Source organism: Camellia sinensis, chromosome 15 (assembly GCF_055761805.1).
Source record: "Camellia sinensis isolate YWXY chromosome 15, ASM5576180v1, whole genome shotgun sequence".
Classification (NCBI taxonomy): domain Eukaryota; kingdom Viridiplantae; phylum Streptophyta; class Magnoliopsida; order Ericales; family Theaceae; genus Camellia; species Camellia sinensis.
In genome coordinates this window covers 84304516-84376604 of record NC_138975.1, presented here as the reverse complement: position 1 = coordinate 84376604, position 72089 = coordinate 84304516, and the positions used below count along the sequence as shown (strand labels likewise).

The 72089-nt window shown below is 40.9% G+C and overlaps 3 protein-coding genes across 3 annotated transcripts; 1 reads left to right on the top strand and 2 right to left on the bottom strand.

The window, feature by feature from the left end:
- Positions 1-42771: 42771 nt before the first annotated feature.
- Positions 42772-44056, bottom strand: LOC114269507 (S-adenosyl-L-methionine-dependent methyltransferases superfamily protein). The gene has a single exon (XM_028210846.2). The coding sequence runs from the start codon at positions 43901-43903 to the stop codon at positions 42884-42886; it is 1020 nt and encodes a 339-aa protein (XP_028066647.2). The 5' UTR covers positions 43904-44056; the 3' UTR covers positions 42772-42883.
- A 5885-nt stretch (positions 44057-49941) lies between these two features.
- Positions 49942-51345, bottom strand: LOC114269739 (protein FAR1-RELATED SEQUENCE 5-like). The gene has a single exon (XM_082908362.1). It carries the CDS (start codon positions 51343-51345, stop codon positions 49942-49944), a length of 1404 nt encoding a protein of 467 aa, XP_082764488.1.
- Positions 51346-55451: 4106 nt separating this feature from the next.
- LOC145813098 (uncharacterized) lies at positions 55452-62393 on the top strand. The gene is made up of 6 exons (XM_082908361.1): positions 55452-55499; positions 59111-60982; positions 61139-61344; positions 61522-61822; positions 61919-62230; positions 62331-62393. The coding sequence occupies exons 1-6, from the start codon at positions 55452-55454 to the stop codon at positions 62391-62393; spliced, it is 2802 nt and encodes a 933-aa protein (XP_082764487.1).
- The last annotated feature ends 9696 nt before the right edge of the window (positions 62394-72089 follow it).

Genomic DNA, 72089 nt, shown 5'->3' with positions numbered 1-72089 from the left:
ACTTACTCTTTGAGATGCGCAACCCCGGATCGGAGGCAATGGAAAATTGCCCCTGGCTTAGAGGGGGTGGATGGCAATGGAAAGTTGGCCCTGGTTTGAATGGCGGCTTGCGACGACTCGTGGCAACGGAAAGTTGCCCCTTGTTTGGATGGTGCCGCAGCAGTCTGTAAACAGTCTTCATTGGTGGGAGTCGAACTCTTGGACACAGAGATGACGAAGACGGTTAGGACAAATATATGGAGACAGTCACCTTGGAAGGTGTTGGCGACTGGACTTTGGGATGAAATTGGAACCATTGCTTGGACTGAGACGCTATGAAAGCGTTGGGGGCTGGACTTCAGGATGAAGTTGCCTACGTATCCCAAACATGGGAATCAAGCCTCACGTAGTTCCGGTTAAGGTACACTCGGGTATTTTAACCTTCACTTTTCAGGCTCTAATTTTTGCCAAGGTGCCCGATGCGGGTTTTCGACCTTGCGAGCTTCTTTTTATTTTCTTTTTTTTTTTTGTTCATTCTCTTTCTTTTTCATTCTTTTTCTCTTTTTTTCACATTTTTTTGTTGTTTTTTTATTTTTTGTCTTCTCTTCTTTTCTTGTATTTTTTTGCTTTCTTTTTTTGTATTTTTCTCTTGCTCTAACTTTTGCCTGGGTCGCCCTTCCGGGTTTTCGGCCCAGCGAGCCTCTAAAAGGGTAAAAGTGTAACAAGTCCATGCCAAACGTTTTTTTTTTTTAAGTTGAAGCCTCTCTGTGTCTAGGAGAACGGCTGTTGCAATGATTTGCAGAAGAATCCGTCATGGCTGCACCACAAGCTTCTTCTGGTGAGATCTGGTCCTCTTAACTTGCCTTCGGTGCTTCTTGCTCGAGGGCTGCTTCAAAACTGGCCACACGGGCCTCCTCTGACAGTTGACTGTTGAATGTTCCGAATGAATTCGAGGTTCAAGACAACAGGTCGAATCTTGAGGCTGAGAGCGATCCTAGGCTGCACAATCTCAAGAGCGATCCCACACAGGTCTTCGCAGGGCCGCGTAAAACATTTGTTTTTGAAAATTTTTAAGAAAGCGACAAATTGCTTGCGCCGAAGATAGTGTGGAACCAATCTGGATCAAGCCAGGGTCCTTCCCAGTACTCATGCTGACAAGCATGATTTCATTCATTAAAGGCTTAGCATGCCTCTCCTTTTCTCAATTTGATCAAAGTTTTGCAAAACCAGAGGAATTTCTTCCTCTTCGTTTTTATCACCGCAGTATTCAAAAGAGGTTTTTCAAAAACTTAGGTTAATGCAATGAGTTTGGCGTGCAGGAGAGTAGGCGAGATGTACTGTCAGCCCATTCAAATCCTCTGGCACAACTAACTCATACTGAAAACAAGCATGAAAATGAGATAGCCACAGCTGTTTCATTCAGATTTGTTGGTGTAACTGGCCCCTCGGCAGAAACAGACTCAAAAAACAAAAATAGGTAATTACAAAACAAAACGGTGTTCGGGGTAACAACCCTAGAATCACCTGGTATTCTATACAAAGGGGACTGACTCACTACAACAAGACAGACCCTTAAGCAAAAAGACTGACTCAAGACAAAGAGACAGACTCAAAACAAAAGATCGGCTCGATACCTAAGCCAAAATTTACAAGGCTAGCGTTCACAGATGCTCAAAAATACGTGCCAGACGCCACATTCAAAATATACCAGATGCTGCCCGCAGGTGGTTCACTTTCTGATTACATACTTGCAGTATCTGTGTCCTTAAAATCCAATAGCTGGGTGGTAACGGACTTGGCTGAGGTGGGCGGGAGGATAACCTCGTTGTCAATCAAATCTTGCACCTCATGACGGAGGCGGAAACAATTGTCGATCGCATGGCCTGTCTGCTGGTGGTACGCGCAGTACTGAGCAGCATCATGCGTAACAGGGAGATTCTTCGGGAGAGGCCGAGGCTCCAAAGGTTTAAGGTGTCCCCTCTCGGCAAGGATCTGAAGTGCCTTAAACAGAGGCATGTAGAGAGCATGAAAGGTCCTGCGCCCTCGGGGCAGGTACTTTGGAGTCTGAGCGTTCTTACTGGCCGCACAAGCAAAAGGGTCGGCAGGCGCTGCCTTAGCTTTCTGATCTTTCCCGGGTGCAGGGGCGGGAATAGGAGAAACTGTTCTGGCATAACGGGGCCTATCCCGATTTTCTGACTGGCTTGAACTACCCTCAGGTGGAGTGGGGAAAGCATCCTCCACAGCTCTTGTCACAACTGCGGATATCTGTTGCTTGTTCATCCCCCCGGCTTTCAAAGCCTCGACTGCCCACAGCAGTTGTTCAATGGGATCGGCATCTGCCTTCATTTTGTCTTTCCCTCTGGCCTCAGCCTAATCGAGGGTTTGGGTTGATGCTGATATGTCATTACCATAGTTGGAGGCCATCTCTGGTTGGCTAAGTTCAATCACAATTCGCCCCAACAGCGGGGGCTCCTTGGGTACAAAACTCCTGGCATACGGTGCGGCTAGAGGTGAAGCTGACATTCCGTAGTTGAGATCCGCCACAGACCTCTGGAGATCGCCTATCATCCCCATTAGTTCAAATGCAATAGGCTCGCGAGCTTGGTATAGCTGGGGGGTCCAGACCGGGTGCGCAACAGGCGACCTGGGTGGATGTGACATATAAATGTTGGTCTCACTTTGCAGAGTGATCCCTTGATCTAATGCAGCTGTCATAACCACGATCTCTTCTGAATTCTGCGTCGTCATGAGTCCTGCCTCAGCAAGGGGGAGCACTAGCTATTCTGTACCAGCTGTCTGAACTGAAACGAACAACAAGCAGCATTTCAGCCCAAATGGATCAAACACGGGTGTAGCGGAACAACTGTACTCTACTGCTGATCACTGTTTCCCAGAAATCACTGTCCCAAAATTGAACCCTGATACCCGCAGATAACTGATTCTCAGTAACACTGATACTGGTGCCCTCGGGCCTGTTACTCAAACTTGCAAACTGATATATACGTTCCTGTAGAGATACACTCTAAAAGCACATAGCAAGTAAAGAGAGCCAAAACACCCCTATGTTGGGGTAAGGTTTCCCTATCCTATTTTGTCAGGAGCTAGGGTTCCACTATGCACGCAACAGTTTCAAACAACCTAACATCGGGTAAGCAACCTGTCCTAATTTGGAATGGTCACTATGGATCCGAATATGCACTAGGTCAAATGGTCAAAAGGGTGCCCCGGTAAAACCGGGGTTTGTGTTCCCATGCTGTCAGAGCCCATAACCGGTCAGCCTTATGGTCATGCCTTGACAAGACAAGCCTCTGGCAAACCGTTCAGGAATGGCAAATGGCAAACACTATGTTCCTAGGCGCACCAATATACATGCAATGCAAAGAGACACATAAATGGAATCAAAATAGGATATCACGAGTTCGAGTCAAGCTCTCCAAATCCCCAGCAGAGTCGCCAGAAACTGTAGACGCGCGCCCGCGAGGGGGGGGGCCTTGCTGCTACAGTTCGGACTCGATTTTGTGTCACGGCTCTTAATCTTGAACCAAAGAGTCCAAATCTGGCAAATCGTTTTGAGAACAGATTTTTGAAAAAGAAGTGCCAAACATGGACTGCTTTGCCAGATACAGAGTCGCCACCTAAATATTTTTTATGGGGGAATTTAGGAAATCCTGACTCGGTGACGAAGGCCACATGTCCATCATCACCAGAGTTGCCTCGGCTCGGGAGCTAGGGTACGATTGGAGAAGGTCAGCTATGAGCACCCCCTCTCGCCCGATCCGAAGATCGGCCTCTACTAACCGTGATATCCGTTTTTGAAAACATTATGTGTTCTTATTCCATTTGTTAGCCTAGAATTACTATGTTATGCGCACAGCAAACAAGTATAGACTAGATTGCCTAATTTGGAAATAAGCATTGCATATCCGTTTATTTTGAAAAAAATGTTTTGGAATTTGCTACTCGCAAGTAGGCTAAAACACGAATTTCAACGAGTGTTTCCAACTCAGACAATCCGACCTTCACCCACAGGCATTCAAACAGTTAATCACATAAGCATCTAGCCACATGGTAAGCATGCTGTCATGATAGCATTCACACACATGAGATATGCTAAAGCATAAATGCTTACCGGGTACTCCGAGCCAAAACAATAAACTAGTTAGCCAACATGCATGGTCCTAGTTCATGTCAAATTGACTAATGCAACACATGCAGGATGCAATTAGAATAGGCTCGGCTAATCCTAAACATGGTATGTGAAAATGCACAAGTAGCATGTATTCAAGTTAGATTTGAAATACTAGTGCAGTTAGCATGATGCGCCGAGCCCGGTGCATGCAATATTGATGAATGATGCACGCATGCATAGCATAAGGCTTGCTAAATTAAACATGTCCTATTACTAACCATGAAAGCAGGTAAATAAAAGGGAAGAAAGAAGTGGGGATTGGAAGACATGCACACACACGCACCCACACTTATTACATAATTGCCCTCGCCCGGAGGGTCCAAATAAATATTACAGTCCGAATAATAAACGCATAAATTATTACAGAATTTCTAATTAATTAACAGAATGAATACGAAAAGAAAGGTGGCTACAGCCCCTGCCTTGGGATGCGCGAATGATGCATGCTCGAACCCGGCTCGCCCGGAAAGTCTGTGCCATACCACTGCCATGTCTTTCTGAAAATTGCCAAAGTCCCGGGACAGGTTCCTTGCATGCTGCAGAACACCACCGGCTGGAGGAAATGCCCACCGGCCAAATTTAATTTCCACCGGCTGCTGGTAGAGTTAACGGCCACTCACAAATGGCCGGTCGACATTGAATGCTGCTGGTCGATAGAAACTTCCTGCAGAAGACAGTTTTGACAACAACAGAGGACAGACAGTATATGGCATGGGATTTCAAGAACATGTGAGCATGGTCATGTTTCCCATCATGCTTTGAACTCAGGGAAGCATGGCCCTCGATCCTCGAGCCATCAATTGTGTATGATAGCCTAAGTGATCAAGCTTGCCATTTGATGTAAAAATGCATGCAACACGCAAATGAGGACCAAGACCCTATCACGTCTAAGTCAAGGGCCCCGGTGACCGAGAGTTAAGGCGCATTACATCACTTATAGTATGAATGCTCCTTAACTCTCACACTTGGTTTGACACCCCAAACCAAGTAATGCAATGCATGTTATGCAAACATGACTTCAAAAATGCAACATGAGATTTAAGATGCAAGGCATGCCAAATGCTATGCAACTACCATGGCAAGTATGCAATGCTGGGCATGCAAGATGCAAATGCAATGCAAACATGGATGGTTTAAGCAATAGGATCATCATGTTACAACACCCTATGAAGCAATTATGCAACAAACATGAGACAAGCATGCAAGGGTGGCCTTAAACCATAAAGGGGTAGACCTTAATCCACCCCAAAACAGTGGCCAAAAGTGCCCAAAATGGTGGACAAACACTCATGCCAACATGCAAGCCAAGGGTCCTAAGGCTAAAGCACAAAAAGGGAACACTTTACTTCCACTAACATGACCATTCATGGCATGAATTAGACAAGCAAAAAAAAAAACAAAAACTTAGCATGCAAAATGGACTCCAAACCCACTGATATGGTAGCTTAAAAGGCTCCAATGAGATGTATGCACCAAAGCTCATTTCTAGGCATAAAAGGACACACCTTCAAAACATGAAAGAGGTCACATATGCAAACATACAAACATGATTTATGGACTGAAACATGATCCTAAATGATGCCAAAGCATGAGAAAAGTCTAAGCTATGCATGCTAGAGGCCAATATACTCAAAGTTTACAAGCCAAAACACAAAGAGATGACACCAAACATGGCAAGCATGACTGAAACAGATGGCCAACAGGCCTTAAACATGATAAAGTAATGCCAATACCTTCATGAAATTAGGCTAACACATGCAAGAATCATGGCCTAAACACAAGGTGCATTTCTAGGCCAAATAGAGGAATGTAAAGCAAGTATGTTAAGCATGCAAAAGGGCACAAATCCGACCAAAAACAGAGGTTACATGTGACCTAAAAACACCCAAAAACCTCTGAAAAAGGGCCAAAATCAATCAAGCATGCATGTTACCCTTTAAGCCAAAAAGTAAGGAAATGAGGCAATGAAGGGAGGGGGGTGTCCCTCCCCTATATAGGACTTCAAACCACCTTCCTCACCACTGAAAATCCATTGGTTTTAAGTGGTGAGAAGACTAAAACACTCAAGCAAACAAGGCCTTACAAAGGAAGCACCAAAAGGGCCAAATAAGGCCTAAGAGGGTGAGTTTGAACTCAAACCACAAAACAACCTTGAAGAAAGTTCTTAAGCATGAAAATATAAGCCTTTTTTATGTTATGCACAAAGCCTAAATCAGTAAGCAAGATAGGTAAAAAACTAGTGCGAGTTTGGGGAATCTAAAGCAAAGTGATTACCCTTGAAGAACCTTTGAAGAACAGATGATCCAGCCACCTTCTATTGACCAAAACTAGCCCAAAACCTCAACAAACAACCCTCAAAGTGCCTCAAAGTCGAAGCAAGGTGTGTTAGTGTGTGTGTTAGTGCAAAACTAAGGTAGAAATACACTTTAAGGCCACCAAACACACACAAAGGAGGAGAGAGGGGGAAATACAGAGAGAGAGTGTATGTATATGTATAAGCTCTAGTTTTCTCTTCAAACTTGCTAACCAAGAACAAGGAGAAGAGCTCTCCTCTTATAGAAGTCCCTCTTGCAAAGCTTACACAACAAGCTTGCTTAGAGGGAAATCCCTCCATACACGTGTATGGAGGGGAACAGAGTTGGTGCCAGCTATCACAGCTGGCACAAAATATCTACATAAAGTAGATGAACAATAGTCGGCTGCTTAAAAATGCCATTTTGACAAAATTGAGTGCCGACCAGCAACAAATAGTGCCGACCGGCAATATAGATTGCCGATGGCAACAAAACACCAGCAGGTGGCCTCTGGCCATGGCCGGTGATGTGTGGGGGTGCCTCACAAGGCATTCCCTGCCCCTCCAAGGCAGAATACTAGTATTTGGTGCAAAGCCAGACACTAAACAATCGATTTCGGAGATCTTGAGGCAAGGCGCGTAGCCGAGACCGCCGGGAATTCCAAACGAGCACAAACAAGGGTAATCACCAAGTGTTCCAATGGTGACGTCCAAGTCTTGAGGACGGTCAAAAATGGGGTGTCTACAGTGTACCTTAACCGGAACTACGTAAGGCTTGATTCCCATGTTTGGGATACGTAGGCAACTTCATCCTGAAGTCCAGCCCCCAACGCTTCCATAGCGCCTCAGTCCATGTAATGGTTTTGATTATTCCTGCCTTTCCCGAATCCGATAGTTCAGTTGTGACAACCGGATACATAGGCAACTTCGTCCTGAAGTCCAGCCCTCAACACCTTCAAAGTGATTGTGTCCATATATTGGTTTTGACCATCTTCATCTTCTCTATATCCGAGAGAGTTCGTTTGCAATCATCACTGACAAAGACTGTTTACCAAATGCTACGGCGTCATCCAGACAAGGGGCAACTTTCCGTTGCCATGAGTCGCCGTTCAAACCAGGGGCAACATTCCGTTGCCGTGCAGCGTCCTTCAAACAAGGGACAATTTTTCATTGCCTCCGATCCGAGGTTGTGCATCTCGAGAGTAAGTTCCGTGCTTGTTGGGCGGCTGCCGTTTATAAAAATAGTTTTTGAGAATTTTTACTGAGGTTGACCATTTTCTCGAAAATTGTTTTATTTTTTCAAAATTGGACCATTTTCTGGGACCCAAGAAAGGAAATTTTTCAGTGCTCATGGCATGACTTGCATGATTTCAAATCAAAGATCGAACAAGTGTGTTAATCCAACTCTCATTTTGGTCAAAATTGTTTTAGGAAAAAACCAAAAAATGGTCAAAATGATGAACTAGGGGCACAGTTGAGTCAGGCGTTCTGTCTTTCCCCCGTCGTCAACATACTTGCCAGGAAGGCACTCTACCCGCCAGAAGAAATAGCTGTGAGCTAACGGCGTTGGGCATGAACCCGCAACTTCCTATTCATTCATCAATCACCTTGGGGAGGGACGAAAAATGAGAGAATAAAGAATAGAGAGGTGTAAGTTGAGAGAAAAGTAAGAAAAAGGGATTTTGTGAGAAAAAAAAAACTGAGCTTGAGTGCCAGAGGGATGTGAGGATCACAAATAAGAAAGGGTGGGAAACACTACCCGGAGGAACTGGCTCCTCGAGATTTGAGGTCTTTCGTTGAACATGTCCGCGTGTCGTGTCTTTCGTTTTGTTCACCTCAAATTTTGTTTTGGGTCTTTTCCGAGTGTTACTCGATGTGGTTTAGGTTGTGTACCTTTTGTTTGAGTCCTTCTCGCCGTGTTCAGTTCTAGGCTCGATACCCCGGTTGAAAATCCATTTTCTATTTTGAAAATCGTTTATGCTCAGAGTGCTGTGCCATTCTCTACATCTGTGTGAAGCAAAAGAAGAAGAAAAAATTCGGGGCATCTGAGCGTGCTTCAACTTCAACTGGTTCCATCTTTGTGTTCCGTCTTGTCAGATTGGGTCGTTTGTTCAGGATTTGCTGTGTGCAGAATGAACCGAGTGTGGTGTTAGGGGCTGTACGCAGACTAATCCCCAACAGAGTATGGGCTGTACGTTCAGTTTGAGCAGTGTGTTGCTTGGGCTGTTTTGCTATGAGGCCATTTGGTTATCCGATCATTACAGTACAAATGCTCAATTTTTCAGACAACAGGTCAATTCCATTCACATCGAGGTGTAACATGATGTGATGCGATGCAATACATGAGATATGTAAATGTAACACTTTTTAAGCAAAAAGTTTGTTCATTTCATTATCTTTTTCAAGTACATAGCTTTGAAAACAAAAATCTGCCTGTGGCAGTACAAGGTAATCTAACTACCGGCAAAGAGAAAGAAAAAAAAAAGAAGTGCAAAAAAGAAGAAAAGCAGCAATCTGGATCATCATCAGTAGTCTCGGGCCTGGGGATCTGTCCTCACCCACTTCCTGGACGAAGGTCCAGGGGCATCGTCATCAGCATCGCCATCTGAGCCTAACTCTGAGTCGTCTCCAGCCTCCTCAGATGACTCGGCCTCTGCCTCTGCCTCGAACTCATCGTCATCATCATCGTCATCGTCATCATTAGGGGTCGGCGCCCGAGAGCTACTCCCGACATGAACACGCCCCGCCCTGGTACGGGGACGTACAACGTCTCCATGCCCTCCTCGAGAAGGAATAGAGGGCCCAGCCGGGGCGACACCCACCGGAGGAATCTGGAAGGGAGGCTGAAAAGCACAAAGGGCAAATACATCAGAATACTGTGAGCAGTGTATCAGTGCAGAATGTAGCGTATGAGTACAGTGTGCGAATGCCATGAGCAGTTTATCAGTGCAGAATGCAGTGTATGGGTACAATGTGTGAATGCCGTGAGCAGTTTATCAAGTGCAGAATGCAGTGTATAAATGCAGTGTATGTAGTGTATCAGAGGCTGTGAGATCGGTGTGTCAGGTGTTGTGTTGTGCACCAGATTATGTGAAGCAGCTTATGAGTATGGTTTGAGGCCGTGATAAGAAGAACATACCAGAATACTATAGAGGGCCAGGAGGTCGAAGGTCCGCTGTAGCATTCCCATCATGGAGGCATTCAACTCCAGGGACTGCTGGGTGTACTCGGAGGACGCCTGCAAAGGTATCAAAGGCATCAGTATTCTGCGGAATATTAAAATAAACTGAAATAAAATGACAATGCAAGATGCAAGATGAAGTAGTACATACCGGAGGTAAGCCATAAAGCCCGACCAACTCATGGTCAGCCAGAGGAGGAGCAAAGGGAATCTGGTATGTCCCCCTACCCTACCCTCGGCATGTCAGTATAGTGGGCAGAGCTGGCCAGCTAACCCCCTGACCCCTCTGAGCTCCGCTCCTACCACGGACACGAGCCGTCCTCGACGTCCCTGCCCCAGCTCCTGCTCCAGCTACTGGCGCCGCAGGTCCCCCTCTCTCAGCTCAGCGACCACCGCTCAGAGGCCGCATAATGTAGGTCTGGACGTACTCTCTAAAGTCGCCCTCGCCCCTGAAGTCCCCCGTGTCCCAGCCGATCGTGTAATCGACCATCTCTTGGGCGGTGAACCTCTCAATGTCTCTCATATGGGCAGGAGGCGGACCCGGAACTATCTGCTCCGGTAAACCCAGGATTTGACGTAAGAAACGCTCGCCCAGGTACCAAGCCCGACAGACCGGGCCCTCAAACAGAATCTGACAACGGGCAGTCTCCCCTGCTCCCTCATAGTGATCCCTCACCACGACCGGCAACGGAGCCCAGGGCTGCTAGGTGATCTGCGGATAAATATGCAGTTTGTTATCTATCTATTATCAAACGTACAGTGCTAAGTGAAGCCTAAGCAAATTCTAAAGTTGAACATACCTCCGCGGCGGTGATGGTATTGAAGTAGCGGCGGAAGAAAATAAAAGACTCCCGTGGTCTCCGCACGCATCGCACATCAAAGCGATGAGAAAAGGGGACGCCGAGTGGAGTCTCCGCATCAAGTACTGGGGTAAGCCTGGGAAAGTAGGCATACACCCACAACTGCAGAACAAATATAACTATGACTATCAGATAAAGCAAAATACAGAATAAAACAGAAATGGCAGAGCCGTGTGTTGTGTAGTGCATTGTACAAAGTATACAGTGCGTGCAGTATACAGTCAAAGTAAAGCAGAGTATATGTGTGCCGCGTGTGCAGTATACAGTCAGTGAGAGGCAGACCGTGGTGTGTGTAGCGTACAGAATACAGAAAACGTGAAGCAGAAATGTAAAAGGGGAAGAAGATGTACCTCCCAAGCTCGCCAGTAGCCGCCGAGAAGCTGTTCATTGAGGCGGGAAGAAGAGCTCATGTAACCATATAAAGTGGCCAAGCCTGCGCCACCCCAGTCATAACGGCGGATCCACCTAACATCCACCAGTGCGCTCAACAGGCATAGAGGCACGGTGTTCGCCCGGTCGGCGAAAAGGGTCGTCCCGAGCAGAAACATGATGAAGCCCCGCGCGTACTGATCCACCTCTTTCGGGGTCATCTGCGCCTCCTCCGCCAAGGCTGGCTGAATCCGGAAGTGGCTCTCGAACCACGAGTACCTGACAAACCCTGCTCGAGCGTGGGGAGGCTGAGTGCCGAGCAGGTACAACTGGGCGGCGTCCCACTCATCCATATCGGTGTCGAAGGGGATCGGATCACCCCCTACCCCGATGCCGGTGAGCATCGAGAAATCATAAGGGGTCATCGTCATGTCCCCCGCAACGGAGAAGTGGAAGGAGTTGGTGGTATCCCACCACCTCTCCACTAAAGCGGCAAGCAAGGGCCTGCAGGTCGTAAGCCGGGAGAGCCCACTGTAGAAGATGTCGAAACCGGCCTCGTCGATGATATGACGAACCGTGTCTGACAGCTCTATGTACCAATCCCGAGCAACGACGTTCCCATACCCGCGGATGGTATGGGAATCCCCCTGTAATAAAAAAAAACAACAATTGCGAGGCAATATTCAAAACGCAGTTTTAAGAAGCATACATGTATACAGCATGTGTGCATGTTTTCAAATTCAAACAGACATCGGGTGCCGGTGTACTTACAGTGAACTACAACGTGTGATGTGTCAGCGTGCTTGAGTGGTTTAGGGCAAATACAACATGTGTGCATGTTTTCAGATTCAAGCAGATACCGGGTACCAGTATGTATGCAGTGAAATACAGTGCGCGCCGTGCGTTTGGGTGATTCAGGGTCAGTGCAGTGTGTGTGCACGTGTAAGTTTCAAACAGATATCGGTTCCAAGTTTGTTTGCAATCAACTACAGTGTACAGTGTATCTGTGCATCCGGGCTAAGCAGTTAAAGAACAGAATCAACTAATGGCGGTTATGTTCTACATTGCGGAAAATAATAAAACAGAAGAAAGAATGTTACCTCGGAAGCACCGAAGGACAGATGGGAGGTAGGCTCACGCAGGAGAAGCTCGCGTGCCCTGCCCCTCTCGAAGCTCCGAAACTGGCGTAGTCCATCGGGGAGCATCACATGAACCGCAGGCCTGTAGGTCTCCGGATCAAATGGCCGGATGTGAAGTGGTAAGGGCTCGGCCTCGGGATCCATCTCGTGCTCTGGAGGGGTCCCGCCCTGTGCAAGATCGTCCGCCATCTCGAAGAGAATGTGAAAATGGCCGGAAGATGAAAAACCGAGCGAGAATGTGAAGAGTCAACAAAAAGTCAACCCCGAGAAGGCCGGAAAAGGCCGGAAAAGGTCGGAAAAGCCGAAGTGCGGAAAAGGCACAGATACCGAGAAAAACTCAAGGGAAACAAGCCCCGAGTGGTGGAAATTGAAAAAACAACACCGAAATGAAATTTTAATCGGTTCAAAACGTTCGAAACGCAAGGATGAACGCGAATCGAACGACGAAATGGAGGCTAAAAACGCAAGAAAGCAAAGAATCAAAGGAGGAAAACGATCTAGAGAGAGAGGGGGAGAAATTTCGAGCAAGGGGAAGTGAAGAAAATAGGGCTAGAAGCCATATTTTAAAAGACCCATGGCCAAATGACTGAACTGCCCCGATACAGGGACTTTTTGCCGGTCGGCCACACTCTTTGCCGGTCGGCAAAATATTGTGCCGATGGAAATTGTATGATGGCCAATGGACGGCTGGTGATGCATTTTGATGGCCGGTGGGTATCCGGTGGTCTCTTACAGTGGTTTGGGAGCCTCCTACATCATTTTTTGGGTTATATGTGTGGTTCAGGGCACCTTCATCACTCGAGACAATGCAGGAAAGCGCACTTTTGAAACGTGAACCTTCGAGTTGACCTCAGGCCACAACTTCTATGAGCGATGTTCAGTAGGTACGAAGAACGACCCTTCCCGTATCCTTTTCATGTCTTGTGGATTCCACAAATCGTTCCAATTATGCTATGTTACAGTACTTTACATTCCAGCATCGTGAATAACATGTTTTTACTTACATGTGTACATTCAACTCTTCTCAATTACACTACTTGCGTAGACCGCATGTTTGTAATCAATTTCATTACTTGCGTAGACCGTATGTTTATAATTAATTACGTTACTTGCGTAGACAGCATGTTTATAATGAGTTTCATTACTTGCGTAGGCCGCATGTTTTGCTTGCGTAGACCGCATGTTTGTAATCAATTTCATTACTTGCGTAGACTGCATTCTTATGTTCAATTTCATTACTTGCGTAGACTACATGTTCTTCTTGCGTGGACCGCATTCTTATGTTCAAATTCATTACTTGCGTAGACCGCAATGCTTTCCTTGCGTAGACCGCATGTTTTCTTTGCGTAGACCGCATGTTTATAATGAGTTTCATTACTTGCGTAGACCGCATGTCTTGCTTGCGTAGACCGCATTCTTATGTTCAATTTCATTACTTGCGTAGACCGCATGTTCTGCTTGCGTGGACCGCATTCTTATGTTCAAATTCATTACTTGCGTAGACCGCAATGCTTTCCTCGTGTAGACCGCGTGTTTTCCTTGCGTAGACCGCATGTTTATAATGAGTTTCATTACTTGCGTAGACCTCATGTTCCGCTTGCGTGGACCGCATTCTTATGTTCAATTTCATTACTTGCGTAGACCGCATGCTTATAATCAATTTCGTTGCCTGCGTAGACCGCGTGCTCCACTTACATGTCTGTGCCTTCACAGCATTGTTATGCTTCCCACTTGCTTCGTGTTGTCACGCATTTTCAAGTACATTAATATGCATGTTGTTAATCACATTGTACCTGTTAAGTTATTTTCTTTGCAGACACGATATTGTATGTACGGTTCATTTAAGGCTGGTGCAACCCGACGAACCGGACAGGTATGGTATACTCCGAGTGAGACATATCGAGAATTTTTACGGTCTAGGAGACCCTAAATCCTCTGAAGGTGCAAGTCCTTCTGCGTTTGTCGTGCCCAAACAACTTTTGATAAGTTGCATTATATATGTATTTCAAGCGACTCGCGTCGTCGCATATTCAAGTTCACGTGCATCTCAAAAGCCGCGTGTTGTCGCGCATTCCATGCAACATGCATTTCATGCATCATTTGCATTTCGAAAAACAAAACAAAAAAATATAATTGCATTGTCATGCATCATCGTAAATAGTTGCATTGTCATGCATCATTGTAATATAGTGTATATTGCATTGTAGCTTGCATGCATTCATTGCATCACCTCCATCTATGGCTTGCGCCTTTCCATGATTGAGCTTGGTCTGGTATGTGCCCATACTTTTCACGTCAAAACATAGTTCAGTAGACCGTTCTATGTTAGACACGGCATGTATGTGTACATGCCTTTCCTAGGCAAGATTTGGTTTGGCCCGCAAGCCATGTCCATTGTATCTATTTCCATTCCATTGCATATTTGTAGATATTGCATTGTAGCTTGCATGAATTCACTGCATCACCTCCGCCTATGGCTTGCGCCTTTCCATGTTGAGCTTGGTCTGGTATGTGCCCATACTTTTCACGTCAAAACATAGTTCAGTAGACCGTTCTATCTTAGACATGGCTTGTATGTGTACATGCCTTTCCTAGGCAAGATTTGGTTTGGCCCGCAGGCCATGTCCATTGTATCCATTTCCATTCCATTGCATATTTGTAGATATTGCATTGTAGCTTGCATGCATTCACTGCATCACCTCCGCCTATGGCTTGCGCCTTTCCATGTTGAGCTTGGTCCGGTATGTGCCCATACATCTCGCGTCAAAACATAGTTCAGTGGACCGTTCTATGTTAGACGCGGCTTGTATGCGTACATGCTTTGCCTAGGCAAGATTTGGTTTGGCCCGCGTGCCATATCCATTGCCATTTTCCCCAGCATTTTCATTGAGTATATTATATTGTAGTGTAATTGTTGCATCCAGCATTAGGATCGTTGTCCTTTCCCCAGCGGGTCGTTTCCCCACTTATGTCATCTCCCCCCAACACTTGTTCTTATGTCCGTCTACATTACTCATAGTTCAGTTGATCGTTCTATGGTAGACAGACTTGTTACCTCTATCAATCTATTTGACATAGGTGTGGTTTCGAACCGCTCATGATTGGATCATGATTCAATTGCTTTGCATGTAGTTTGTATTGTTTCAATTAGATTGCATTTTGATTTGCATTGTCTATACATTGTTTTGTATATATTGCATATCATTTTGCATTCGTTTTTGCATTGACATGCATGTTGCTAATAACATTGTACCTGTTAAGTTGTTTTCTTTGCAGGCACGATATTGTATGTACGGTTCATTTGTAGCTGGTGCAACCAGACGAGCCGCACAGGTATTGTATCCTCCGAGTGAGACACATCGAGAATTGCATAATTCTCTTACATCCTTTCTGCATTTGTAATGTAGTTACATTGGTGTATGCTAGCTTAAAACTGTCGCATGTGTGCTTCATTACAGCTTTCTTTGCATGATCATAAGTTATGTCCGGCTCTGTGCATTGTCTTGCATCTTGCCCCCGCCTTCGGGCGCATATCTTGTTTGTCTTGCATGTTTGTCTGACTCTTCGGCCTTGTCAAAAACAGTCGTCTCTGGGCTTTGACATTCACTCCCGTCATTGTTATGACTTTCGAGTTCTGTCAAAGAGGGGCAACTGTAGACACCCTATTTTTGACCGTCCTCAAGACTTGGACGTCACCATTGGGACACTTGGTGGTTACCCTTGTTTGTGTTCGTCTTGAGTTCCCAGAGGTCTTGGTTGCGCGCCTTGCCTCAGGATCTCTCGACTCGACCGTGTTGTGTTTGGTTTTGCACCAAACACTGGTGTTTTGCCTTGGAGGGGCAGGGAATGCCTTGTGAGGCATCCCCACACATCACCGGCCATGGCTTGAGGCCACCAGCCAGTGATTTCATGCCATCGGCAATGTATATTGCCGGTCAGCACTCTTTGTTGCCGGTCGGCCATTTATTTTGCCAAAATGGCAATTTTGAATGGCCGATCACTGTTCATCTACTTTTAGTAGATATTTTGTGCCAGCTGTGATAGCTGGCACCCACTCTATTCCCCTCCATACACGTGTATGGACGGATTTCCCTCTTGGATGGCTTGTTTTGTAAGCCTTACAAGAGGGAATTGCCTATAAGAAGAGGTTTCCTCTCTTGGCATTAGGGTTACAAAAATTTCAGAGGGAGCTCTGGATTAGGGTTAGGGTTGATATATATTTCCTATCTCTATATCTCTCTCTTGTGTGTGTCTAGCGTGTTTTTGTCCATACTATTGCACACAAACACATAGTGTTACACCTTCTCTTGGTTGTTGAGGGACCAGAGGGTTGTTCTTAGTGTTCTTGACTGGATTTGAGCTCAAGGCGGCAACAAGAACATCATTTGTGAAGGAGAACTTCAAGGGTAAGAAACTAGTCCTTTTTACCCCGTTTTTGTACACTACTTTTACCTATCTTGCAACTATTTTTTGGCTTTTCATATAAAACATAAAATTTCTATTTTTAAGGCCTCTAAATAGTTTGTTAAGAGTGTTTTAAGCTTTGAGGTTGTTTGACCCCTCTTAAGCCTTGTTTGGCCCTTGTTTTGTGCTCTTTTGTGTGAGCTCTGGGACTTTGGTGTTTGGGCCTCCTCACCACTGAAATCTTGAGGGATTTTAGTGGTAAGGATGGTGCCTTGAGGTCCCAAGAAGGAGAGGGCCACCCCCTCTCCTTGTTGTCCTTGAAAAGGGCACTTTTTGCCTCTTGAGAGAGCACCTAGCTTAGGCTCTTGTTGACCATGCCTTAGCTATTATTTATGCTTATTTTTCCATGAAATAGCATTGTTTTAAGTTGGTTTTGGCACACCATGCTTGCTTAGCATACATGCATTGTAATGCCATTTTGTTGCCTTAACATGTCCTAGGTTGTAAACCATTGTTCTAGCATGCTTTAGGCCTAGCTTTGTGAAGCTTTCATGTTTATTTTGCCATGTTTAAGGTCTGTCCTTAGTTGTTTGGGTCAACTTTAGCATGCATTGCATAGCCTCTTTGCATTTTAGCTTGTAGGCTTCAAGTATGTGAGTGTATAGCATGCATTACTTGCTTTGATTTAGTGATTTGGGACTATTTTCCATGTCATTTCAGTCCACTTAGCATGCTTGTATACTTGCATTTCATGGCTCTTTGATGTTTCAAGAGTTTGTGTTTCATGCTCCTTGAAAGTGCATTTGTGCATGCTTCCATGTGTGAGTCATTTAGATGTCATCTAAGTGGTTTTGGGGGTTCATTTTGACATGCTAAAACCCTGATTTTAGTTGCTTAATTCATGCCATGTTTGGTCTTGTTAAGTGTGGTTCAATACCCCTTTAGCTTGCTTTGAATCTTGGATTTTGCTTGCATACCTTGATTGCATTGTTTGGGTTGGTTTGGCACCATGTTCTTGCATGATTTTTAAGGCTTAATTTGCATGCTATATGTCCATGTTTGCATCCTCTTGAGTGTGCTTGAGAATTGCACTTTAATGCTTGAAGTGTTGGAGATCATTTGCATGCGTGTTTGTGTGCCTATTAGCCCTTCATTTTCGAGCACCTTTGCCACTGTTTTAGGCCTAATGAGGGCTGCCTAAACCATGCTTAAGTCCATCCTTTGCTTGTTCGCATGCTTGCCTTGCATATTTGCTTGCATACTTGCATAAATGCATTGCATTGCCATGTTGCATCCTTAGCTCGCATGCCTAGGTTGCATTGCATTGTGCATGCATTGCCTGACCTCTTGAAGTGAGTCATGATAGAGGTAGAAGCCCCTTTGTTTGTTGGTCTGCATTGCATTTGAAATCAACGTGCATAATTTGGTCTCTTGGGCCATCACGCATTGAAATGCGCGATGGATGGTCCGAGAACCAAGGACCATGTCCCTTTGAGTAATAAACATGATAAGGGATATGGTTGGTGCATACATTGCTTGAATTGCATTGCCATGCAAAGCTCTGTCCTCTGCTGCTGTCAAACAGATTCTGCAGGAACTTTTTGCCGATCGACTGCACGTAGTGCCAACCGGCAATCCATCTGTGGCCGATAGCTTCATCAACAGCCAATGGTCACATCTTACTGCCGGTGGCCATTCTCCTCAGCCGGTGGTGTCTCCCAATGTCCAGGGAAGTAATTCTGAGACTTTGGAAGTTTTCAGAGGGGCAGAGCAGGGAAAACAGAGGCAGCCTACGCATGGCAGTGGACTTCCGAGCAAGACCCGAGCACGCGTGCATTGGGCCCTCTTCCCGAAGCCCTTTTTCTTGCTTTCTTAAATTAATTAATTTGTTTAATTAATTTAGTTGGTCTGTAATAATTAATTAGCTAGGATAGTTAATTCATTATTCGAATTGTATTATTCTTTTGGTCCCTCCGGGTGAGGGCGAATTTGTAATAAGTGTGGGTGAGTGTGTGCATGTCTTCCAACCCCCACTTCTTTCTCCCTTTTACTTACCTGCTTTGATGGTTAGTAATAGGTCATGTTTAATTTAGCATACCTTATGCTATGCATGCGTGCATCATTCATCAGTCTTGCATGCACCGGGCTCGACGCATCATTCTAACTGTATTTGTATTTCAATTCCAAATTGAATACGTGTTAGTTGTAGCATTTCACATGTCATTACAGATTAGCCGAGCCTATCTTAGTTGCATCTTGCATGTGTTGCATTACCCATCTTAACATGAACTAGGATCATGCATATGATTACTAACTAGTTTTTGTTTTGGCTCGGAATACTCGGTAAGCGTTTATGCTTTAGCATACCGCATGCGTGTGAGTGTTGCCATAACATCATGATTACCATGAGGCTAGCTGCTTATGTGATATAACTGCTTGAATGCCTGTGGATGGAGGTTAAATTACCTAAATTGGGATAACGCATTAAAACTGTGAGTTTTAAGCCCACTAGATAGTGGCAAAATCATCTTTTCTAAAAGCCCACTCAAGGGTGGCAAAACCTGCATTTTAGCCTACTTGCGAGTAGCAAACCATTTTCAAAGCAAGCATGAAATGTTTTGTTCCAATTTAGGCGATTTGGTCTATACTTGTTTGCTGTGTGCATAACATAGTAATTCTAGACTAATAACCGGATTAAGAACACATAACGTTTTCAAAAACGGATATCATGGTTAGTAGAGGCCGATCTTCGGATCGGGCGAGAGGGGGTGCTCATAGCTGACCTTCCCCAATCGTACCCAAGTTCCCGAGCCGAGGCAACTTTGGTGATGACGGACACGTGGCCTTTGGCACCGAGTCAGGGTTTCCTAAATTCCCCAAAATAAAATATTTAGGTGGCGACTCTGTATCTAGCAAAGCAGTCCATGTTTGGCACTTCTTTCAAAAAAATCTGTTTTCTCAAAATGATTTGCCAGATTTGGACACTTTGGTTCAGATTAAGGACCGTGACACAAATTGAGTCCGGACTGTAGCGAGGCCCACGGGCGCGTCTACAGGGGTGCATGATCATTTGGGAGCCGGATGAAATGACCTTAAGAATTTTGAAGAGTCGATTCATGAGCTGGCTGGGGTACTTGAGCCGAATAGATTGATGAATTTTCCCTTGCCCCAAGCAGTGCATGATCATTCGGGCGCTGGACGATTGAGGTTTTTTCAATTAATGAGATTGCCTCGAGGGCACTACCTCTGTAAAGGATAAATGAACAAAGGTACAACCTTTATGAGCTTAGTAAACAGCTGACTCCAGCTCTTTAAGGAAGATTTATCGGGTGAATGTCGAACATACTCTTCTTTAACAGTAGAGGGGAAGCGAGGACGCTAGCTGAGCTGAGCGGAGACATGAATCGAGGTGGTGAACCTTCGCGCACAGGAAGTAGGAGTTCTAGGGATCGAGAGAGGCATCAGTCTCCTCGACGTCAAAGCAGGTCACGCAGGCGGGACAAGCTGTCGCAGGGCAGATCTCCACAACTCTTAGTCGAGAAGGGATCTGACGCAAATCCGTGCCCATTAAGCTTTGCGGTATTTGTGGGGAATAGACCCATGACAGAGGCGGACTCGATCGTTCGAGACCCAAATGTAGCGGTCGAGTTTGCTCGACAAATTTTTCCTCTTGAGGTGCAGCAGTCAATGGTAGGTTGCCAGGACTATGACGTATTTCGCGAAGGCATTCACGAGGCGGTGAAGGGGCTTTACACTGCCTATGAAATTGGCATGCGGCTACACGTTGCCCGTCGAGAATTGGAGAAGAAGGAGGAACGTATTCATAGTTTGAAGGCTCATGCGGAGGCGGCTGAGCGTGAGTTAAGGAAGACCATGGTGGCTCAGGCACAACCCGCCGGGCAGGGAAACCCAATTGTGGAGGAAAGGGTTACCAGTCGGCTCATCAGTGCCCTCACTCGCCGATCGTGAGACGGCGAGTATGTTTGCAATGGAGTCTGTGAAGGGGAGGGCCTATGAAAAAGGTTTTCATGAAGGCCGAAAAGTTGGAATCGAAAAGACCAAGGAGAAGCTTGCCAAAGAGGTTTGCCGATGTGAGAATCATGGATTTAGGCACGGTTGGATCAAGGCATCTCAAGCCCCGGAAGCTCTTCGAGCATCGGTCATTGATGCGGCATCGCCACTCTACCACAATAAACATTTTTCATTTTCTGCTTTTGAAGTTGAGAAAAGTGAGGATGAGGGTGACGCCGTATAAGAATACGCATTGTAAGGTTGAATCGTAATAAAAACTATGTAATTTATTGTTGGATTGAATAAAAACGTTCTATTATAAATATTCCATCGTAGTTCGTATTCGATATATACGTGTTTCGTTTTATTACATGAATGTTTGAATGAATGTACAAACATTGATCGTATAGTGATACACCGGCTTATAGGCGGGGTCGGCCTAATCATGATGGCCGTTTATTCTTGAATGTGGCCACTGTAATTTCAAGAGGCCAAAGCTAGTTCATGGAGTGGCTATGGCAAATTCCAGTCGGCGCGGGGTCTAAATGCTTGGCCGGTTGGATTGATAGCGCTGCCCCTGTCCCAGTCAGTGCATGTGTTCCAAAAAGCCGTTCGGGTACCTAGGCTGTGGTGAATGTCAACCGACGTTCGTCTCTTGGGGTTTTGGCGTTAATGAAATTGCCTCGGGGTCACTGCCAGCATTTAAAAATAAATTGAATGGACTCTTCGTGCCAGTGACCTTATTAATATAACACCATTTGTTGCGTGGGGTTATATAATATTGTGGATGTAAAACAGAGTTTCTTTAATCAGCCAAACTCGAACTTTGGCCGAGCTTGCTACCGCAATGGATCGCATCGGAGAATTCTCCGGTGTGGGAGGTAGGTCGTTAAAAAAGAAATGGGAGGCGTGTCAGCCTCTAAGTCGTCGAAGCAAATCGCCCCAAAAGGAGACACAACGGTCGTTGCCCTTAACCTTCCTTGTCTTGGATCTTGGGCTTGACATTGTCGATGGTGTCAGAGGGAGGTCCAGAGATACGCTAATTCGGGCACAATTGGATCAAGGCATTTTGAGCCGCGGAGGCTTTCCAAACGACATGCATTGATTCGGGGCCTTCGTTGTATCAACATGATTAAATCCCCTTTGCGCCTTAGAAGTTAAAGATAGATATTGTAATGTTCGAACGCGGATTGCGTCTATGTAACAACTGTTTGATCAAATAAAAAGTTTTATTTCAAACATTTGCGTCTTACTCTGGATTTTTTATATGCTTAGCTAAGCACCTTATTTTGAATGTTGGCATGTTTTGTTTCGTTTTGTTCGTGCCGAAGGGTGCTCCGAATTCGGAGGTATGATCTACCCTAGGGTGTTACGCGTTAGAGGCGCTGCGAATTCGGAGTCTTAATCGGCCCAAAGACATCTTGCGCCGATGGCGCTCCGTGACCGGCGTTTCGATGCAGAGACTTTAATCGGCCCTAAGGTATAATGCACCAAAAAGGGGCTCCGAATCCGGAGACTTAGTTTAGCCAATCCTGATATCCATAAAGGGCGCTTCGAATCCGGAGTCTTAGTGGGCCCTAAGGTGTCATACACCAAAGGGGGCTCCGAATCTAGAGACTTAGTTTGGCCAATCGTGATATCCACGACGGGTGCTCCGAATCTGGAGTCTTAGTCGGCCCTAAGGTGTCATGCACCAAAGGGGGCTCCGAATCCAAAAACTTAGTTTGGCCAATCGTGATATCCACGAAGGCGCTACGAATCTAGAGGCTTAATCAGCCCTAAGGTGTCATGCACCAAAGGAGGCTCCGAATTCGGAGACTTTAATCGGCCCTAAGGTGTCATACACCAAATGGGGCTCCGAATCCGGAGACTTAGTTTGGCCAATCGTGATATCCACGAAGCGCGCTCCGAATCCAGAGTCTTAGTCGGCCCTAAGGTGTCATGCACCAAAGGGGGCTCCGAATTCGGAAACTTTAATCGGCCCTAAGGTGTCATACACCAAACGGGGCTCCGAATCCGGAGACTTAGTTTGGCCAATCGTGATATCCACGAGGGCGCTCCGAATCCGGAGTCTTAGTCGGCCCAAAGGTGTGATGCACCAAAGGGGGCACCGAATCCGGAGACTTAATTTGGCCAATTGTGATATCCACAAAGGGCGCTCTGAATCCGGAGGCGTAATCGGCCCTAAGGTGTCTTGCACCAAAGGGGGCTCCGAATTCGGAGACTTAGTTTGGCCAATCGTGATATCCACGAAGGGCGCTCCAAATCCGGAGTCTTAGTCGGCCCTAAGGTGTCATGCACCAAAGGGGGCTCCGAATCCGGAGACTTAGTTTGGCCAATCGTGATATCCACGAAGGGCGCTCCGAATCCGGATGCTTAATCAGCCCTAAGGTGTCATGCACCAAAGGGGGCTCAGAATCCGGAGACTTAGTTTGGCCAATCGTGATATCCACGAAGGGCGCTCCGAATCCGAGGGCTTAATCGGCCCTAAGGTGTCATGCACCAAAGGGGGCTCCGAATCTGGAGACTTTAATCGGCCCTAAGGTGTCATACACCAAAGGGGGCTCCGAATCCGGAGACTTAGTTTGGCCAATCGCGATATCCACGAAGGGCGCTCCGAATCCAGAGTCTTAGTCGGCCCTAAGGTGTCATGCACCGAAGGGGGCTCCGAATCCGGAGACTTAATGTGGCCAATCGTGATATCCATGAAGGGTGCTCCGAATTCGGAGGCTTAATCGGCCCTAAGGTGTCATACACCAAAGGGGGCTCTGAATCCGAAGACTTAGTTTGGCCAATTGTGATATCCACGAAGGGCGCTCCGAATCCGGAGGCTTAATCGGCCCTAAGTTGTCATGCGCCAAAGGAGGCTCCGAATCCGGAGACTTCAATTGGCCCTAAGGTGTCATACACCAAAGGGGGATCCGAATCCGGAGACTTAGTTTGGCCAATCGTGATATCCATGAAGGGCGCTCCGAATCCGGAGTCTTAGTCGGCCCTAAGGTGTCATGCACCAAAGGGGGCTCCGAATCCGGAGACTTTAATCGGCCCTAAGGTGTCATACACCAAAGGGGGCTTCGAGAAATGAATTGAGCGACGAAGAAAAATGGTTTGCATTGCAGAAGTGATATATATACAAGTATCAAAGCCCACAGGTCGGGTCAGTGATAGGGTTTTCATAAAATCTCTACTTGTGCCGATTGCGGGGAGCCACGGATTTCTTCAATGCCATGGGCTGTCGGGAAGCGCACAAGCTGATGATAAGTGCTTGGAACGGCCTTCATAATATGTAACCAGGTTCACCCCATGATGACATTATACGGCAAAGGGAGCTTTATGACCAGGAATTCTACTTCGACCATTCTGGAGCCCGCTCGAACAGGTAGTATGATCTTCCCTAACGGGTACTCAGGATTCGTATTAAAGTCAAACAATGGGTAAGGCGCCGGAGACAGATCTGACTCGTTGAAGCCGAGTTTGATGAAAGTTTTGTAATACATAACCTCTGACGTACTCCCTGGGTCTATGAGAATACGTTCAATGGTGAGCCATTTTACGCGTAATCTGATGACCAACAGATCGATGTGGGAGGTTGTTGTGCCGCTAAGATCAGAGTCATTGAAAGTAATTGTCAGAGCTTCTCTGGGCCATTCGGTCGGAATACGTTGCTTTTGGGAGATTGGATGCGATTGAATTGTGTGCACGGTTGGGGACACAAGAAGGATGTAGATTATATGGATCATGCCAAGTGGAGGTGAGTCCTGCCTCAAGGCTAATGCCTGGATTGGCTTTCCCTTTCTCACGTACTGTTGCAGTCGGCCATCTTGCACCAGTTCTTCCAGGTGATCCTTTAATGCGTAACAGCTCTCGGTTTCGTGGCTGTGATCTTTGTGATACTTGCACCGCCTATCCCTTCTTTGCGTGTCGGGTGGCCCCACCATCTTTGACGGCCATTTGAAGAGTGGAAGGTGTTGGACTTTGGTCATTATTGCAGTGATTGGTTCTGACAACTCTGTGTACTTCTTGTTGGCACGCCTCAAGCACCTGCTGTCGACTTGCAGTTGTTCATTCGTCCGGTGGGAACATTGATTGCTTGATCGGCGAGAATCCTGCCTTTTGTCTCGTTTAGCGCATTGCCGTGGCTTAGGGCTTGGAGGTGGCACGGAACTTATTGGTTGAGCAATTTCAAGGGGGGCCGTTTTATTGGACATTTGTCTGGCTTTTATTCTCAAGGCATCATCTTCCACTTTGCAATACTTTTTAACTTTCTTCATCAACGCCGAGACTGTTTTGGGGGGTCTTCTGGTCAAGGAACTGCGAAGAGCACTGTTGGGATGTAGTCCCATTTTGAAGGCGGTGATGGCCACGGAGTCGTTGCAAGCGTCATCGACGAGGTTGAAGCATTCCCAATAGCACGCCGAATACGCTCTGAACGTTTCTCCTGACTGGATCTGCATAGCCAAGAGAGAGTCGGCATGTTTCAGTTGTACCTCGTTTGTGATGAAATTGGCCCTGAAGGATTTCTGTAATTGATGGAAGCTTTTGATCGAAGCTGGCTCCAGCTTGTAATACCACTTAACAGCTAATGGCCCCAGGCTGCTGGGGAATATTCGGCACATGAGGGCTTCGTTGTCTGCATGCAATGTCATGGCCTGCTTGTAGTGACGGATATGATCAGTAGGGTCTAATTTTCCATCCTAAAGAGTGAATAACGGAGCTTTGAACTTCTTGGGCAGGGCCGCCCTTGCGATCCGTCGGATAAAAGGATCATGATGGTCTTCTTCGTCTGAACTGCTTCTTCTGCGCTTGTTCCCTGTATGTAGACTCTTTTCGGAGGAGCTGGAAGTTTCAGATCGTCCCTTCTTGTTGAGCTCCGTGGGTGATGAGTTGGAGCCGCTAGCGGTCTCCTTTGGTCGAGCTCGAGGTCGTTGTCCACCTGCCCTCGGAGGTCGTTCAGGATCTTGGCGCACGGCTTCTTTGGATTTTGCTACTTCCAGGGCCAAATCTTGATGGAGACGTTCATTTTCAGCGATCATGTTCTCCAGCCTATGTTCATTCTGCTTTGCTTGTTTCATGATTGCTCACATTGTCTCTTGCGCTGAAGTCGTTAGTGAGTCGAAGTTCAAGGCACGTCTTGCAGCAATGGTTTCCTTTCCGAGCATATTTGCTGGAGTGAGGTCATCTCCCTGTGCGGTATCGTCAGTGGCTATCGGAGGATCTTCAGTCACGCCTGCCATGGATGTATTTGAGTATTCCCACAGACGCCGCCAGTTGTGGGGAAAGAGGTTTGGAAATACTCTTCAGATCTTGGGAGACGCTAGTGATCCTCAACTAGTCAACCAGTTGTGAGGAAAGAGGTTTGGAAATACTCTTCAGATCCTGGGAGACGCTAGTGATCCTCAGCTAGTCACCTGAAAAGATACAAATACTCCGGTAAGGGGTGCCGGAATTAGCACTCTGACGGACAAGTCTGTTCAGATCCTCAGGATAGCTTGTTTACTAAGTTAAGTGAAGTCATTCTTACATACCTTTCTCAATCCATTGTTCCTGCATTTATACCTGTTCCTTTTGATCCTCGGGGCCAGGGCCTACTTTTTAATCATTGTCCTTTCTCTTATTCGGCTCTAAGGATCTACACTTCTTCGGCACATGTATTGTATTCGGCTTCCCATTCTCGTAGGATACAGCCGATTAATATCAGCCTTCTAAGGTACGCACCTTCTGATTTTTCCATTATTCGGCTCCCACAGATTTGTTTGTGTGGCCAGAGATAATCTGGGATTACTGGCCAGTGACGGCCTAAACCTCAAGGAGCAGGTTAGGGTCGTGACATATATGGCACAAATGAAAACATCTTATACGTTAATAACTCACATTCAAACATGTACATATAGATATTACATATCCAGAAGCCATACACAAGTCATCATCATTCAAAACCCAAAGAGTAAATATAAAACTCAAAAGCTTATATACAAAACACGGTCAACAAGACCAACAAAAACAAAAAGGACAAAAGCCTCATCCGAGAGGCACTCTTGACTGACTTCACAAAACATGATAATCTTCCCCAGGGTCAATAGGGTTGGACATCCCGTTACTCACTTACATATATATATAATAGAGTGAGCTAGATCAGAGTAAAGAGGTTACATGAATGAGTTCTATTATTTAAATAATTATTCTCATATTCAAATTCTTGTCCTAGCAGAACGACCTCGGGTCCAAAACTTGACAGAATGACTTTTGGTCCAACATATCACAGAAATACAAAACATAACAGATCATACTTGGCGGAACAACCTTTGGTCCAATTAATTATAGTTGTATAATGTCCATTTGGTCAACACACAATAGATATTTTAGACTTATCAGATAATCGGAACGACCTTGGGTCCAATCAATACATTCATACTTTAGCAATCACATTTACAGATATCATGTTGATTGGACAGATAGAAGGCACATTCATACTTTCAAAATCACAAGTTCAAAAAAACTTACCACATTGAAACGATCAAAAAATAGACTATAAGAAAATATTTTTACTAAGATATTACTCACGACGATTAGATTATTGACTTGTCTTTATAGATCAACCTACACATATATACATTGGAATGCATTGCTTAATCAATCATTCTTTTCTTAATCAATTCCTTTAAGTTCAATTCTAGCTTATTAATTCACTCAAGAGGATTAATTCATACTTAGGAATGCTCAGAAAGGAATGAGAATGAAGACATGAACAGAATACAACTTTTCAAAAATATGTCAAAATAGAACAATTCGCTCGAGCACACAATTGGTCGCTCGAGTAGACTGTAGGATTTGCAAAAGTACTAAATGCACAAAATCTAGGCTCTATGGTTGCTCGAGCCATATGCAAGGTGAACTGAGGTCGCTCGAGCTGTCACTTGATCACTCAAGCTATGTGTAATGTTCTGCAAAAATACTAGAAGCACTCATTGTGTGCTCGAGCAATGAGGCCAAATGAGTTTTCAAAACATGAAGAAAAATTCAACAAACTCAATTCTAAAGCAAAAACTCTTGCATGGCTTGCCCAAACACTTAGAAACATGAAAAAACATGAATACAAAGCCAATTTCAAATCTTTAGCTCAAATCTTCATAAATTCCACAAAATTGAAGCTTAAAACTTCATGTATGTATGAATTAGCTTCAAACTCTTTTCCATAACTTCCAAAACATGAAATTTAGCTTCAAAACTCCATGAATTATGGATACATGTGTGATCCAACTCTCAATTCAAACATAAATGACAAAATCATGCTTAAAAATGATGGAATTCCCTAAAATCATGCATACATGTATGCCTAGCTTTCGAATTCATCATCTTTAGCTCATTTCTTGTGTTTAATCTCATATTCGTCTTGAATCCATATGCTAGGTAACTTAAATTCATGAATTTTGAATCAAACACTTACCTAGAGTCTTGCATTAGGCTTGTTCTAGCAATTTCTTGAGTTCCTTTTCTTAGTTCTTCAAATCTCTAGCAAATTCTTCAAGATTAAGCTTCTCTCTCTTTGTAAGTTGAACTCTCTCTTTCTCTATAACTCCTTGTAGACATCCCATTTTTGACCACCCTTAAGACTTGGGCGCCTTCGATTGATCACCCAATGATGAATTTATACGCTGTGTAAACGCTCGATTTCCTCTGCAGGAAGCCTTAGTTTGGAGTCTCAGAAGCCTAAAAACCTTGTACCACTTTTGGACCAAAACAGTATTTTTCTAAGCCTGACCACACTGGGGCCTGCAGGAAAACTAGTGGCCGGCTGGCTAGAAATGAGTGGCCGGCCATCCTCCTACTAGCTGGCCTACAGTTGTTTCGGTAGAACAGATATTTTGTTGTCAGTTGTGCCAGTTCTCTCCATAGGTGCATACACTGCACCAGCAGTCTCTATACTAATATTTTCAAGATTGTAACATATTTTTCTATATAAACTTGACCACCCCTCTAGAAATTAGGTTAGAAAAAATTTGGTGAAGCAAAATTCATGAAAAATATTTCTCTCTCTATCTTGAAACCTATATACATCTTACCTAGACTCTCTAAACCAAATTTTTAGGGTTCTTTGCTGAGGTTATTGAGCTTGAATTTCATCTCTTGAGGGTGGGAATTTGTTGGTTTGAAACCCAAAGTGTTACCCTCTTTAAGAGGTATAACTTCTAGCCTTCTTTACACTACTTCTTTCCTATCTTTTCTTACTATTTTTGGACTATTTTTCAACTGTTTTTATGGGCTAAAACTTGTGGCTTAAAGCTATCAAAGGTAGAGGGGTAACCCACCCTTCTTTGAACCTTATTTCCCAAGCTTTTGCCTTTGTGTCTCCCATCTTTTTCTCAACTTTCTACCACTAATTTTCAGAGATTTTCAGAGGTTGAAAATATTGTTTTGAGGTCTCAAAACTAGAGGGGTTAGCCACCCCTCCTTTTGCTTGTTTACTAGCTTCATTTCTTTATTATTGTAGCTAACTTTTTTAAGCTTTTCCATGAGAATTTCAGCACTGTTTTTAGCTATTTTAGGATTGTTTTAGGTTGTTCATTTCATTTATGCTTTGTATAGCATGCTTGCAGTGCAATTGTCCTCATAGGTTTGGTGATTTAAGCCTTAGACACCAACCTATTTGAGTTCATAGCATTTACACCAACCTATTGTTGCTGTAAACGTCGGGATTCCCAATGCTTTTCAGAGGTTGTAGTTGAATAGGCATTGTATCTTGTACACCCCCTGATTGCCCGGTCTGGAGAGGTCTACTGCTTTGAACCATATCGGGTTCTTTAAAGTATCGTAAAAGACCCCTAACAGCGTCCTCTCTCTCCAATGTATATGGTTTGACACATCCATTCGTATGGAATATCGAACAGCCGCTTTGGAAGTGGAATATCTTTCTGCGTTGGGCCTTCTTCTTGGCATTATGATGCCTCTTCTTGATTGGTTCTGGCGAACAGGGGCTAATCGACTGTATAGAATTCTGCGCTTCTGATCGTCTACGCTTTGAGCCCGGCGTGTTCATTTTTTTCCAAAAACTCTTTGTAACTAGAATTGGCTCTGGGGTTGCATAATATAATACTTGGAATCCCGCCCTTTATTTTCTTTGGGTGGGCATATTTACAATTTGAAAAAAATTCCCGTTGCGCTCCAATAAACTCGCGCCAATGTTTCAAAAATTGTGGGGCCACATCATCGATTATGTTGTAGAAAGCGTCGTCCTTGTGGTCCCTCAGGTTGATATGGCCAGAATAATAATTATGTGGTCCCAAAGACCGGGCCCAACATGTTTTCCCAATTCTAGATGGGCCTTCAATTATAATGCTCTTGGGCCTGTGCGATCTTTGGGCTTCGTCTCTTATATTGTCTGCAACCCATTGCTGTATGGCTGTTGGAACGATCCACACTGTGTCTGTAAATGGATGAACATACGACAATGGTGGATTAAATGAAATCCAGACATAATTTGATGACAACTTGTCATAATTTAACCAGAAACATTTTGGATCGCCGTGTCACACCACTGCTAGTGCTTCGTCCTTGGTGCCGGCAGCAAGTGCATCGCGATTTATATTTTCTTTGTTACTCTGGTTAGCGCAGCGGCTCCTCTCACGGAATTCACCCCATTCCGTGTAATCCCCGTGTTTGGAGATGTATTCCAACACATTCTGTTGGTTGTAGGCCCCTTGTACGTTCGGATGGAAATGGCAACTGGTTCAATCGTGAGTAACATCGAAGAACCGTTCATTTTGCGTCTGAAAACGGTATGGAAATTGGACAAGGGCATGGAGATGTGGTTGCCCATCCTCGTGTAATTCATGTGCAACCCTCACATAATTTGGTGGCCTGGTTGTGAACAGCGCTCTAATTTTCTCTAACAATCTCTCTTTAGGTATGGAACACTGGGCATATGTGAGGAAAATGTTCTTGTTTTGGACTCTCAAACAACGTCGCATTGATGCCATAACTCACTCTCAAATGACGTCACTTACTCTCTCAGATGACGCAAGTCACTCTCTAAAAAACTTTACCCCCGAAAGAGAGTTAAGGAGTGAGTTATATAGGTGCCCCAAAATTGGCCTAGATCTCCGCGATCCATTTGCAAAATAATTCAAACTCCCCCATTTATTTTGGCTTATATAATTTCCCGCCTGCGCTTGCCTTTTTAAATTTTTAATCCTGGCCGCAGATCGGGGAGCAGCACTTGCCTTTTTAGATTTTTAATCCTGGCCGCAGATCTGGGCGCGGAGCGGAGACACTAGCTGACAACACGCCACAAAATGCGGAAGGGAGCACCAATCGGGGGACGACACGTGGTGCGGGGGGGAGCATCCCAGGTAATATTAGTGGAACGACGTCGCATTGATGCCATAACTCACTCTCAAATGACGTCACTTACTCTCTCGGATGACGCAAGTTACTCTCTGAAAAACTTTACCCCCGGAAAAGAGTTAGGGAGTGAGTTATATAGGTGCCCCGGAGCGTCCCACTAATATTACCTAGGACGCTCCCCCCCCCCCCCGCGCCACGTGTCGTCCCCCGGTTGGTGCTCCCTTCCACAATTCGTGGCGTGTTGTCGTCTAGGGCTTCCGCTCCGCGCCCAGATCTGCGGCTAGGATTAAAAATTTAAAAAGGCAAGCACAGGCTGGAAATTTAAATTTAAAGGGAAGCGCAGGCTGAAGGTGTAAACAGTTAACCTACGTGTGGCCCACGCCTTGGTTTGTTTGCATCGTTTGTGATCTGTTATTATATTGTGCCATACGTTATACAGTAACTGTTTTTAAAAATATTAACTGTTTATGTTGACCCATGTCACGGTCAACACATTACGTCTATAAAATAAGATCGACGTGATGCTTTAATGGTGAGGTTCCTGACCATCGATTATGGCGACTACTTTCTGGTTTTCACAACGGCGTCCATATACCGCCAGAACTAAATTAAATTTTAGTTGCCGTTGGACAACATCCAGCAGATCTGGTGTTTCCGGACGAAGTTATTTTAAACTATGGAAACATGGTTTTTACAAAAAAAAAAATGATTCATGTCTAAATCGTTGTGTGATTCCATCTGGAGGATTGACGATTTTCGCCGTATGATGAGCCTCATTTTTTCCATTTTGATTTGCCGGAGGTTGGTACTGAAAGGGATGAACGACAATCCCGAAAATTGAAGCTGTTAGGACTCTATATCCAAGGTGTAGTTTTACGTCAAACTGGTGGTCTTTCCGAACTTGCTGTTGATACGCCTGGACTGGAAAGCGACATGCGTGATGCCCCTACTCAGGCTGTGGAACAAACGGCGGACATTGATCCATCTGGTATGCTTGACAATGGCCAATGTGAATTTGTCGTTGTGTTGGACCGGTTTCCTAATCCTGCGTATACGCCCAAGTTTGAAGATGTTTTCCTGTGGTCCAGTGGTGACCCACGAACTGGTTGTATGGTTAGGGCACTGAAATAGACCGTTTTGTTGTATTGCGGCGTGTCCCCGTTGTAATGCCGCCGCAATCCAATGAATATCCAATTGTTAGCCGTCAAGGCATTAAAACATTTATCAACATCGGAAAGAATGTTGTATCCGAATTCCGAGATAGTTTAGGTCAATTTAGCGGCGCGTACAACAATATTGTAAAAAACGCAATTATTTGTTATTTTGTGTGGGAATGTCGCACAAAATCGATTACAAGAGCGCATTTGAATTGTCGATTGAAATATTGTTATTAATAAAATAATTGATTACAAATTATTTTATAATTGTCTCCGTTGTACATTTGTTTTTTGGGCTGATGTGGATCCTTCCACTGCAGCCTTTACAGCCTCTAAAATTAATTTAGACACCTCATCTGTATTCAGCCGTGATGATTCGGAGTTATTGGATCCGGCCTCACTTACTGATGGGCCTATGTCAACTGGGCCGCTAGGCTGATTAATTGGCCCAGTGTTGATTATTGATGGGCCGTGGGTCGGCATTATCATGTCACGCCGACTGAATGATTCAGGCCCATCCTGAATAGAACTTGATGACAATCGTGCCGCCATTATCCTCTGGGCCGAAGAACCGTATTGGCCCATTGGTGATGATAATGTCATTGTGGATCGAAAATGTGATTCGAAATTACAGCGTGTTAGTCTTGCCTTCGCCACTTTCCGCTCCACGTGCCAAATATCCACGAGGCTGTTGTTGAATACTTTGGACAAAACAGTTATTAATGGCGGCCGATAAGTAATTTCATCTAGAAATGCTGATGTTTGGAAAGCCAGCGTGGCTTTTATTTTGCAATATTTCACACCGTCATTGATGTTTATTTATATCAATCTGTACGACGCTGTCCATGGGCATCCGTTCTTATCCGCAGCAGCATACGCATTTCCATAATATGTGATGTCTACTGGGCATGTAACTGGAAAAGTAAATCGAGCCTGTAATTGATCATCCGCTCGTAATCGTGTGTCTCGTACTTCGACTTCGACGCGGCCAGTTGCATTAAATGGACATTGTGGCCTGTAGCTTAGCTTGCATTTGTCAATTATCATTGATTTGAGTGTGAGCTTCTGCCACATTGCATCTCCTATCTTTGGATTTGCTATTGATATATTGGAAACCGGCAGGTTCGATGTGGCGTCTATGATTTCGGTTTCCAAATCCCCCTCATCGTTCTGGTGGAGGTTATCTGTAAGATCGGCTGGTTGTATTTCTTCTGACATTGAGATAGCGCAGCGGTCTGCTTGAATTGTCAGACACACAATTCTCTTATGCCGTATAAATGCCTAATACATGTTCTTATAGATCCAAGTTCATAAAGTTGGGAGAATAATTAATTTAAAAACGACATCACATGGGGCATATGTCAGGAAGATGTTCTTGTTTTGGACTCTAAAACGACGTCGCATTGATGCCATAACTCACTCTCAAATAACGTCACTTACTCTCTCGAATGATGCAAGTCACTCTCTGGAAAATTATATTGGTGGAAGAGAGTTAGGGGCCTACAACCAACAGAATGTGCTGGAATACATCTCCAAACATGGGGATTACACGAAATGGGGTGAATTCCGTGAGAGGAGCCGCTGCGCTAACCAGAGTAACAAAGAAAATATATATCGCGATGCACTTGCAGCCGGCACCAAGGACGAAGCACTAGCAGTGGTGCGACACGGCGATCCAAAATGTTTCTGGTTAAATTATGACAAGTTGTCATCAAATTATGACCGGATTTCATTTAATCCACCATTGCCGTATGTTCATCCATTTACAGACACAGTATGGATCGTTCCAACAGCCATACAACAATGGGTTGCAGACAATATAAGAGACGAAGGCTAAAGACCGCACAGGCCCAAGAGCATTATAATTGAAGGCCCATCTAGAATTGGGAAAACATGTTGGGCCCGGTCTTTGGGACCACATAATTATTATTCTGGCCACATCGACCTGAGGGACCACAAGGATGACGCTTTCTACAACATAATCGATGATATGGCCCCACAATTTTTGAAACATTGGCGCGAGTTTATTGGAGCGCAACGGGAATTTTTTTCAAATTGTAAATATGCCCGCCAAAAGAAAATAAAGGGCGGGATTCCAAGTATTATATTATGCAACCCCGGAGTCGATTCTAGTTACAAAGAGTTTTTGGAAAAAAATGAACACGTCGGGCTCAAAGCGTGGACGATCAGAAACGCAGAATTCTATACAGTCGATCAGCTCTTGTTTGTCAGAACCAATCAAGAAGAGGCATCATAATGCCAAGAAGAAGGCCCAAAGTGTTATCCTCTTCAAGAGGTATAACTTCTAGCCTTCTTTACACTACTTCTTTCCTATCTTTTCTTACTATTTTTGGACTATTTTTCAATTGTTTTTATGGGCTGAAACTTGTGGCTTAAAGCTATCAAAGGTAGAAGGGTAACCCACCCTTCTTTGAACCTTATTTCCCAAGCTTTTGCCTTTGTGTCTTCCATCTTTTTCTCAACTTTCTACCACTAATTTTCAGAGATTTTCAGAGGTTGAAAATATTGTTTTGAGGTCTCAAAACTGGAGGGGTTAGCCACCCCTCCTTATGCTTGTTTACTAGCTTCATTTCTTTATTATTGTTGCTAACTTTTTCAAGCTTTTTCCATGAGAATTTCAGCACTGTTTTTAGCTATTTTAGGATTGTTTTAGGTTGTTCATTTCATTTATGCTTTGTATAGCATGCTTGCAGTGCAATTGTCCTCATAGGTTTGGTGATTTAAGCCTTAGACACCAACCTATTTGAGTTCATAGCATTTATTTCATGCTTTCCATACTTGTGTTCACATATAATTACCTCTGCAACCTCCCTCCTTTCTTGGCTTTTTTATTTCTTTGAGAGTTGTTTCAACCAAGTGTTGTTTAAGCTTGAGAAAGAGACCCTTCAATGCTTAATGGTTTAATCTCTTCGATGGTTCATTACCAAGTCATGACATCTCTCTCATGCTCAAAACAACTTCTTGTTTGACACTTCTCTCCATTTAGTGGACCTAATGCTCATTCTTGGACTAAAATGACTAAAGAATGGAAAGGTAATTAAAAAGGCAATAAAATTGGGCTAAAATGGAACAAGATAATAAAATCGAGTTTGGGGTTCAATCGGACATTAGTTGAACCTATTGAGTCTTGAACTGTTTCATACTCTTAGTGATGATAATGGCTCAAGACTCAAGGTCTACCACTTCTCTTGATCCATTCCATGATAAGGAAGCGGTTTTAGTGGGTCTTTATTTATCATTTACTAAGATTTTGTCCCTTGATTCATAAACCATCACGCAATGAGTTTGTGTAGATTGATGGTTTGCAAATCAAGTATATCCCTCATTTGATATATTTGATGATAAGGAGAGGTAGGGTGGACAAACATCCCCTGAAAATACTTTATTTGTGCTCTGTTTCGTATCTGTTGTAGCAGGGCAGTGACAAAAACCAATGGCCGGCCAACCACCTTTCTGTACTACCGATCACTTTTACTGGCTGGCCGGCCGGCCACCTAATTTTAGGTCAGCAATACCATTTTCCTTACAAAACAAAGCAGAGGCTGGGGTAAAAATAGATCAATTTTTTGATTGCACAATAGAACCATTATGGCAGCAAAACAGAGACATTTTTCAGGTGGAAATTCTCATTCATGCTTGAGCCATCCCTCGCTTCTCGGGACCCATTAAAATTATGTTTAATAGTAGTATGTTGTACCTAAAGTAGTGGACTTGTAATAATTAATTACTTAGTTAATTAATTTCGTATTGTAACTAATTACTTAGTTTAATTCTAATTTGTAATAATTAGTTAGTGTAGCTAGTTATTTCGGTGTTGTAATAATTAGTTTAAAGTAGGACATTTATGCGAACCCTCTTGCATGAAGGCAAAAATGTAATAATGTGTATGTCTTCCAACCCTTATTTCTTTCTCCTTTTTATTTACTCGCTTATGATAGATAGCATAAAGTATCATGTTTTAATTAGAATTTTTCATGACTTGCATCCATTTGTCTTACATGCATAAGGTTTCAGCTCATCATACTAATTGATGTCATCCTTACTCGAATATGTGCTTTGTCGCATGCCTTGAATATACTCACATGCTATGCTAAGTAGCCGAGCCTAATAGTTGCATTTGTAGTGTTGCATTAGTCATTTTACATCATTAGGATCATGCATTTTTTCTAACTATTTTATTTCTTTTTGGCTTGCCTCGGTTGAGTACTAGGTGAGCATTTTCGCTTTAGTATATTGCATATGTGTGATTGTTGCCCTGTCAAGCATATTACCATGAGGCTAAGTGCTTGAGTGATATACTTGTTTGAATGCCTGTGGATAAAGGCTAATTACTTAAGTTGGGATGATTTGCTTAAATGTACATATAAGATCACTTTTTCAAGTGGTACGTGTTTAAATACCTTCTCAAAACACACATAAAATCAAAGTGTTCTAATTTTTGCAAATTAGTCTATACTTATGTGCGTCACCTAGTAAAGATAGCCTAATAATCGGAATAAGAGCATATAATGTAGATAAGAATCACATCATGATAGGCCGATCTTTGATCAGGTGAGAGGAGTGCTCAATTCATTACCTTCCTCTCTCATACCTAAGTTCTCGAGCCAAGACACTTTGGTGATGAAGGATAAGTGGCCTTTGGCACGAATCTCGGGTTTCTGAAATTTTCCAAAAATATTTAATTGGCGACTCTGAAATTTGGCAAAACAGTACATTTTTGGCATTTTTATTCAAAATTGATTTTCCTAAAGATTTGCTGGATTCAGACTCATTTGTGTTTATCTATTTCACATTGCACTTATGAAATCAGATTCAGAACCATGGCAATCTGAACTGTAGGGCTATCGTATTCAAAAGGGGCACGAAAGGCAAGCTACAGTCCTCCTGCAGAATTTTAAGTGTCTAATTCTCTTCTTCTTAACATATATATACATGTGATTAGCTTAGACTCCTAATCTTGTATTAGGCTAATTGATTAGGACTTGGGATAATTAAATAAAACTTTTTTTTTTTTTCTAAACTGAATCAAATTTACTCAAACTCTTCAGTAGGCCCTAAAAATTTTGCCATCCTAATTAAACTCATCAATTTCTATTTTTGAATCATTAAGGCTTTCAATTTCAAAATTAAAGTAGAAATCACAACGGATAATTCATCAAACACATAATTAGCATTCAAAATTAAATAATCATAAGTATACTACGTGATGGGGTTATCACATGCATTTAGCACGTTTAAAAAAATAGACATTGCATTGTCTCTTTGAATATCTTAAAACAATTTGGTTTTAAATTGTGAGTTTAGGGTGAATCCAGGTCATGAATAGTTGAGGTTGAGAATGGTTTAATTTAGCTCGATAGTCCATGGTGAAAGACTAGAAACCACGCGGTTAGGTGCCAAGGTTTTTCCAGTTATCAACCGGTAAATTTGGTGAGTTAAGTAACGATTAGCGATGGTTACTAGTAGAGTGTAGCTTCTAATAATGCACTGGATTAGGTAGTGCTTAGCGATGACCACTGGCAGATGATAAATGTAAATTAAGAGGATTCACCAAGTCATAGTAATGTTGATGAGAATTGTTGATTTAAGCAAAATGTCTTCAACACGTTATACTTATATAGAACATTAGGATCATGCACATGTCAATACATATTATTTTCTGAAATATTATCCTAACGGACTATATGTTCACCCTACGTGGTTGAAATCTTTTCAAGTGTTGATGGTGTGCCCCGACCTTGAGGCTTGATGCCAAGATACGTGCTTGAGCTAGAAGAGCTTTCTTGATTTGTAACCCAAAAACGAAATGGTGGACTCTAGACCTTGAAGCTCATGGGTTGACCAACATATACCCGCACTTTGCAAGTCCACCTGCACCAGCCATAGCCTAGTCGGACATCGTATTCATGACAATACATGAGGCCTAGTGCGGCCTTGCATAAGCGGTGCGGTCATGCAAGAGGAGGTGCGGTTGCACCTTGGTTCGACTGGGAAGAGTCTTGTTTCATTTGGCCTGATTGATCGATTATAGCAGGAGGCATTGCAAGAAAGAGATGAGGCAACTCTAGAATACCTAGGTTTGGTTGCTCATGTCTATATATACCCCCCTACCTCTCTTTTGAGAATTCCAAGGGTTAGAGTTTAAAGAAGAGTTAGAATTGAAGTAGAAAAGTGAGAATTGAAACCCTAGCCCCAATTCTGAAAATCCAACCCTGAATTTTAAAACCCTCCCCTTGTGAATTTAACCCTTTAGCATTGGTGTTCTGTTTGCTATTTGCTAAACATAATCAAAGCAATTAGACCAATGGAGATGTCTACAATGTGCTCAAAAATAAATATGTAAAATTTTTTCTCTTTTAGATTAATGATCGTGGCACAACTAAGACTCATTTGATTCATGTTTTGTTTCATGTTTTGAATTTCAAAAATGACTTTAAAAAGTTGAGAATGTAAAAGAAAAACTTATTTGACACATATGTTTTGTCTATAATTTTTAGAAATCTATTTTCAACATAAAAGAATGACGAGTTAACTAATTACAAATTAATAGAGTACAAATGAAAACTGTATGGTCATAATTTTTGGCATGTTCACGTGGTAGGACCTTGGGTCGAGATGCCACGTGGTAGGGCATAGCTGGCCGAAGCATAGTAATGATCCATGCCTAGGTCGAGATATGCGACGAATGACAATGAGTCCTAGTGAAAAAATGACTTTTAGGTCCGGTGTAGTTAATCCAACTATGAGAGAGGAATCCTAGATAATATGTTGTGTTGCTAGAGGGAACATGATTGACATGGAGACAACTTCTAGGAGGAGGCAGGATACTCTATATAAAGGCAGACACCCTCAACAGTCAGAGGTATGCGTGTATACGTGTGAATTTGTTCTTAGAAGCTATTTTGTGCTTATATCTCTTGTGAGTTAAGACTAACTTTAGTATCGAAGTGCCTTTCCAATTGACAAGCAACTGGGTTAGTACTGCCTTCAATTTTGCAAGCATGAATCTTGACAACAGTTTTGTTCTCTTTGCCTTTGTTCCCAGAATTCCAAAAGAAAAATTATACTTGGTTATGTGGTCAAATTTTAACACACAAAAATTGTGTCTTTTGACAAAAAATTCTCACACCAAATACGTTTGAGTAGCAAATATATATATATATATATATATTTCGTTTCTCATGTATACGATATTCTCCTTCAAGATTAGGCAAAACGGTGAAAAGTATGTCTCTAATTAATCTTAGTTCTGGCTAATATATGGCCATGTTGACAAAATCCTTAATCGAATATGCTACTCATTTCGTTATGTTTTGTTAGTCCATCTTTCTATTTTGGAATTTCTCAAAATGTTAGTTCTATTTTGAAAAGTTCAAGTAAAAAAATATGTAGTTTTCTAAAATTACCTTTTAAAAGTGGCTACAAATATATTTAGAAAGGAAAATAAAAGGATATTCTTAGTACTAATGTTTTGAAATTTAAATTAAAGTGCTGGTTTATCTTCTTAAAAGGCTAGAACTAACTCTCCATTTAGATTGAGGGAGGAAATAGAGTGGTTGTTGTTACTGTTGTGTGCCCATTAGGGCTTATTCTAAATTCTACTTTGATAATTCAAATCGTTAGCTTTTAGAATTCGTTGAGTATGTTTGCAAAAATTAAGTTGATCAGATATCGATAACTCTTTCATTAAATTATGTTTGTATAAAAAAAAAATGAATGATAAATATAATTTAAAGTATAAAATTGAATACAAATGTTATTTGATGAAAATGCTATCGATATCATATCAACTTGATTTTTTACGGATATATTTATTTGATGAATCCTAAAAAATAAATAATTCAAATCATTAAAGTATGACTTGTGGTAGGCCTTATTGAACTCACAACAGTGACTCTTGTGTTAGAGCGCAACAGTCACCCCTCATCCATTGAGGAGTTTGGTGAGAAAGAAAATAAATGGAGTGCGATTTTTCATTAGTTGTTTGGATAATTAATGAATTGAAAAATGGTTTGGAATGGTGTATTTTTTATTTTATTTTTTTTTTTTTGGGGGGGGAGACAAATTGTTAATTGTTTGGATAATTAATGAATTGAAAAATGGTTTAGGAATGGTGTATTTTTTTTTTTTTTTGGAGGGGGGGGGAGAGACAAATTGTAAGAAGGAAAATTTATTAAAAAATCCTCTTTTAAGTACTTCTATCTGAATTACTCCATAGATATTCTTATATTTCAATAATTCATATTATTTAGCTATTTGATACACCAAATTCCAATTATCATATTTAAAGTATTTTATAGACAATTTTACCTTTGTAACTATTTTTTGAACCCTTAGCAATTTGGTAATGTGAATATTCATATTTGACAGTGTAAATGTTAACATCACAAAATATTTACACTATCAATGTGAACATTAATACGTTTTCATCCTATTATTATTATTATTATTAATATTTTGATAATTATGTCACTCATATGAGTTATTTGAATATAAGACAATAATTTGGATTAAGCGAAACATAAATTACGAATAAATGGCCCTAAAAAGAAAGACAGATTTCTCGAAACTTAACTTTTATTTCTCACCAAAAAAAAAATGGTAAGATTTGTTTTTCTTTTTTTTAAAGAAAAAAAAAACCAAATTTACGCTTTACAAAATAATTAAAATCGATGTACTGAATTCTATACTTAATGATATATATATTTTATGTTAATCCCAAAAAAACATAATAATAAAAAGGGATATCTACCACCTTCTAATCATTATTAATCTAAACAAGAAAAGAAAAAACTACAATTTTTTTTTCTTATTAAAAGTAAAAATTTAGATTTTTTTTTTTTTTTGTTTGGGATCCAAATGGCCTCCAGTTCACAAAGTGTACAAGACGGTGCTGTTTGGGCCTATGAGACTTAGCGTGAATCCAATTTCTATGATCCAAGCCGTTCAAAGTGTAGAGCTTGTTGAGTACTTTATCTCTATAAAAAAAAATCACGTTGATCGGAGAGCTCTTCATCTCTATAAAAAATCACGTTGATCAAAACACATTTTTGTTAATAATTTATTTTTAAAATTATAGTTATCATTAACAAAAATATGATCTAACCAAATGGCTATTGATATCCGATCAACGTGATTTATTTCAAAGCTAAAATACTTGACAAACCTTACACATTGAATTATTCAGATTATTGAAATTGGACCCGTGGTGAGTCTCATGAATCCAACAGTACGCTCCAGGTCGATTTTGGACTGAAGACAAACCTAATCCATTTTTTTCCTCACCTCGTAATGTGGAAAAAAATAAAAAAAGAAGATGAGAGAATTGCAAAAAAAAAAATGACATCAACATAAAATAATGAGTAATGTTAAAGATTCAAAAAGTTCTATTAAAATTTTTATCAAATGTCTCACATGGGTATGAGATTCACACCATGCGGGCACCATATGAATCTCACACCCATATGAGACATTTGGTAGAGAATTTTGATAGAACTTTTGAGATCTCTAACGTTTTTATAAAATAATTAAGGTAAATTACAAATACATCCCATGAGGTTTATTTAAAATACGAATTGTTCCATGTGATTTGAAAAATTACAAATATCTCCTTATGAGAATTTTTTATTTAACAGAATTAATTGAAAATGCAAAATTTCTAACTGTCTATACAATAATAAAATTATCTGAATAATTAATTGAAATAAAATTTTAACATTATTAAAATCTGTTAATTAACTTGATAGTTTATTAACAAAATGACTTATTTGTTATTAAATTATAAACATTAGGAGGCATACTGTAATTTCTAAAACCACAGAGAGTAATTTATAATTTAAATAAATCTCAGAAAGTGTGCTTATAATTTACCCAAATAATTACAATGTCATAAAAGTGCTTACAATTTATGTAGGTTTTTTTAGTAGTAGGATATTATTGGAGAAAAAAATTTTGGTATTTGGAAAGATAGTTAGATTTTTTTGTGGTTGAATGTGATGTTTGTGAGGAAAAAAAAAAAAAAAAGTGCAATGATTATATGATTGGATGTGATATTTTGTTTGAATTTGTTTTTTTTTTTTTTTTTTTTATAGAAACTTTGTCTTTTAGTGGAAAAAATAAAATAAAAAAAAAAAACTCAAAAAAATCTTGGCAAACCCCGCTTAAGTTTTGGAATTAGGATCCCCTCATTGCATTTCTTACTTGTAGGGCCGTTGGGCCTACTTTTAAGCCCAATTTTGATAATCCGAACCGTTCATATTTTAAGATTTGTTCAGTATATCGTACTTGTAAAAAATCAAGTTGATCGGATATCAAAAAGCATATGTTCGAAAAACTCGAACTAAAAACTATTTTTTTAAAAAAATTTAATAAACAGTTTTCCGAACACATACTTTTTGATATCCGATCAACTTGATTTTTTACAAGTATGATATACTGAACAAATTTTAAAATATGAACGGTTTGAATTATCAAAATTGGGCCTAAAAGTGAGCCCAATGACCCTGTAAGTAGGAAATGCAAGAAGGAATTGCAAGGGGGGATCTTGATTCTAAGGGGTTGTTTGGAATGACCTAAATAAGTGCACTTTTTGTTTTCTTACAAAAAGATGTGCAGAAAAATAAAGAAGTGATGTGATGAAAAAAAAATAAAAAGATGAATTATTTGGAACTTCCCAAACTTGGCCTAAGTTTTGTACTTCCTGTTTTGAGATCAGGAACGGACGCGGAGAGCAATGTTTGTATGATTTCTATAGGGGCCTGTGTATGCTATTAGTAATTTATTTCATACAGGCATTAAAGCAAACAGAAGAACTGCATCATCAACACATTTATTTGTCTGATTTCTTTTGTGTATATTTTCAAAATCAATAGGTTTACCAAGTTGTACAAAACACAATCACCAGAAGATGATTAACGAAAAAAAAAAAAAAAAAGCAATCCTATGATCCATTGAAGGGTGTCCAGAAGTCAGCATAAAACCTCAAAGGTTTTGGGAGAGCCTTCTTCCACGTATCAGCATCAGGCAATTCACCAGTAAGAGCAATGGAGCTATCGTCTTCCCTATTCCCAAGACTCAACACTGAAAGCTCACCTGGAAAAACCTCATGCATTGCCCTCAATGTCTCTTTCATTACCACATTCCCATCTCTCCTCGAATCCTCTGCCTCCACGCATCTCCCCCCCACATTCACCATAATCCTCCCACCTCTCCTCAACCTCCTCTTCATCCTCTCCCACGTCCTCGGCTCCTGCAGCTCCGGAATCAAACAACCCTTGCTAAACAAATCCACCAACACCCCCGAAAACCCGTCTTTGATCTCCGCATTCAGCGCATTCCCGATGTATATGTAAAGCCGATCTGGGTGTTGTTTCTCAAGCCTGGAGAGGCCGAAATACTCCCTCCCGACTGAAATCACAGCCGGGTCAAGCTCCCACCCGTGAATGACACCGTTGTTGGGGTAAAGATCGAGGATGAGGCGGGCAGCTGAACCGGCTCCGAAGCCTAGGATGCCGAGGGGTCCGGGAGGCAAGATTGGGGGGAGTGTGGCGAAGACGTCGAAGTAGGTGGAGGTGAGGGATTTGAGGAGGAAGGAGATGCTGTGGATGTTGCCGGGGGAATCGAGGAGGAGGAGTCGTGAGCCGGCGAAGGGGTGGTCGGCGGTGCGGGAGACTTGGAGGACACGGATGTAGTTGTGGCGGGACTTGAATTTGACGAGGGTTTTGACGAGGTCGATGGGTATGCCATCGTCTTGGGTCTTGTTGGGTTGGGGATTGAGGATGTGGTGGGTTTGCTCCTGGCATTTAACTGAGACTGAGAATGGTTTGGAGGGGATACTGATGATGGGTTTGAAGGAGAAAGTGAGGTGGTTGTGATAAGTGATGTGTGGGAGAGAGTTGTGGTGGGACATTTGAAGTGGGTTGATTTGGAGGGAAATCCATCCCTGGCCAACTGATTTCATGGCAACACACTGTTGGGAGAAAAACGCTCTCTCTCTCTCTCTCTCTTCTAAATCTTCCCTTCTGGCTGGGTGGGTACAATTGAGCTTGGCTTAACTGGTACCTAGGCAATTGAAAAATGACCTAGAAAACCCCCCCACCCCCCAAAGCAAGGATTCTTTCCTTTCTTTCTTTTTTTTTTTTTTTTTTTTTTTTTTTACAAGCTCCCTCCTTGCAATGGTTAAGATTCACCTTAAAAGAATCTAATAGCTCAGATCATTTCAAAAATATTATTTTTTAATTTTTAATTTTTTTTAATAAAGTAATCTGAATCGTTGGATTCTCTTAGAGTAAATCTTGACCATTATAAGGAGGGGATCAAGTACAGAAGGCAAGGAGGGGATCCTAGCTCCCCCAACTGATTTTTGATTGGTTCAATTTTATTTTATTTTATTTATTTATTTATTTATTTATTTTGTTCTCCACTCTTTAACCCCCACATGTGTTTGGGGGAAGGGGGGTCATGTGGGAGAAGTCCAGATCCTCTGCTATACTTTCATGCGGTTATACCTGCGGTGGTTCAAAACGACGTCGTTTTGAACCCTTTTTTTTTTTTCTCTCGTTTCTCATATTTTGCTTCAACCTTTGTTGTCTGGTGTTGAACCCTAGTGAGACGAATAGAGAATAGAGGCGACTACAGCGATGAGAGGAGAAGCAGCAGTGAAGCGGGGGGAAGTGGCAGGAGACGGACAGAGAGGGATTGGCGACGGCGACGAGGTCCGTTCGTCTCTATTCTCATTTTTCTCCCTTCGTCCCTTCGTGCTTTTTTACTTTTTTTTTATATGATTTTGTTGCCCTAGTTTGATTTGTTGTTCAAAAAAATAAATGCTTTTGATTTATTGAGTTTGATGGGTTTGATTTATTGAGTTTGATGGATTTGTTGTTGATTTGTTGTTGTAGATTTGTTGCCATAATTCTAGGGTTTGTTGTGGAAACAGATTTGTGTTTAATCTGTTCAATTTTTTCCCAATTTTTGTTTATGTTAATCTATTGATTTGGTGTTATTCCCAATTTATTCCCAATGTTTGTGTTAATCTGTTCAATGTTTGTTTTATTCCCAATTTATTGGAATAATGACATTAATCTGGGCCTCAAGAATGATTGGAAACAGGGGGTTCCATAGTGTGAAGAAACATTTGTCCAATTTTCCTTAATCTGGATTCCACAGAATGATTGTGTTAATCTGTTAACTATTATGTATATAACTTAGTGAAAAAAATGATTTTTTTTTCCCTTTTATTTGATTGAGTTCTGAAAATGAGTTCTGAATCAAGGTTGAGTCCTGAATTTGGACTCTATTGACTCTTTGAGTTCTAAAAATGAATGAACATGAATGAAGGTTGAGTCCTGAATCAAGGTTGAGTCTTGAATTTGATTGGCAAGGTCGAGATTGTGATTGAGTCCTGAATTTTTTTTTTCCCTTTTATTTGATTGAATTCTGAAAATGAGTCCTGAATCAAGGTTGAGTCCTGAATTTGGACTCTGTTGACTCTTATTTCCTTTTATTTTTTTTTCCTTTTATTTGATTGAGTCTTGAATCATGAACATGAATGAACATGAATCAATTCCCTCAATCATGAACTAGGAATGAACATGAACATGAATAATTGATGAGGCATATGTTAAATGAACATGAACATGAATTAGGAATGAACATGAACTATGTATATGAACTAGCATCGAGGTTTTCCTGAATCAATTCCCCAAAATCGTATATGACTAGGAATGAACATAAACATGAAAATGAGATTAAGAATGAACATGAACATGAAAATGACAATGGTTATTAGACAAGTGGTTATTTTATCATTGATTATTGTTTTATTTTACATCTTTGTTTGAATATTGTCTTAAGTTGTAATGGACTGATTGTATCATAAAATGCTCTTACTAGAATCATGTCATGGATTCAAACATTGATGCTGGATATTTGCAAAATAGAAGATACAATTGTGGAAAAAAAAGCTGCAGTGTTCATATCAGAATCAGAGAAAAATCTAGGGAGGCTGTATTTCAAGTGTGCAGATAGGATGTGCGAGTACTTTGAGTGGAGATCAGCTTTAATTGGGAATGCATCAAATATCCAAAGGAAAAGTAAAGCTAGTCATATGAAGAATGAAGATGAGAGAGGCTATGATTATGATGTTGACAAACTCAATGAAATTATAAATAGATTGGAACGAGTTGAGGCAAACCAAGAAGCTATGAAACTGTTTATGTTCACAACCATAGTGTTGGTTGGTTTTACTATGCTAATAGCGCTATTGAAGTGAATGTAACCTTTTAGTTATTTTTTTGTTTTTTGGTGGTTGTATTTGGGTTTTGAATGTTGTAAACCTTAAACTATGAATGTTGATATGTAAAGCTTAATGAAATTACCTATGTTTGACGAATGAGATGCGTTTTTTTTTTTTTTTTTTTTTTTCCTGTCAATGACATTACCTAAAATTACCTATGCTTGACGAATGAAATTACCTATGAAATTCCCTATGCTTGACGAATGAAATTACCTATGAGTTTTCATTCATTATTTTATATTGTTATTGTTGGTCAGGTCATACTTGTCATTCACCTGTGAAATCTGTCCAAAAGAAATGAAATCTGTCCACAACATAATCTGTCCAAATCTGTCCTTATTTTATATTTGTTCATTCATTATTTTATAAAAGAAATGAAATCTGTTGCACAGGTTTTGAATTTGTCCACAACATAACACAACCAAATCTCTCAACAACATAATAAACTTGTGTAACACAAAATAACACAACCAAATATGTCCAACACAAATGAAATCTATCCAAAACAAAAGAAAACTGTCCAAATCTGTCCACAACATAAACCTGTGCAACACAAAATAACACAAACCAAAACCAAATCTGTCCAACACAAAATTCATGTGACGAAATCTGTCCAAAACAAAAGAAAACAGTCCAAATCTGTCCAGATCATTCCAAATCTGTCCACAAAATAATAAACCTGTGCAACGCAAAATAACACAAACCAAAACCAAATCTGTCCAACACAAAATACATGAGACGAAATTTGTCCAAAACAAAAGAAAACTGTCCAAACACTACTAAAGAAAGGGCCTTTTGAGTCGGTTTTTTTGAGTCGGCAAATTTTACCGTCGCAAAAGGTAGCCTTTTTGAGACGGCACAGAGTTACCGACTCAAATACCAAACCTTTAGCGTCGGCACCGTTGGCCGACACAAAAAATTAATATTTGATAGCATTATTTGAGTCGGTTGAATTTACCGACGCAAAAGATAGACCTTTTGAGTCGGCATAGACCTTTTGCGTCGGCAAATTTGTGCCGACGCAAAAAATTAGATCTTTTTGTGTCGGCAACTCATGCCGTGGCAAAAAAAAAAAATTTATAGCCAAGATATATATATATATATTTACTTGATTATATTTAATAAATATATTTATTTATACATATACTTTTATATTAATATTGAGTATATATACTATAAATAATATATATCTCGTTTAATATCTGAAAGAGGTATGGTGGTGAAGTGGACTTAGCGCGGTGATCTCGGGTCAAATTGTCCAAATGGTTGCGTGTTCGAAACTTGGGAGCCTCAATGAGTTAAATTTTTTAAAACATTTAACCACTTTTTGAGTCGGCAATCTACCGTCACAAAAAATTAAAACTTTTTGCGTCGGCAGATTGCCGACTCAAAAACTTTTTGCGACCCCACCATTTTCGTCCCTTGAGTTGTCGTCGAAACGCCGTCGCAAAAAGTTTTTGTGTCGGCAAATACGCTATTTGCGACGGCACGCTGCCGACTCAAAAGCCCTGTTTTCTAGTAGTGAAATCTGTCCAGATCATTCCAAATCTGTCCACAACATTATAAACCTGCGCAACACAAAATAACACAACCAAATCTGTCCAACATATATGAGACCAAATCTGTCCAAAATAAAAGAAAACTGTCCAAATCTGTCCAGATTATTATAAATCTGTCCAACACAAAATACATCTGTCCAAAACAAATAAAGATAAAATAAACTTCTCAAGGATGTACATCTACATGACTGTCAGCGGGACTATGTGACGCTTGCGATACTTGGACTGCTAAGTTTTGAACACTTGTACCTCGAAGCAACTCTTGAAAAGATCTATGAGTAGGATACACAGAAGGCATTGACTGAGGCGTGTTATTTCCCTGTAATAGACCAAACCATCTATTAAACTTTGATTACAATGTATACTACATTTTTAATGTAAACTATGTAACTAATGATAACTCACATCATATGTACCACACGTAAGAGGAGGACCACTTGTACCACCCATAAGAACTTGAGGTCGAGGTTGAGATGAAGAAATGTAGATATCATGACGATGATCCTAAATACAACCAATATAAAGTATGTAACCAAAAATTTTGAAAAACAAAAAAAACATTATTGAACATTAATATTACCTTATTATAAATAATACCCATGACGAAACGAGGTTGTGATTGAGAAATATTGACACCAAGACCATGATCCTAAATACAACCAATATAAAGTATGTAAACAAAATATTTGAATAAAAAAAGAAACAATATTTAACATTTTCTTAAAAACTTGCACACAAATAAATATTACCTAATTAGAATTACTACCCATGATAAAACGAGATTGTGATTGACCTTGGCAAGTATAAATAACAACACCCGACTGCATTACCAGGCAAACCAATTAAAGATAACAAATATTAAATGCCAGGAAAACCAATGAAAGGATATAAAGTATTACGTATTACTTGAATAGAATTACCACCCATGATGACATGAGGTTGTGAGTCACCTTGGGAAGTGTAAACAGTAGCACCCGACTACATTACCAAGCAAACCAATTAAAGATAACAACAATTAACCATATAATGAACGGACTGAATGAAAGGAATTCATAAAACTAACCATATAAAGACCACATTACTATTACATATTACTTAAATAGAATTACCACCCATGACAAAATGAGGTTGTGATTCACCTTGGGAAGTGTAAACAGTAGCACCCGACTACATTGCCAAGCAAACCAATTAAAGATAACAATTAACCATATAATGAACAAACTTAATGAAATGAATTCATAAAAGTAACCATATAAAGACCACATTACTATTAAATATTACTTGAATAGAATTATTACCCATGCCGAAATGAGGCTGAGATTCACATTGGGGAGTATAATCAGCAGCACTTTACATACAACGAAAACCCTTAATCAAAGTGGGTCATTAATAAATAAAATCAATGTTTTAGTTTATTAATCTACTGTATTTTAATCATATGCAATTTTTCATGTCCAAACCTGAATAGATTGCATCATTTTCTTCTTTGCAATAGATTTTTCCATCCCGCCTTTGATCCTCCTTCTTCCCTTACTAGTTGATTCTCTTTTCTTCAGTCCCTTAGCTTGGATTGGACAATCTACTTCATCATTCTGTGGGCATGCGTTGCTTGACGAATTTCTCAAATCAGTTACCTCTACTTGACCACAAATGTGGACACTTAATTTGTCTTCAATCATTACACTCAATTCTTCACCTTTTGAAACTAACAACTGATAAGTTTCTTCACTTTCAGCGGCTCTACTCGCTATTGCTCTAAACATGGTCATTAATGACCGATATTGGTCACTTTGATGTAATTTCACATCAGCCTTCTCTTCATACCCCACATCTATCATTCACTCGTTCAGCCCTTGCTTTTTTAGTCCATCGTTTGAGTATATATTGTGGAGGAAGTTCCGTTGCATTGAATATATCTCTAAGCACCTTGCCACAATGTCAACATAGTATGCCCTTCACTTCAAACTTCTTGCAACTACAACTCAAAGAACCTCCTCTATCCATTGTCACAATCTTATCTTTTTTTCCATCTACCACTGTTCTTATTATGAATATGGTGCTCTCACCATCATTATTAGTGCCTATAATGGATGCTTCAATGGACTGCACATACTCATTTTGGAATTCCTCAAAAATTGTTTTTTCCTATAAATCTCTGCCACTTGCTTTAACATCAAAGTTGGAATTGAAACCCTCGGCAATTTTTTGGGACAAATTATACTCGGCTTCCAATTCCTTATACCTCTTCTCATAAAGCACCCTCTCAAAATGCATGAAGAACTCCATCAAGTTATGGTCACAATTCAGATAATCCTTCAGAAATGCATTAAAGGATTCACTAAGTTGAGTAGTACTCATTCCAGCTGCCCAAGAATTCATAATATATGGCCATCCCCATTTCTCCTTCACGCGAAAAGTCTGCTCTAACCAATGATTGTCGAATGCATCATACTTATCAAGCATTTGGTCCCACTGTATTCGGAATTCTTCATCATCATCAATGTCATGCATAAATTTTGAAAACATAGCCTTGACCCCTACATCATCGAAAACAGAACTTACATGCTTGACAACATTTTGCATCAAATGCCACGTACAAAGACGATGGTTTGTATCGGGCATGACAATTGGAATGGCCTTAGCCATCACAGCATCTTGATCTGTGAAAATAGTTTTCGAAGCTTTGTTTGACATTTCCTCCAAAAAAATTTGAAACAACCATGTAAAATATTCAGCAGTCTCATCATACATCAGTGTTGCACTGAATATAACTGTTTGTCGATGATGATTAAATCCAACAAATGATCCAAAAGGTCTATGCTCGTTATTTATTTTGTAAGCAGTGTTAAATGTCACTACATCACCAAACTGAGCATAGTCCATGATCATTTGAGCATCGACCCAAAATATATTACTTATCTGCTCTTCACAATCTAATTGGACTGCATAAAAAAAAGATGGATTTTCTATAGTTTTCTTACGAAAGAAATGCAACACACTACCCGCTTCCCCATATTCCAAATCTTTTTGTCTCTTCGATCTTAGGTAATTTTTTTGGTCCAATTTGGTGAAACCAAGTGATGCTCTTCCACCAGATTCCCTACCAAACAGTTCATAAGCAGACCTAAGAGGAATTCCAGATTCTGAAGCTAATTCTACTTCAATTGCTTGGGTGGTAGATATTTTTCTTTGGGATGGCAACATATGAATGCAATCTTGAGGCACAAGATCGTGATTATGATGTTCAACAAAATTACAAGCAATATATTTTCCTGAAATTCTATCTAACTTGATACTAAATCGGGCACCACAACCACATCTTACCTCTTGTCTTGGATTTTTAACAAGTGGATCTCGTTTGTCAATACCCCGACTTCCCTCTTTATAACATACAAACGTACGTGATGTTATCTCCTTCGTATGTTTGTTCTTGTTTGCATAGGCCTTCCTGATACTAAAGCCCACATTTTCCCCATACGTATTGTAAAAGTCATATGCTCCGTTCAGAGTCAAATGGCATTCCCACTTTCGGCTTCCAACCACAATCATCAACAATATTATTTTCTTCCATTACCTACAATTCATATATATAAACCACATTTATACTTAATTGCAGGTTCTGGGAGTGAACCACATTTATACTTAATTGCAGGTTCATATATATAAACCACATTCATATATATAAACCACATAATGGAAGCAAATTATATGAATCCACAAATAAATGTATGAATCTGAAAATAGATCAATGTGATTAACTATATATATAGAACATAAAATTTCATATGAAAAAATATGACTTATATATATAGAACATAAAATTTACCTACTTCAGTGAGTGAACCCATTTCAGTTAGTGAACCCATTTCATATGAAAAAATCTGAATTAATTGATTTCAAAAAAATCTGAATCATGGGTTAAAATCTGAATCAAATAGATTAAAATCTGAATTAATTGATTTCATATAGATTAAGTGAAATGGGTTTAATAAATCAACATATATTGGTGAAGTGACTGAACCAAACCATCTATGAATCAATAACAGATTAATTGATTTCAAAAAAATCTGAATCATGGGTTAAAATTTGAATCAAATATATTAAAATCTGAATTAATTGACTGAAATGGGTTAAATAAACCTCAGCAACAGATTAAAATCTGAAATGGGTTAAATAAACCATCTGTGAATCAATAACAACCCATCTATGAATCCCCAACAGATTAAGATTTTAATCTGTGAATCAATAACAACCATCTATGAATCAATCTGAAATGGGTTAAAATCTGAAACAAATCTATACATATATACATATATATAATATAAATATATATATATAACAGCAAGATGATGAAATAGACCTCGCTGTCACCGCAATGTTGCCTTCCCGCCATCGCATCGCCGTCGGACTCACCATCGCCCACGATCCTTTGCTCGCCATCGCGCTGCTCCTTCATCTCTGCCATCTCTTTCATCTCTCAATTCGTCTCTCAGTTCGCGTTAGTTCTCTTTCAGTTCCTCACTCTGACTTTTCAGTCGCCTCTCACGATGCCTCTCTCTCTCTACTAGGGTTCACTGACTCAGATAGATGGTGCAAAGGCGAAGAAGACGATACAAAGAAGAGAAAATGGGGGAAACAAGGGAAATGAAATTTTTGAATTAAAAAAAAAAAACTAAATAAAATGACGTCGTTTTGTAGACCACTGCAGGAACCACTGCAGGAAAGTATGGCAGATGATCTGGACTCCATGTGGAGGTCTCTAGCACTGCTGCTCGGCAATTATATGATGAAAACAATCCAAGCCACAAGGCAAACGAAACCCATACAACGTCGTTCTCCATCCTTTTGCCTTGCAAATGTGCTCACCCTCTCTGGTCCACAGGGTCGAAAAAGATACAATGCTAAAAATACATACTTGAACAAAGAAAGCATATATGGGTGGACAATATTTTATAAAATTTGTTATGAGAGTATGGGTTGGTCCTGAGTTTTCGGGGGCCTAAGGCGAATTGATTTTTCGGGACATTTTTAGATATTTTTAAAAAAAATAAAAATAAAAATCACTACCCCCACCACCCCCCACACACACGTGGGGGCTGGTGATTGGGGAAAAAAAAAAAAAAAACTGGTCAATTAGAGAGAGAGGAGGTCGTGGGGGTGCCCCTTCGTGAGGTCCAAGTCATTTTCCATCTAAATTAGAAGTATCTACAAAATAAATAAATAAAAATTGTGTAAAATAATTTTTAAAAAAATATTAAAAAACACATAATTGGGCCATAAAGAGAGAAAAAAAAATAGGCCACACAAAATTAGGCTAACGATTAATATATTTACATATATTTTATATTTTATTTTTTTAATTTTACTAACAACTAAAACTTCTAAATATTTGTTAATTGGGCCTTTTATCAATTGGGCCAAATAGATATTTTGAGGCCCCCATTGAAATGGCCTAAATTAATTAAACATATTGGGCCATTTTAAGCTTTTAATATAATGCAAACTAAATTTGGGGGCCTTTTTTCTTAACCTAATTTTTGGGACCCTAGGCATAGGCCTCACCAACCTTAGCCCAGGGCCGGCCCGAGTTCAATTTCTAAAAATTTTATTTATCTATTTTTTTTTTGGAATTTGTGTTTATAGACTTAATAAGGTATGACATGAAAATGGAATTTAAGAAGTAACTAACGACAATTCGACTTTATTAAACCAAACAAGGAGCCAAGATGAGCCTAAAGACGGCATTCGCATTAGGCAAGTTAGAGTATCTCCAAGGGGATAGTTAAACAAGGTTTGTTAGGCATTTTAGCCAATGTAAATCTAATTTTGAGCTCCAATGGGCTAACTATTGGGCTAGCTACTTTATCATCCAATTTTTTTGGTGGCTACAATTAAAGAGCCCTAGAGGCTCTCCAAACAATTCTGTATGTATGTATTTTAGATTTTTGTATATTTATGTCTTGGATTTGGGATTTTATATTATATATATATGTGTGTGTGTGTGTGTGTGTAGCAATTTTATATATTCTTTCAATTCTGTTTGATGAATTATGGAATAACTTATTTTGTATTTTGTTTTTTTTTTCTCCTCATTCTACAGGTTTTGTATGTTTGTATGGGCAAATTTATTATTATTGCAAATTTATATTAGTAAAATATCAACAATTAGTTTTTTTTTTATTTTAAAATTTAATTAAGTTAGTTTAAATGATTAGCTAAAATAAAGAGCATGGTTGGAGAACACAATAGCTAAAATAATTAGGTAAAATAAAGAGTGTACTTTTTTTGTACTTTAGCTAGTGAAAAGTAGAGAGTGTGGTTGGAATTGCTCTTAGGCCGTGGCTTAAGATTTCAAAATGTCTCTTAATAACTAAGAAAGACTTTATATTTAGAAAAGCCCTCTAACTAAAACAAAACCCTTATTCACCTATAAAGATATATCTTTCTTTTATAATGACTAATTTTGTTAACCATCTTGTGAATCTAATAGGAGCTCGAAAATATATTTAAAAAAGTTACAGAATGCAATTTTTTTTTTGGTCCATTTTTTATGGGTCCCATGTGCTGAACAAAAGTTTGGTGGCTACAAAGTTTGTAACACCCGAAGAATTAGCCTCTATCAATTACATCATTGTTTGTTTGTTTGTTTATATCCATTAACAAAGTAAAATAGTTCAAAAGACGGGAGGTGATATAAAAGAAAAGAGTAAAAAAGGCAAATATCTTGTCACTGAGTGTCATTGAGTACACAAAAATGAAATTCTAAATTTTCATACAAAATAGCCTGAGGCTTAAACACATAACATCAAAAGAGAGCCTTTGTGCCCCGTCCAAAATCTTTTCTCAAGCCAATCATTATAGTAGCACATCAACATCGTTTCTTGAAAGGTGGTTAGTTTTGGGATGAGTTAGTACCCAATAAGAAATACATTTAATAAGTTATATAACTAATCGAGATGCATATGATCATGCTACGCACTTGTTAGGATAAAATCCATATTTTCTCTTTTAAAACAAAAAATGTTCAATGTATAATTTCCATTCAAAGTTTCATCTACAATCATCAGGTGGTAAATCTGCTATGACGTCTAAGCAAGAGCTACAAAACCATACATGCATATATAGATTCATATACATAAAATATTCTCACATTTGCCAACTCTAACAACGGCGGGGTGATGGACACCCAAAGCCTTTCCCTCTCCACTTTTGCCGACTCCTAAAACGACGAGCTTGTGGACACTCAAAATCAAGTTTTCCACATTCGTCTACTCTATAAACGACAAGCTCGTGGATTATATTTGGGAATCATTTATGTGGTACTTCACATTGTACTAACCATATTAACAAATAAGTCTCATGTTTTATCTACAAACGTGTATATTTTGTGAGGCTCATCACATCACATGATTCGTTTCACATAAGATGCCACATCGTATGATATCTAAATATGATAATCAAATACGTTTCATATGAGGTGTCACCCCTAGGTGAATCCTGTATTAACTAAGGTTAGGCCAGTATAATGCTAAGGTACATTCAGTATGGTGCTAAGGTGAACCAATATGATGTTGAGGCAAGGCCATTATGGTGCCGAGGAGAACCCATTATGAAGTCCAAGAGATAATGAGTGTGTTCATACGCCTACCTCCAAAATGGATGATGTAGCTATTATCCAACTACCATATTACCATATTGATGTGGTATGTTTCTACTAGAAATTGGACAAACTATGCAAAGGCAATATGCCAAAGTCATAATGTTAGCAAAAGAGTAATGCTAGGGATCATGAAAAAATATCATGAAGATGATTATAAAATATTCTCCACCTTTAGATTACATCTATAATAAAACACCACACACTAATCAAATGATGAAATCCTCACGTGTTCATGCTTTGTTAGAAATTGGGCGCCCATGTGGCATGACCCTTGAACCTTTTGAACCTTTTGAACCTGAACCTTTTGAACCTTATCTATGTAAGTTTGAATTTTAATTCAAAACTTATTTGGATAACCATTCAGGATATCTATATCTATCATATCAATAGATATGGATAGATGGATAGATAGATATTGGTGGTTATATATCTGATTATATATTTTAGATAATATATTGATATATCAGATACGTATATCAGATACGTTATGTCGTTTTTACCCATAACCTTTTTTCCCAGACTCTCTCTCTGACTCTCTCCCATTAAACAACGATCAAATCATTTTGCATTGTAACTTGTGTGGGTGATACTCATTTTGTAGTATCACTCCACTGCTGGGTTCGTTGTTTAGATTCTGGAAGCACGTGATTTACCTGTGAGGTTCTATCATCTAAAGGTATGATCTAAATGTTCTTCCCGATGCGTTGTAATACTATGATTTACATTGGTATCAGAGCCAATATGGGTATTTTCGTGTTTATTTTAATGCATTAAAATAGGTGTATAATTTTATTTAAATATATACACATTAGATGCATGAAAATTAATGAAGGAGGAAGATGAAGTGCATGGTTTCTACACTTCCACTCTCATTAGATTGAGAGTGTAAAAAATACACCATTTTTATGTTCATTAAATGCCTTTTTTAAGACCATAAATGTTTTTATTTTGAAAAATGGAGTCCGGTTGTAACAACCCGACCCTCGTATATGCTTGTGATATATGTCCGTCCTTTATTCTGTGCTGCTGAATGCCTAAACTGAAATTGTCCAAGGGAATAAGTTCAAGTAACTATGTTGTGATGCCTTATGAAATGAATTGTATCTGTTGAGAAAGAAATGTATCTGTTATTACTCGAATGATAAAGTAGAAATTGAGGGCCTTAGCAGCTTAATAAACCAAAATTGAACATATATTTGGAATCAGCATAATTTTTAGGTAATATTAAGCACTTCCGTGAAATTTCAATTTCGGACATGTAAACGATCGAGTTTTGTCTTATTCTCTCCTTATAGATGTACATATATGATCTTGGTTATTTGACAAACAAAACAAAAAAAAAAAAAAGAGAAGAGAGAATTCATCACCCTAGACTTGAGAAGTGGAGGGATAGAGGAAGAAGATCCTTACAAAGGTTGAGATTTGGGTTAAGGTATGTATATGTTTGTCTAATTTCTATCCACACCCCTTCTTGTCATAATTTATGTAAAGATGTTCCTATGATCTTGTACCTAAGAGTTGGGATTGTATTGATGTGAGTATGAGAGGTAGTAAATTAGCAAGATGACCTTACCTTGCATGTTTTGCCTCTATTGGTTTGTTTGAATTCAAATATGTGGCACAATTTTATGTTATGAAGTGAGATGTGAGAACAAATAGAAATCTTGTGAATTGGAGTAATTTAAGTTGTGAGTTTATGCTTTGATTTTTGTTTACTCAAATGGAAGATGTAATTTGGTCCTTGTGCACATGTATTTACATGCTTTGAGCTTATATATTGGTAATTTTAAACTAAATTTTTGAGGTCCTAATCATGTCTACAAGAGAGGGAAAATTGTGCAGAATTTCGGAGTTTTTGTGCAGAATCGCCGCACGTGCGGGGCCTAAGGCCGCACGTGCGGGAACCTCAGCCGCACGTGCGGGAGTCACTGCCGCACGTGCGGGAAAATGGCAAATTTTCGGACTTCAGCACTGCAAAAAAAGCACGTGCGGGGCCTCAATGCCGCACGTGCGGGAGGTGTGCCGCACGTGCGGGAAATCCTAGCCGCACGTGCGGCCCAGGGCAGAAAAATCGGGATGCTCCGTTTTGCGTGTTGGGTCCTCTAATGTGGTCAAAACCTGCAATTTATATTATTTGAATGTTCGTTAATTGATCAAAGTAAGTGAATCGAATATTGGTTTAACAAAGATGAAAAGGAACTAATGTGATTTTTCATGTGTGTAGGAAACACCTCAAAAGGAAGTGCACCGCCACAACACAGTGAGTAATAGTACCTCAATGTATCCCTACTCAGCATGTATTATTTATGATGTTGTGACCTTGTAGAAAGTTTTATCGTACTACATTGATGTTGTATCTTGACGTTACGAATTGCACTCTTTAACTAGTGTTGGCATGAAATGATTGGTATGAAATGATATGTTGCCCTAAGTAATTTGATACGAAATTGTGAAAATATTGGAAGAGGTTGTGAAGGGATACACGCCCTATATGAAAACTGGTGACTAATGGAATGTAACAAGGCAAGCGCCACTTGTGAACAATGAAATGTGAGGCCAAGCGCCATTTGTGAACAATGAAATGTGGCCTAGTGCCATTTGTGAATCAATGTGGCTTAGTGCCATTTGTGACTCGATGTGGCCTAGAGCCAGATGTGAATTAATGTAGCTATGAGTCCTAATGTGAAACTACGTGACCAATGGTCATTTGTGAATTGTGAACTAATGAGGCCAAGGGCCATCTGTGAATAAAGACATTATGAGGCCAAGGGCCGATGTGTGAAATATGAATGTCCCTATTATGAGCTTGTGGATTGAACAGAACCAAAAGTTTATGTGAGGAATTGTAAATTGTGAACCCAAGAACTCTTTCTGAACGTGTGGAATTTTTAGGCCAGGGGCCATATTATGACAGTTATAAACCGATTATGTTGTCCCAATGAGCCGTACAGAGACAGACTAATTACATGAGTTCGGCATTAAATATGTTTACAATCATACTAGCACTATTATTCACTGAGCTTGGCTCACCCTATGTTATGTCTGTTTCTGTAGGTAATCAACCAGGAGGTCGATCTTAGCTCGGCATCGTCATACTTTTGTCATCCTAGGCACAGCCAAGCCTGGAGTCGGGACCCTACTTTTGTGGAAGCTGTTAGATGTTGACTCACACTTTTGTTATTGGCTTAAGTGATATGTACTTATGACTTTGTTATACCCCATCTCGGGGTTAGTTCTGTCTATGTCTGTAAATAACTAACTTTCAAATGTATTTTGGCTTTTGATGTACTTGACCTGTAAAATGTTTTGATCCTGGCATAATTAGTGGCTCAATGGATGTCATACTTTTTAGTTTTTATTAATTATGTTTTATAGCTTCCGGGCAGGCCCCTCTATGGAACCAAGTTAAGTATCCTTTTCTGTGTAGGTCATGCCCAAACTTTTAGGGGCAAGTTAGGGGCGTGACAAGTGGTATCAGAGCACGAGTTGCTATCTCACACACTGATCCATTGATCCTTAGGATGTCTAGAAAAGACTTAAGTATCATGCATGGCATCCTAAGAATGTATGAAAGATCGATGGCAACGAAGAATGTACTCTGCTAACACTAACAATTTGAACCTTGTTTGTTGGATATAATTGAATGTTATGCAGGTTATGGTTAGAACCAGGATGGAAGAGTCGGACGAGGCTACCTCGGCACGATTGGACCGAATGGAAAGAATGATTATGGATATGGCGGAGACCCTAAGGCAACAACAGCAACAACCGCCACCACCACCACCACCAGTACCTCCACCTGCAGTACAAGATGTTCATGTTGAGGACCGAACCATCACACTCACAAAGGAGTTCAAAAAGATGAAACCACCGTCATTCAAGGGGGGAATAGAACATATGAAAGCTGAAGCGTGGGTGCTGGGAATAGAGAAATTGTTTGAAGTATTTCCATGTACTGAAGCTCAGAAAGTGCAACTTGCCGCCTTTACTCTTGAAGATGAGGCGCGAAGATGGTGGATGCTTACAAGAACAGTGCATCGGGACTTAACATGGGATAGATTTCTAGAGCTATTCTACGATAAGTATTTTCCTCAAAGCATGCGAGATAAGAAGGTGACGGAATTTGAGACTCTTAGACAAGGAAATAAGACTGTTGCAGAATATGAGGCCCAATTTGCTGAATTGGCTCGGTTTGCCCCTCATATGGTAGATACAGACTATAAGAAGGCACGAAAATTTGAAGGGGGATTGCGGGGTGCCATTTTGGACCGGGTTAATATGCTAAAATTACCCACGTATGTTGAGGTGCTAGAAAGGGCTGTTATTGCCGAAGGAAATCTTGCGGCCCAGAATCGAATTTCCGAGTGGAAAGGGAAGAGACAAAACAACCAATGGTCAAAGGGATCCGTTACTCCACCCGCGAAGAAGCACAATTCAGGGAACTTCAGCACCACTACTTCTACTCAAAATTCCACTCCGGTATGTCCAGATTGTGGAAGGCAACATCGAGGAACTTGTCACTGGAGGACGGGAGCATGTTTTAAGTGTGGGAAAACGGGACATTTGGTAAGGGATTGTCCACAATTAGTTCAACAAAAAGGCAATAGACCCGCTACAAGTTCCGCGGGGTCTACACTAACCCCCAATGCGAAGACGGCTGCCAAACCGAGTAATAACAAAGACACGGCAAGACAAGGTAGGGTGTTCGCTTTGATTCCAGGTGATGTACAAAATACAGCAACAGTGGTGTCAGGTACATTTACTATTTGTGGTCAATCTGCGCATGTATTGTTTGATTCTGGCTCCACTCACTCTTTTGTGTCGAAACTCTTCGCTCCTAAATTAAATAAAATGGAAGAAAACTTACCTTGTATGTTGTGTGTGTCCTCCCCTTTGGGAGAGTCTATGATTTGTGCTACTATATACTTAGCTTGTGAACTTCAACTTGGGGATATGCGGGTGTATGCTAATTTAGTGCCTCTTGATATGACCTGTTTTGACGTTATTTTGGGAATGGATTGGCTAAGTACCTATGGTGCAACTATAAACTGTATGACTAAGCAAATTAATTTTTATCCTTCGGGGCAATCAGAATCTGTGGTTCAAGGGCAAGAAGTGATTTCGCCACCTTATCTGATATCTGCCGTGAAGGCTTGTAATTTAATACGAAAAGGCTGTCGGGGGTATCTATGTAGTGTTTTAGAAGGGCAAGGGATGAATGGGAATATTGATGTGATCCCAGTGGTCCGTGAGTTTCCGGATGTTTTTCCCGAAGAATTGCCGGGCCAACTAATAGACCGGGAAATCGAGTTTATAATTGAAGTGGCGCCTGGAACCCAACCCATTTCAAAGACCCCCTATAGGATGTCACCGGCTGAAATGAAAGAGTTAAAGGTTCAATTACAGGATTTGCTTGACAAGGGATTTATCCGCCCGAGTGTATCTCCTTGGGGTGCACCAGTATTGTTTGTGAAAAAGAAGGACGGAACACTTCGGTTATGTATCGACTATAGGGAACTGAATAAGGTGACAATTAAAAATAAGTACCCCTTACCACGGATAGATGACCTATTTGATCAGTTACAAGGGGCACAAGTTTTCTCAAAAATTGATCTACGGTCTGGCTACCATCAATTGAAAGTTAAAGCCGATGATGTGGAGAAGACAGCTTTTCGAACTCAGTACGGCCATTATGAATTTTTGGTTATGCCCTTCGGAGTTACAAACGCACCCGCCGCATTTATGGATCTAATGAATCGCGTCTTCAAGCCCTATTTAGACGAATTTGTGGTGGTTTTCATCGATGACATTCTTATATACTCGAAGAGTGCACAAGCTCATGAGGATCATCTTCGCTTAATTCTTCAAACACTCCGGGAGAAGAAACTGTATGCAAAGTTGAAGAAATGTGAATTCTGGCTACAAGAAGTGGCCTTTTTGGGGCATGTGGTGACAAAGGAAGGAATTTCTGTTGATCCACACAAAGTTGAAGCAATTGTGAATTGGCCAACTCCCACTAATGTAACTGAGGTGCGAAGTTTCATGGGATTAGCTGGATATTACAGGAGGTTCGTTCAAAATTTCTCCAAAATCGCTGTGCCACTTACCCAACTGACACGAAAAGGAGTTGCATTTGAATGGTCAGAGGAACAGGAATCCGCTTTCCAAGAATTAAAAACAAGATTGACAACAGCACCAGTTCTGGCTTTGCCATCTGGTACTGAAGGATACGTAGTTTACAGTGATGCTTCGCACAAGGGGCTTGGTTGTGTGCTAATGCAAAATGGAAGGGTTATTGCCTATGCTTCTCGGCAACTGAAACCCCACGAGAAGAATTACCCCACACATGATCTCGAATTAGCGGCGGTAGTTTTTGCTTTGAAAATATGGCGACACTATCTTTATGGTACAACCTGCGAAGTTTACACTGATCATAAAAGTCTCAAGTATCTGTTTACCCAGAAAGAGTTGAACATGCGGCAACGGCGATGGCTCGAGTTGATTAAGGATTATGACTTGCAGATCCAATATCATCCTGGGAAAGCTAACATGGTGGCAGATGCACTTAGTCGAAAGAATATGGGGGACTTGGCAAATTTGTTGGTAGAAAGAAGAGAGTTGAGGATCGAACTGGATAAGATGAATATGGACCTAGTAGTGCGTGAACAGGAGGCCATACTGGCAGCAGTAGGAGCTCAACCCACCTTGCTGGAAGAGATTAAGTTACATCAATTGGAAGATGAGACTTTGAGGAAAATCTATGAAGAGTTGGAAGTAAAACCAAAATCGGGGTTCAGTTATGTAGACTCGGTATTAAAGTTTCAAAGTCGAATATGTGTTCCCAATATGTTGGAGCTTAAACGGAAATTGCTAGAAGAAGCACATGCCTCGCGATTATCAATACACCCGGGAAGTACTAAAATGTACCGAGATTTGAAACAGAATTTTTGGTGGCCAAATATGAAAAAGGAGATCGCGGAGTTTGTTTCTAAGTGTTTACAATGTCAACAAGTAAAGGCGGAACATCAAAGACCAGCCGGGTTATTACAACCCCTTCCAATCCCGGAATGGAAATGGGAGCATTTGGCCATGGACTTCGTTGTGGGATTACCGAGGACTCCTCGAGGAATGAATTCGATTTGGGTCATTGTGGACCGATTAACCAAGTCTGCCCACTTCTTGCCTGTAAAGACTCAATATAATGCGGATAAGTTGGCAATATTGTATGTGAATGAAATTGTAAGGCTTCATGGTATTCCGGTGTCAATTGTGTCAGATAGGGACCCCAAATTTGTTTCAAGATTTTGGCGAAGTTTACAAGAAGCTATGGGTACCGAACTTACGTTCAGCACCGCTTTTCATCCTCAAACGGACGGTCAATCCGAGAGAACCATACAAACTTTAGAAGATATGCTCCGACTGTGTGTATTGGATTTTCAGGGAAGCTGGGAGACCCATCTACCGTTGATAGAGTTCGCCTACAATAATAGTCACCATTCGAGCATTGAGATGGCACCTTATGAAGCTCTATATGGAAGACCGTGTCGTTCCCCTGTATGTTGGGCTGAAGTCGGGGATAGGGCATTGTTGGGCCCTGAAATTGTGCAATTAACAACTGAAAAGGTTAAAATTATCCGAGAAAGGTTAAAAACGGCACAAAGCAGGCAGAAGAGCTATGCAGATAACAGACGAAGGGATTTGGAGTTTGAAGTGGGTAGTTATGTGTTCGTGAAAGTCACTCCGTTAAAGGGACATCCGAGATTTGGGAAAAAGGGTAAATTAACGCCCCGGTATGTCGGCCCTTTCCAAATTCTGGAAAAAGTGGGTTTGGTAGCTTACCGAGTGGCTCTTCCGCCGAGTATGAGTCAAATACATAATGTGTTCCATGTTTCTATGCTTCGAGGGTACCTATCAGATCCATCTCATGTCATAGACTATCACCAACTTGTGCTGAATGATAAGTTAAGCTATGAAGAAAGACCACTTCGAATTTCGGAGCGACAAGTAAAGCAATTGCGCAATCGGGAAATTCCAATGGTAAAGGTAGAGTGGCAAGAACATTATGGCACTGAAGCTACTTGGGAAAAAGAGGAGGATATGCAGCAACAGTACCCACATCTGTTTCCGTTTTGAGGTAAAAGCAAGTTTGTGGGACCAAACTTTTTTTAAGGGGGGGAGAGTGTAACAACCCGACCCTCGTATATGCTTGTGATATATGTCCGTCCTTTATTCTGTGCTGCTGAATGCCTAAACTGAAATTGTCCAAGGGAATAAGTTCAAGTAACTATGTTGTGATGCCTTATGAAATGAATTGTATCTGTTGAGAAAGAAATGTATCTGTTATTACTCGAATGATAAAGTAGAAATTGAGGGCCTTAGCAGCTTAATAAACCAAAATTGAACATATATTTGGAATCAGCATAATTTTAAGGTAATATTAAGCACTTCCGTGAAATTTCAATTTCGGACATGTAAACGATCGAGTTTTGTCTTATTCTCTCCTTATAGATGTACATATATGATCTTGGTTATTTGACAAACAAAACAAAAAAAAAAAAAAGAGAAGAGAGAATTCATCACCCTAGACTTGAGAAGTGGAGGGATAGAGGAAGAAGATCCTTACAAAGGTTGAGATTTGGGTTAAGGTATGTATATGTTTGTCTAATTTCTATCCACACCCCTTCTTGTCATAATTTATGTAAAGATGTTCCTATGATCTTGTACCTAAGAGTTGGGATTGTATTGATGTGAGTATGAGAGGTAGTAAATTAGCAAGATGACCTTACCTTGCATGTTTTGCCTCTATTGGTTTGTTTGAATTCAAATATGTGGCACAATTTTATGTTATGAAGTGAGATGTGAGAACAAATAGAAATCTTGTGAATTGGAGTAATTTAAGTTGTGAGTTTATGCTTTGATTTTTGTTTACTCAAATGGAAGATGTAATTTGGTCCTTGTGCACATGTATTTACATGCTTTGAGCTTATATATTGGTAATTTTAAACTAAATTTTTGAGGTCCTAATCATGTCTACAAGAGAGGGAAAATTGTGCAGAATTTCGGAGTTTTTGTGCAGAATCGCCGCACGTGCGGGGCATAAGGCCGCACGTGCGGGAACCTCAGCCGCACGTGCGGGAGTCACTGCCGCACGTGCGGGAGAATGGCAAATTTTCGGACTTCAGCACTGCAAAAAAAGCACGTGCGGGGCCTCAATGCCGCACGTGCGGGAGGTGTGCCGCACGTGCGGGAAATCCTAGCCGCACGTGCGGCCCAGGGCAGAAAAATCGGGATGCTCCGTTTTGCGTGTTGGGTCCTCTAATGTGGTCAAAACCTGCAATTTATATTATTTGAATGTTCGTTAATTGATCAAAGTAAGTGAATCGAATATTGGTTTAACAAAGATGAAAAGGAACTAATGTGATTTTTCATGTGTGTAGGAAACACCTCAAAAGGAAGTGCACCGCCACAACACAGTGAGTAATAGTACCTCAATGTATCCCTACTCAGCATGTATTATTTATGATGTTGTGACCTTGTAGAAAGTTTTATCGTACTACATTGATGTTGTATCTTGACGTTACGAATTGCACTCTTTAACTAGTGTTGGCATGAAATGATTGGTATGAAATGATATGTTGCCCTAAGTAATTTGATACGAAATTGTGAAAATATTGGAAGAGGTTGTGAAGGGATACACGCCCTATATGAAAACTGGTGACTAATGGAATGTAACAAGGCAAACGCCACTTGTGAACAATGAAATGTGAGGCCAAGCGCCATTTGTGAACAATGAAATGTGGCCTAGTGCCATTTGTGAATCAATGTGGCTTAGTGCCATTTGTGACTCGATGTGGCCTAGAGCCAGATGTGAATTAATGTAGCTATGAGTCCTAATGTGAAACTACGTGACCAATGGTCATTTGTGAATTGTGAACTAATGAGGCCAAGGGCCATCTGTGAATAAAGACATTATGAGGCCAAGGGCCGATGTGTGAAATATGAATGTCCCTATTATGAGCTTGTGGATTGAACAGAACCAAAAGTTTATGTGAGGAATTGTAAATTGTGAACCCAAGAACTCTTTCTGAACGTGTGGAATTTTTAGGCCAGGGGCCATATTATGACAGTTATAAACCGATTATGTTGTCCCAATGAGCCGTACAGAGACAGACTAATTACATGAGTTCGGCATTAAATATGTTTACAATCATACTAGCACTATTATTCACTGAGCTTGGCTCACCCTATGTTATGTCTGTTTCTGTAGGTAATCAACCAGGAGGTCGATCTTAGCTCGGCATCGTCATACTTTTGTCATCCTAGGCACAGCCAAGCCTGGAGTCGGGACCCTACTTTTGTGGAAGCTGTTAGATGTTGACTCACACTTTTGTTATTGGCTTAAGTGATATGTACTTATGACTTTGTTATACCCCATCTCGGGGTTAGTTCTGTCTATGTCTGTAAATAACTAACTTTCAAATGTATTTTGGCTTTTGATGTACTTGACCTGTAAAATGTTTTGATCCTGGCATAATTAGTGGCTCAATGGATGTCATACTTTTTAGTTTTTATTAATTATGTTTTATAGCTTCCGGGCAGGCCCCTCTATGGAACCAAGTTAAGTATCCTTTTCTGTGTAGGTCATGCCCAAACTTTTAGGGGCAAGTTAGGGGCGTGACAAGTGGTATCAGAGCACGAGTTGCTATCTCACACACTGATCCATTGAGCCTTAGGATGTCTAGAAAAGACTTAAGTATCATGCATGGCATCCTAAGAATGTATGAAAGATCGATGGCAACGAAGAATGTACTCTGCTAACACTAACAATTTGAACCTTGTTTGTTGGATATAATTGAATGTTATGCAGGTTATGGTTAGAACCAGGATGGAAGAGTCGGACGAGGCTACCTCGGCACGATTGGACCGAATGGAAAGAATGATTATGGATATGGCGGAGACCCTAAGGCAACAACAGCAACAACCGCCACCACCACCACCACCAGTACCTCCACCTGCAGTACAAGATGTTCATGTTGAGGACCGAACCATCACACTCACAAAGGAGTTCAAAAAGATGAAACCACCGTCATTCAAGGGGGGAATAGAACATATGAAAGCTGAAGCGTGGGTGCTGGGAATAGAGAAATTGTTTGAAGTATTTCCATGTACTGAAGCTCAGAAAGTGCAACTTGCCGCCTTTACTCTTGAAGATGAGGCGCGAAGATGGTGGATGCTTACAAGAACAGTGCATCGGGACTTAACATGGGATAGATTTCTAGAGCTATTCTACGATAAGTATTTTCCTCAAAGCATGCGAGATAAGAAGGTGACGGAATTTGAGACTCTTAGACAAGGAAATAAGACTGTTGCAGAATATGAGGCCCAATTTGCTGAATTGGCTCGGTTTGCCCCTCATATGGTAGATACAGACTATAAGAAGGCACGAAAATTTGAAGGGGGATTGCGGGGTGCCATTTTGGACCGGGTTAATATGCTAAAATTACCCACGTATGTTGAGGTGCTAGAAAGGGCTGTTATTGCCGAAGGAAATCTTGCGGCCCAGAATCGAATTTCCGAGTGGAAAGGGAAGAGACAAAACAACCAATGGTCAAAGGGATCCGTTACTCCACCCGCGAAGAAGCACAATTCAGGGAACTTCAGCACCACTACTTCTACTCAAAATTCCACTCCGGTATGTCCAGATTGTGGAAGGCAACATCGAGGAACTTGTCACTGGAGGACGGGAGCATGTTTTAAGTGTGGGAAAACGGGACATTTGGTAAGGGATTGTCCACAATTAGTTCAACAAAAAGGCAATAGACCCGCTACAAGTTCCGCGGGGTCTACACTAACCCCCAATGCGAAGACGGCTGCCAAACCGAGTAATAACAAAGACACGGCAAGACAAGGTAGGGTGTTCGCTTTGATTCCAGGTGATGTACAAAATACAGCAACAGTGGTGTCAGGTACATTTACTATTTGTGGTCAATCTGCGCATGTATTGTTTGATTCTGGCTCCACTCACTCTTTTGTGTCGAAACTCTTCGCTCCTAAATTAAATAAAATGGAAGAAAACTTACCTTGTATGTTGTGTGTGTCCTCCCCTTTGGGAGAGTCTATGATTTGTGCTACTATATACTTAGCTTGTGAACTTCAACTTGGGGATATGCGGGTGTATGCTAATTTAGTGCCTCTTGATATGACCTGTTTTGACGTTATTTTGGGAATGGATTGGCTAAGTACCTATGGTGCAACTATAAACTGTATGACTAAGCAAATTAATTTTTATCCTTCGGGGCAATCAGAATCTGTGGTTCAAGGGCAAGAAGTGATTTCGCCACCTTATCTGATATCTGCCGTGAAGGCTTGTAATTTAATACGAAAAGGCTGTCGGGGGTATCTATGTAGTGTTTTAGAAGGGCAAGGGATGAATGGGAATATTGATGTGATCCCAGTGGTCCGTGAGTTTCCGGATGTTTTTCCCGAAGAATTGCCGGGCCAACTAATAGACCGGGAAATCGAGTTTATAATTGAAGTGGCGCCTGGAACCCAACCCATTTCAAAGACCCCCTATAGGATGTCACCGGCTGAAATGAAAGAGTTAAAGGTTCAATTACAGGATTTGCTTGACAAGGGATTTATCCGCCCGAGTGTATCTCCTTGGGGTGCACCAGTATTGTTTGTGAAAAAGAAGGACGGAACACTTCGGTTATGTATCGACTATAGGGAACTGAATAAGGTGACAATTAAAAATAAGTACCCCTTACCACGGATAGATGACCTATTTGATCAGTTACAAGGGGCACAAGTTTTCTCAAAAATTGATCTACGGTCTGGCTACCATCAATTGAAAGTTAAAGCCGATGATGTGGAGAAGACAGCTTTTCGAACTCAGTACGGCCATTATGAATTTTTGGTTATGCCCTTCGGAGTTACAAACGCACCCGCCGCATTTATGGATCTAATGAATCGCGTCTTCAAGCCCTATTTAGACGAATTTGTGGTGGTTTTCATCGATGACATTCTTATATACTCGAAGAGTGCACAAGCTCATGAGGATCATCTTCGCTTAATTCTTCAAACACTCCGGGAGAAGAAACTGTATGCAAAGTTGAAGAAATGTGAATTCTGGCTACAAGAAGTGGCCTTTTTGGGGCATGTGGTGACAAAGGAAGGAATTTCTGTTGATCCACACAAAGTTGAAGCAATTGTGAATTGGCCAACTCCCACTAATGTAACTGAGGTGCGAAGTTTCATGGGATTAGCTGGATATTACAGGAGGTTCGTTCAAAATTTCTCCAAAATCGCTGTGCCACTTACCCAACTGACACGAAAAGGAGTTGCATTTGAATGGTCAGAGGAACAGGAATCCGCTTTCCAAGAATTAAAAACAAGATTGACAACAGCACCAGTTCTGGCTTTGCCATCTGGTACTGAAGGATACGTAGTTTACAGTGATGCTTCGCACAAGGGGCTTGGTTGTGTGCTAATGCAAAATGGAAGGGTTATTGCCTATGCTTCTCGGCAACTGAAACCCCACGAGAAGAATTACCCCACACATGATCTCGAATTAGCGGCGGTAGTTTTTGCTTTGAAAATATGGCGACACTATCTTTATGGTACAACCTGCGAAGTTTACACTGATCATAAAAGTCTCAAGTATCTGTTTACCCAGAAAGAGTTGAACATGCGGCAACGGCGATGGCTCGAGTTGATTAAGGATTATGACTTGCAGATCCAATATCATCCTGGGAAAGCTAACATGGTGGCAGATGCACTTAGTCGAAAGAATATGGGGGACTTGGCAAATTTGTTGGTAGAAAGAAGAGAGTTGAGGATCGAACTGGATAAGATGAATATGGACCTAGTAGTGCGTGAACAGGAGGCCATACTGGCAGCAGTAGGAGCTCAACCCACCTTGCTGGAAGAGATTAAGTTACATCAATTGGAAGATGAGACTTTGAGGAAAATCTATGAAGAGTTGGAAGTAAAACCAAAATCGGGGTTCAGTTATGTAGACTCGATATTAAAGTTTCAAAGTCGAATATGTGTTCCCAATATGTTGGAGCTTAAACGGAAATTGCTAGAAGAAGCACATGCCTCGCGATTATCAATACACCCGGGAAGTACTAAAATGTACCGAGATTTGAAACAGAATTTTTGGTGGCCAAATATGAAAAAGGAGATCGCGGAGTTTGTTTCTAAGTGTTTACAATGTCAACAAGTAAAGGCGGAACATCAAAGACCAGCCGGGTTATTACAACCCCTTCCAATCCCGGAATGGAAATGGGAGCATTTGGCCATGGACTTCGTTGTGGGATTACCGAGGACTCCTCGAGGAATGAATTCGATTTGGGTCATTGTGGACCGATTAACCAAGTCTGCCCACTTCTTGCTTGTAAAGACTCAATATAATGCGGATAAGTTGGCAATATTGTATGTGAATGAAATTGTAAGGCTTCATGGTATTCCGGTGTCAATTGTGTCAGATAGGGACCCCAAATTTGTTTCAAGATTTTGGCGAAGTTTACAAGAAGCTATGGGTACCGAACTTACGTTCAGCACCGCTTTTCATCCTCAAACGGACGGTCAATCCGAGAGAACCATACAAACTTTAGAAGATATGCTCCGACTGTGTGTATTGGATTTTCAGGGAAGCTGGGAGACCCATCTACCGTTGATAGAGTTCGCCTACAATAATAGTCACCATTCGAGCATTGAGATGGCACCTTATGAAGCTCTATATGGAAGACCGTGTCGTTCCCCTGTATGTTGGGCTGAAGTCGGGGATAGGGCATTGTTGGGCCCTGAAATTGTGCAATTAACAACTGAAAAGGTTAAAATTATCCGAGAAAGGTTAAAAACGGCACAAAGCAGGCAGAAGAGCTATGCAGATAACAGACGAAGGGATTTGGAGTTTGAAGTGGGTAGTTATGTGTTCGTGAAAGTCACTCCGTTAAAGGGACATCCGAGATTTGGGAAAAAGGGTAAATTAACGCCCCGGTATGTCGGCCCTTTCCAAATTCTGGAAAAAGTGGGTTTGGTAGCTTACCGAGTGGCTCTTCCGCCGAGTATGAGTCAAATACATAATGTGTTCCATGTTTCTATGCTTCGAGGGTACCTATCAGATCCATCTCATGTCATAGACTATCACCAACTTGTGCTGAATGATAAGTTAAGCTATGAAGAAAGACCACTTCGAATTTCGGAGCGACAAGTAAAGCAATTGCGCAATCGGGAAATTCCAATGGTAAAGGTAGAGTGGCAAGAACATTACGGCACTGAAGCTACTTGGGAAAAAGAGGAGGATATGCAGCAACAGTACCCACATCTGTTTCCGTTTTGAGGTAAAAGCAAGTTTGTGGGACCAAACTTTTTTTAAGGGGGGGAGAGTGTAACAACCCGACCCTCGTATATGCTTGTGATATATGTCCGTCCTTTATTCTGTGCTGCTGAATGCCTAAACTGAAATTGTCCAAGGGAATAAGTTCAAGTAACTATGTTGTGATGCCTTATGAAATGAATTGTATCTGTTGAGAAAGAAATGTATCTGTTATTACTCGAATGATAAAGTAGAAATTGAGGGCCTTAGCAGCTTAATAAACCAAAATTGAACATATATTTGGAATCAGCATAATTTTAAGGTAATATTAAGCACTTCCGTGAAATTTCAATTTCGGACATGTAAACGATCGAGTTTTGTCTTATTCTCTCCTTATAGATGTACATATATGATCTTGGTTATTTGACAAACAAAACAAAAAAAAAAAAAAAAAGAGAAGAGAGAATTCATCACCCTAGACTTGAGAAGTGGAGGGATAGAGGAAGAAGATCCTTACAAAGGTTGAGATTTGGGTTAAGGTATGTATATGTTTGTCTAATTTCTATCCACACCCCTTCTTGTCATAATTTATGTAAAGATGTTCCTATGATCTTGTACCTAAGAGTTGGGATTGTATTGATGTGAGTATGAGAGGTAGTAAATTAGCAAGATGACCTTACCTTGCATGTTTTGCCTCTATTGGTTTGTTTGAATTCAAATATGTGGCACAATTTTATGTTATGAAGTGAGATGTGAGAACAAATAGAAATCTTGTGAATTGGAGTAATTTAAGTTGTGAGTTTATGCTTTGATTTTTGTTTACTCAAATGGAAGATGTAATTTGGTCCTTGTGCACATGTATTTACATGCTTTGAGCTTATATATTGGTAATTTTAAACTAAATTTTTGAGGTCCTAATCATGTCTACAAGAGAGGGAAAATTGTGCAGAATTTCGGAGTTTTTGTGCAGAATCGCCGCACGTGCGGGGCATAAGGCCGCACGTGCGGGAACCTCAGCCGCACGTGCGGGAGTCACTGCCGCACGTGCGGGAGAATGGCAAATTTTCGGACTTCAGCACTGCAAAAAAAGCACGTGCGGGGCCTCAATGCCGCACGTGCGGGAGGTGTGCCGCACGTGCGGGAAATCCTAGCCGCACGTGCGGCCCAGGGCAGAAAAATCGGGATGCTCCGTTTTGTGTGTTGGGTCCTCTAATGTGGTCAAAACCTGCAATTTATATTATTTGAATGTTCGTTAATTGATCAAAGTAAGTGAATCGAATATTGGTTTAACAAAGATGAAAAGGAACTAAT

Coding starts and splice junctions, on each gene's coding strand:
- LOC114269507 (XM_028210846.2), bottom strand. CDS start 43,903: ATGAAATCAGTTGGCCAGGGATGGATTTCCCTCCAAATCAACCCACTT.
- LOC114269739 (XM_082908362.1), bottom strand. CDS start 51,345: ATGATTGTGGTTGGAAGCCGAAAGTGGGAATGCCATTTGACTCTGAAC.
- LOC145813098 (XM_082908361.1), top strand. CDS start 55,452: ATGGATGATGTAGCTATTATCCAACTACCATATTACCATATTGATGTG. Junction 60,983..61,138: donor ACTATAGGGAACTGAATAAG/GTGACAATTAAA, acceptor TTTCGAACTCAG/TACGGCCATTATGAATTTTT. Junction 61,345..61,521: donor ACACTCCGGGAGAAGAAACT/GTATGCAAAGTT, acceptor TGGATATTACAG/GAGGTTCGTTCAAAATTTCT.